Source organism: Vanessa atalanta, chromosome 4 (genome assembly GCF_905147765.1).
Source record: "Vanessa atalanta chromosome 4, ilVanAtal1.2, whole genome shotgun sequence".
NCBI classification, from domain to species: Eukaryota; Metazoa; Arthropoda; class Insecta; order Lepidoptera; family Nymphalidae; genus Vanessa; species Vanessa atalanta.
Genome location: NC_061874.1, coordinates 7,587,365 through 7,652,233, shown reverse-complemented (window position 1 = coordinate 7,652,233; position 64,869 = coordinate 7,587,365). Strand labels below are relative to the sequence as shown.

The window sequence follows — 64,869 nt, the reverse complement described above, 5'->3', positions numbered from 1 at the left end:
ACAGCTTTAATCTCTATAACCAGTCATGACCACTCGTTTTTTTTTTATAAAAGTACATTATATGTAAGTAATACAATATTATATCGTGGATACTAAGGATACGTAACTAGTACAAAAAGGGTACAGACCAACTTACCAACTACTAATAAATTTCTATATATTCTAAAATATAATGGAACGATTGATCTTTAAAAAGATTAAATGATCCGATCACACCAATCAAATACTCTTTGTTTAACAACATATCTACAAATAATTCTAAACATAAAAGCAAAAAAAGATGTACAAACGCGTTCATTGAACAGCTCTAGTTAACCTTTGGTCATAGGTAGCAGCAGCTTAGAAGCGGAATAAAGCATTGCATGTATATATATATAATAAAACTCAATCGAATTATATGCGTTTAATTTACGGCAGTTCACAATCTATCAGATTAAAATAAACTAACGGTCTTTACCTTGACATATACGAATACATATAATAAAATAAAATACGAAATAGATAATTACTTAGTTATATAATAAGTATCAATTTGTGCCGCTTAAAACATTCTTGAGGTTGAGAGTCTTAAATAAAGGGAAGCCTCCCACAGTTAAATAGCTTTATTACAGAAGGACTTAAGACCGAGCGAACGAAAGATACTATGTATGTCATTTCTTATAAATATATAATCTATAAATAGGATGCATTTAATTATATGCTATTTTCAAATATTTACATAGAAATTAATTCAAACGAATAATTATCATGTAGGAGGAACCCACCGTTGGTGGAACGGTCACGAGATTTCTCGTGCACTTACTACGTAGAACTGCCATTAACCAACCAATTTGTATGTTGCACCCTACCATTAACTAGAACAATACTAGTTTCACCCCCAACCGCTATAACTGGTCTTTAATTTCTATTACAATAAATACCCATACAATTATTATTACTATTAAAGCCGGTCCGGTTTTTAATGTATTTTGATCACAGTTTTTTTCCTGATTCCCGTGGTTGTTTGCAATATCGTCTACAACCATCAACAATTGAAAATCTTTATTTCTATTACGACTAATAGTAATAGGTTTAGTCACGAGGCACGGATATTTATAACTCCAAACTTCTAACAATAAAACCAATTACTTTATAATATTATATGAAAAAATGATGACTTCAAAAATAACACAAAAAATAAAAGAAAATAAATATCTTTTTTAAATGTTAGGTAATTATTATTGTACGTATAATACAAGTTTCTGGAGTCGGTGTCAAGCTCTTGAAGAATCGGAAAGTTTTCTTTTTTATTGATATTCGTATAGAAAGTTTATACTACAAGTTACGTTGCTAATTTCAATAACGCCCATTCTATTAATACCCTCCTTGTAAACACTAACATTATTACAAATATAAAAAAAGACATTCAGAAATGTATATAATCCTAAAGTGGCTTCAATATAAAATAAAGATAAGAAATCCACTTTATATGTATAACAAGATGTCATTGAATTTCAAAATATTTACAGCCCAGCCCTCTCATTCTTGCGAAAGAACTTTTCGAGTGGCTCTGCTTATGCTGGGTAAAAAATGAATAATTATTCTGTCTCATGAAAAAATCACTTCGCCAAGTAATGAAAACTCGAGCTGATGTGCTCAAGAGGTGAAGTTCCGGTCCGACGGATATTACGGCAATATATTTCAATTACACATAAGAAAAAGAACAAGTCGTTTGAAGTAGCTGAGAGGCCAGATTACAGTCGTGGAGGAAATAATAAGGAAGACCCGCTAACGAGCGAGACGATAACTTTTAGAAAGGAAAACGTGTGCGTTGAATGGCGATGTACAGAAGTAATTAAATTCAACATTATATTTTCAGGTATTTCTGTGATTTTAGTCTGACTGTCTCTTTGGTTTAGTGGACAACTTAGAAGGTTGTAGATCCCGAGGTTATAGGTTCAATTCCAGCGGCGGGACAAAAACCAACATTGATTTTTTTTTGTCGAGAATAGAAGATAATAGGAGCCCCACGAACCCTTATACAACCTAAGTAGCATAAACAACCATAAAAATCACCCAATATAAGCTGTCGCCCGCGGCCTCGCTCGCGTTTTAGGGGTTGCTCATCAGCTCATGTTAATCATAAAAATACCTTTGAGTTACTTCATACCAAATTTCATCAAATTCGGTTTAGTTATTAGGCCGTGCAAGACCAACATACTACTTCCATATTTATAATAATAGTGTAGACTATTCTTCACTGCCTCATTGGTCTAGTGGCTAGATATAAGGCTGCAGAATCCGAGGTCCTGGGTCAAAGCCCAGGTCATCTTGATAAAAAGTTATTGGAATTTTTATCGAAAAAATCAGCAACAGCCCGGATTCTGATGTTTGTACATTCCTCGGAAAACTGCGCCTGAACTCTCGCCGTCCCATCCGATTATAAGAGTGAGGGACTAATGGGAGCACATCTCTACGCACACACTTGTGCACTACAATATGTCCTGCGTAGAAACCTGTCAAAATGACCAGTTTTACGCAGGAGAGAATGAGATGAGAAAAAGCCTTGAATGGCCGAAATCGGTCAGGACGTCCTCATAGATTATATAAGTTGACTTGCAATATTTTGTTGGATACATTTATTTAAAATAATTATCACATAATTATTTTAAAAAATAATATAATTTTAATTGTACTTTTTTTGTATGTTTTTTTTTTTATACGAGTACATGTATTCCTGTAAATTTATTTACTGTAGATATTAGAATGTTTGTATAGAATATATCGTAAAAAGAAGATAGATTAATTGTCATTCATTTGCGAATATACGATGTTAATTAAGTTCTTATCTTACGTAAGATGAAAAAGGATTAATTTTAGGGGGTAAAAAAATTTCAATATTATCTACTCATTCCCAGTTCCTAGGTTTAAATTAAAAAAAAAACAAGAATTGTTGAAATCACTTCAACAAATCTCTTCAAAAAATTGCAAGGGCCTCCCACTTGACGTGAAGAGTTATGATTTTCATTCGGATACCGACGTAATACTATGGTAGCAGAGATATAACGGGTCCGGGTAAGCATAGGGCGAAGATTTGTGCGATTCACTGGAATTTAATTACTGGATGAGCGGGCACCATAACGTCGCAAAAATATTTATGTTTATTGTCGGCTAATGCCTCAATGAGACCACACTCGGCGAGAGACCCTACGAAATACAACCCAGTCATATATTCAGCGTACATTTACATTCGACGATAAACAAGATTGTTAGAAATTTCTGTGATTGAAAATATTCAAAGCAATTGTTTGTCGAAGCGATTCGAACGAACGAGAAATAGGTAAAAAATTAATAAAAATATTTTGTTATTTTTTTATATATTGTGGCGCATTTACGTTACGATAATCATTTATATCGAGATTCGTTAAGTACTATTGAGTTCAGCATGAATGTGTGCGATTGGTATTGGTGTATCGAATGAATTGATATAATTTCTTGTGAAAATCAAACGTCACTGTAGTCATATTTATGCCGAGCGTCGACAATTACGGTCATTCGAAGTCGAGCGTGATGTTTCCAGTCCATTTCTCGTAATAGCGCTGCTTTTATAACCGAAGCGTAATGAAACTCGTTTAAATATCACAAAAGTGGTCGGATTACGGCTGCCGACCACTTTATATTGCTTAATTACAGCTCTCGACAAAAATAATTGGGAACTTGGGGAATTACAACCAGACTTTACGGGTGATTTGAAGACTTTTTTAAGAATTAGACATTTTAATGTTATTTTTTTCGAACCAATGAAATTATTTAAAGACCGATAAAAGTGTCTTAAAGCGCAAACAACGGTTCTCAAACAATAAAATCAAAATATTTTATTCAAGGCTTATAAAAGTACTATTGTATATAATCAGCGAATGAACTATATAAGTGTAAAATTATTAATAACTTAAATGTAAGTCATCACTATGCGTAATGTAGAATCTACTAAGAAACGGTTAGAGTGTTAATAATTAATAACCTTTTACCAACCGAAATACTTAAAGGTGTAATTAAACCTCCGCGTATATTATATATAAGTTCAAAATTGTGTTTAAATTCATGAAATTACTAAGCCAAGGCACTTAAATAGATTTGGGATTAAACAATAGGTAAGCCAAAATGTAACGCTCGTAATCCGTCTCGATCCGTCCTGCATGCCGGGCCGGGCCGGGACGTCACTGAACACTGTTCGTTTACTGAATGGCAATAAATGAGTTCATGATTTAGTGTCCAATGTGTTGCATGAAAATATCAGATCGCGTCGGGTCTCGTTTATGTCATGATCGATAACTTTGTTTACGTTCAGGATTAAGCTTCATTATAATATGCGCAAAATAACTTTTCGACCGTGTGACAACTACCGGCTACCTGCAGAAATTATTGTAACGAGCTGCCGGAGTTGCTTAATGAACTCTGCTTGTTCAGCGAAAGTGGTTATGTGATCTATTTACTTTATATCCAAATAAACTGATTGCGCTAAATGGAGTGTTATGTTATTTAATGAAGTAAATATTTATAATATTATACTTTTACCATTACACTTTTATAATTATTAAATAAACGTATATTATTTTAGTAGTAAAGGTAGTACGACTGAAAATTAAGATGCGATCATAAAATTCACATTCGTTTTATTTTCTCATCAAATTAAAAAATAAAATGTATTTCAATATATAATAATTTATAAACTATATAAGTCTAATTAGTAATGTTTGGAAGCATAACCATCGATTGATATAGTATAGTGAGAGAGGAAGCGAATAGCAGTTCATTTGGCGAGCAGGCGGTTGTGCAAACTGATTAATTCTCGGGCACCGGCGTGCACCAGAAATATTAGCTCCGCGGATATGAGATTGCTAATTCCACTAATGCACCGGACAAATATCGCAAGTTTCAGCTAATCTGGCTGAGTTGCATTGGAATAATGCGAAACAGTTTTCTGATGCGATTGTCGGATACCAGGTCCAGTTTTAATTATCATTGTCCGAATCATCAATTATAATGTTCTCACATGTTTGTACCGATAAATGATTGATGAAAGTTTGTATTGTTCACATTTATATACTAGATAAAGTTAAAACAATGACAGAATATTAAATTGATAAAATCTATAAAGCCTAAACAGTAATCATACTCTGACATAACGTACTCGAACTCCTTTAGCCGGGAAAATCTCAAATTTGTCTCTTTTCGGAATACAGTTGCGGGTTTCTTCAGTAAAAGAAGTCGCATCTTCGTAATATTCGAAAAGTATAGAAGCGCTAAACGTACTTCAGTAAGAGTAAATATTCATGTGTATATATACACTTGTATATGCAACGATATTAAAGCGTTCGTGTTATGATTTATATAAGATCGATATGAAAATATTGGCTTTTCGAATCGGGAGTAAAAATCATCAGTCATACGTTGATCAACCCTCACGCACAAGTGCAGTCCATTCATTTGCCGGATGGATTAATTTCCGCCGTGAGATCGCTCCAAAGGGAAATGCGATTGGAACAAAGTGGAGGGCCACCCGATATTTCATTTTAAGTCCATTTATCCCGAAAAGGGTTGAGAAGCTTTTTACAAGACACACTTTATTCATACGAATTTAATTATTTCTATCAAAATAATATTTTTTAATTTGTTAGTTAAACATCACTCATAAATGGAATGATTTACTGTAGAAAAATACCACTTACTAAAACTTTCTTGATTTTTTTAAAGCTTTATAATATAAACATTAGGCAATGTATTATTTTACTTGTAAAATTATCGCAAGCTGATATTTCTGGGATTGGACCCAACCCGCTGAGATTTAACTTATTACACCGCCGGCACATTGCCAGCGCTAGATGATTATTACCTACAAAAGTTGTCTTCTCCCTACCACTACATACATCTTTGTGATTCATCGACCGAGGTTAGACGTTGTACGCACTGACTCGACGGAGCTTCGATTCAATTTCAAAGTTACTTCGATTTTCTAAATTTATGGCCGTAACTTTATGATGCATTTTACGATGGTTCGGTCAAACACGCGACTCTTACGTTTAAACTCACGCAGCATTATAACGGGTACTTAAATATTATCGATTTCTGAATGAGTATTTAGGGCACTTTTATAACACAAACGTGAACATCATTATATAACCTCTTTGCTCGTATTTATTTTGATTTGTTTAAAAAGTTTTATTAATAATATATTTATTCACCACTTTTCATAAAAGTAAAACGCCAAAGTCTCACAGACTGTTTAATTTATTTTCGAGGTTTTTCACAATGGTATGCTAAAACCAACGCATCGTGGTCACAGATCACAGAAACCATTAGATCCTACATAAATACATATGGAAACACATTGGATTAAAATAACAATTTCTAAATCATAAGCGATTACGCGAGAAACAAATTAAATAAGAGTATTTTTATTATGGAATTAACTCGGGTAGAGTATATTTAATGGATTAAGTTTAAACAATGTTTATTTGAATGGTGTAAACACAATTTGTGGGAAAACTTGTGCGTGTAATGCTTTGCGAGATGACATCGCCAAAACAACAGCCTGGATTTAATTAAACCGACTGTTTCAACCCTAATTTGTAATTCAACTTGAAGTTAAAATCGTAATATATATCCAAAGAGATCAGAAACTAGTTCTTATATTTTTTTAAAGTTATGAGCTGTATTATATTATTATTAAATATATATATGTATGTATATGTTTATTGTATATTTAGGCCTATCGATACGTACACCTTCAATATTATTTGTTTAAGGATTTTAAGGGAGTATATAGTAGCACAAATTTAATTTTGATTTTATTTCCTGGATATACAAATATTTCCCAGCTATTCATATTTATATGTTTATTATGTTATGTTTTGAGTATATGTGGGTGTGGGTGTCAAATTCTGCCACATGTGTATTCCGCCAACCCGCATTGGAGCAGCGTGGTGGAATATGCTCCAAAACCTTCTCCTCAAAGGGAGAGGAGGCCTTTATCCCAGCAGTGGGACATTTACGGGCTGCTAATGTGGGTGTCAAGGGCTAAAGCGACGATATAACGATCGGAACATTCGTTGAATCAAATTGGAATATTATGTCATCAATTCACGAACAGAAATATTAAGATAAACGTGACATGATTAAAAACCCATAAATTATTGATATAAAACTTTATCTCATCTCAAAATTGAAATTATATTTGGTTGGTAACAAATAAATTATTACAAATGTCAGTTATTTTAAGTTGCAGTCAATAAATTATCGCCGTGATTTTAAATCTAGCAATAAATTTGCAATGTTTTAGTTCTTGGACTAGCTTTGTTTGGACGGAAAGAAATGTTTTTTTTTTATGGCATTGGTTGGCGGACGAGCATATGGGCCACCTGATGGTAAGTGGTCACTACCGCCCATAGACAAAGGCACTGTAAGAAATATTAACCATTCTTTACATCACCTATGCGCCACCAACCTTGGGAACTAAGATGTTATGTCCCTTGTGCCTGTGATTACACTGGCTCACTCACCCTTCTAACCGGAACACAACAATACAGAGTACTGTTATTTGGCGGTAGAATATCTGATGAGTGGGTGATACCTACCCAGACGGGCTTGCACAAACCCCTATCACCAAGGAAAATGTCATTTATGATATAGATTTTTACTTCCATTATATTCTAGCACACGCATATTGGATATATTTCTGTATAATTAATTATTTGAATAACATTCAGCATTTTTATACAATATACATTTGTAGAAACATAAATATCTGCAAATTGGCAGACCAAATCGCATCTACATTTTTTTTATCACAGAACTAAAATAAACATCCACGCTCCTCAATGTCAATATGTATGAAATCAGATACCATGTACATTCACATAATTGACAGGTGTTAAAGAAATTTAAAATGTGCTCACACATATTTATACACAAACACAGTGCGGTTTAATCGCTAATTAAATCGAGATGACTTTTGCCGAGCATTCTGCTGTTCTTTTTTTTATAAATATTTCCATTTAAATTTATTCGAAGCTTGACAATTTTGGACCTCTTTTTGTATAGTAATTCGGATAACAATTATTCCCGAGAGTTGCATTAAAAATGGTAACCGTAGCTGAAATCCGTACTACGCTTGATAGATGGTACTTAGTGCAGATGGAGTCGTCCCCGGGAGTGTCTTTCGCCTCACGCCGTTGAACAAGTGCCAATAGAAATTGAGCTGCGAGAAAATTTGTTAAAACAAAAGAGATGGATATCACGGGCATCAATATTGATTGACGAAATATCGGATTTTCGATTTTAAAACTTGACATAGGTTTTTCATTACTGCAGCAGTTGTTTAATTGTGAAGTGCACTCTTTACATCACATTATGCCAAACATTATTTAATTATATTGAGTAGGTTAGGTATTTCAACATTAGAAAAAAATAATTAAATAGAAAAAATAACAATTAAAAAACAAATAACGTCAATTTAAAAATATGGCTAGAGAAATACGTTTAATTATATGTTGTTAATTTTTTATACCATCGAATCGGATTTGTAGATCTGCATAATAACAATATTAAAAAATAATAATAATAGTGTTTCCTATTATTAATAATTACCAGAAATATATAGCGATTTGAGGTCAATAAACGTATAAAAAACGGAGCATGAGGTAAATGAGTTATCAGTTAGCACAGTAGGTATGGGTAAAAAGAAGGAATTTTGTTGAGCACAAACTTATTTTGAATATTTAAAATAAGAATTATTTATTTCTCTTAGCCGGTACATGTTCATGTTTTGTTACATCAAACTTTATTTTTCAATTTTACCTAAGTGGAAATTAGTAGGTGCTACAAATTGAAAGCGTGTTACAAAAGGATTTCACCCATTTACTTTGCTAGCTTCGTTCAGATAGATTGTAGCTGATAAAAGAAATAAAAAATGTGTGCATTTAATTTTTAATTTGTTAAAGGAAAGTAAGGTAAGCCTGTAAATATCTCACTCATTCTCCGTTTTGTGGAGAAGATAAAGACCTTATTCCACCAAGTTGTTCTAGTGCAGATTGGAAGATGACACATGAGATTTTATTATGATGATTTTCTTCACTGACGAATACGAGATCAATTATCAACAACAATTAGGTGACATGAAAATTCTGCTGTGTTGCTACTTAGTGTAGAACCTAAAATTACTGCTAGGCTTAAGTTCTAACCGCTGGGCTTATCTTCTTCATTTGTTAATTTAAAAGTAAATTTTGTACGACCCAAACTATATGGGTACTATATTCTACCGTAAAACATTACTGCACACAACGAAAGACCCTACAAAGCAATAGATTTGTTTTGGTTTTGAGCATCAGCAGAAGTGAGTAGAGCCAGCAGGCATAATGGATATAATATCTTTGATCCTATAGTGGTCAGTAACTTGATGAGAGAAGAGCACTGTCTATGGACTTTTTTTTGGAAGTCATTATCACTTTAACAATTACTGAGTATAGTAGAATAATAATTCAATTCCAGGCTATTTAAGAGTAGATGAAAAAAGATTTTCCGTTTGTTATTGAAACTCTTGGAAATTCTTAAGGCCTTAATGTGAATAACTGTTATATATTTAAAAACACATAAAAATGTTTATATTTAAATAATGACAAATTTAAATTATTCATTTAAAGTAATTTGAACGACAATAATTTATGTTATTGTTGCTTCATATGTGAAGCCAAAAGTAAACAGCCATTTTCATTTAAATAAAATGAAGCAATTGTGACCTCTTTCCTATGGCATGTGCAATGTTTGTCATTAACGTAAATGTCGAATTAAGTGACTTTAATTTATTAATTGAGTGAAATTAAAAATTAATTAAGTGAAAAAATTGAGTGAAGTTTTCTACACTTGACTTCAAATGTCATTCAGGGACGCAAGAATGAATAACTAAGAAGGAACTTGTTATCTTGCGAACAAATCTTACTAACTTAGACGAGGAAGCAAGCTACTCGTATGAAGTTATAGAAAATAAAATATTCACTATTTAGTATTTTATATCTAATTCAATATGCGGTATTTGCTAATCCCTCGTTTCAAATAGAAGATATTTCTATTTCCAAGTTACAGTTGAATTCAGCGGTCAAAATGGTTTTCAAATACGTAGAGAGAAATCTTTGCACCAAACGTTACGCTCCGACGTTAAGGTGTGCTTTTGGAAATAATATTGTAGAATAATCAAACTGCAATTTTATACGAATTACATACAGTTTGTATTATATTATTTATCAATGGGCAATTTGAGACACATAAGATATATATTAAGACCGAACAAATTATATTAAGATCGCGAGATATATGCTGGGGCATGATGGTATATATTAAATTAAAAAAATGATCATATTTTTTTCTGTAAGACGTATTATATTCCGCCAATGTGGGATCGTAAAAAATCAAATATATCCGTTATGTTTTACATATATGTTGTCGAATTAGATAATAATAAAATATATATAATAAATATATATAATTCTAAAATAGACATTAATAAAGTAAGACAAAATTGAAACAAAACAAAATTGTGTGAATTTAGTATCACTTAAAATAACAATAAACCCAAATTTTCAGTATACCACAGTAAATTACATTCTAACCAGCCATTACTTTAACCTATTAACTTTTGTTACACAATTAGTGCACTCCACTGAAATCACTGAATTGTTAATTATTGCTTCACATTTCCGCACTTATGTGTCTAATAATAAATCTATTTTCAATTTAATTTTGAAATTGTTTTTTATTTATAACTTGAGCACCATTTTAACTATTCTAAGTAAGAGATTTACTCCACTGATATAAGTTATATTTAATGCTTGCAGTGTACATTTATTGTTATTTTTTTTTTTAAGTAGATGTGAGCAAACAAGACAAAACCATAAAGTTTAATAAAAAACAAACTGTTGAGATTGAATAAAAAATATACAAAAAACATAATTGATAAAAAAATATTGCTGTTGCAGAAATATAGAACATTCATATTCTATTTTTAATCATAATAACTTAGTATTTAATATCATTTCTGTCTCTGTGTGTTGAATGTTTTTGTACAATACGTTCCATTTATGTATTTAGTTTTCCGTAATTGAGAAGCCTATATCATTTTCAATTTTTTTAAATAAATTAAAAAAATATTTAATTGCAATTATGCTTTTATTTCTGCTTTACTTATTTTTAATTTACGCAATTATCACTTCCGGTATTAATACATTATTATTGTAGCGCTGAAAAAAAAATAACAAATTTACATTTTATTATTATAGCTTTATATAAACAACTCACCGGAAATGCTTTGTACATGCTCATCTGGATACCACTCACTCATTATACATTATATTCTACCACCACACAGTTTTACTTAGTATTGTTGAGCTCCAGTTTTAAGAGTGAGTGAGCTAGTGTAATTAGGCACAAAAAGCGTAATAACTTAATCCCAACGCTGGTGGCGCATTGACAATGCAAAGTATGGTGAAAATTACTTATAGTGACAATGTTTACTTTTGGCAGTGACCACTTACCATAAGATGGCCCAATTGCCAGTCAATTGCAGTCATATTGTATATGTTAAATTTCAAAAATTACATTTATGTTATTTCTTAAGCCAAATGTAGCTAGTTTTCTTTCTACCACTTCTATTTTATCTGCAGGTATAACCCTTAAGGTTGTTAATCTTTATTCATAATATTATTATGTATGACTCGGTCTATAAGGAACCTACCTGCCAAATTTCAACTTTGTAGGTTATAGTTAAAGTTTTTGAGATTTTGTGATTCATCAGTGAGTGGTATTTCGCTTTTATATATAATATTAGATTATGGAATACACATAATATTATATATAAAAAGATATTTAAGCAATAGTGTAAAACTAACAAAAGTCTTTAGAGAGGTATGACTTCAAGCCTTTTGTCTTAATTACGTAAAATATAATAAAATAATTTATTGACATACTTCTTTGGGTTTAAACCCGACTCTTTGTATTACTCTGTTTCCGTTATAATTTTCCTTCTCTATTCGTACAGAGAAGGAAGTTGTGTCTCTCTCGGTGGGTTCGTGATTGGCAACTTTAAACTTATCCTCGTAATAAGATATGAGTTTCATCATTAGTACAACATTTGATGGAATGCTCTGATTTTTTTTATACTAGAAAAGGTAATTTTTTTTTAATATTTTATAAGTTTGAAACTGTTTAATTCAAGCAATAAATCTTAAATTTTACTTACAACATCGTATCGCTCTGAGACACTTTTATTAATTTTTTGGTAACCTTTATTTCGCACATTTAAATCTTCTAAAAATGATTCCATTGACTGCATCGGATTAACATTTTCAAACTAAATCAAAGCACTATTAATAATTAAGATAAACTAAATAAACAAATTAAAAGCCAAAATATTCACCTGATGTGTTATAAAAATATTACTAACAAAAATAACTGTAACGAATACAATATAATATGTCTTTCTCGTTTTGAAATGAAACCACATTATCGGTTGAACAGGAATGTCGTGATTGTAAAAACATAACAAACGATAATGTTATAGTGTTTTGAAACAAATGACTGTTGAATTTCAGATATAAACTCGTTGTATGCGACAAATATTGGTACGTAATTTTGAATGCAAGATTAAATCGTTGAAATACATTACCGAATGAAACAACTGAATAGTGCTTTGTTTCGTTAACTAATTTTATCAGAATTCTATATTCGAAGACAAGAATAATAAAACCGAAATAAAGTTTCGTTTGACCAAATGTAGGCGAGTTTGAGAGAGAAATCTGAGCGAAGGTTTAATGGTTTCGCCTTGATCCTGAGCGAGTCGAGAGCGCAGTTACACGGCTAGATTTATTAGTTCAATTACCCGGCCCTGTTCCAAGCTACTCTGCTTACTTGAGCGCAGACGCCAACAAGTAAATTTTGCGCAGGTTGCTAGCACATTTCCTCCTATGTCTTTTAATAGGTTTTGCTTACGAAGCTAATTTTAGCAGACATTTGTTTTTAGTGAGTACGAACGAGAAGTGTTGTTAACTGTAGTGGTTGAATTTAATGTTGAGAGAAATTGTTTTGTTATTTTCCTATGATGAAATAATTAGTCATATATATATAATATAGCCTTTAAACAAAACAAAATATTAGTACAATGCTGATTCATTGTTTAAAATGTAACTTCATCGAATGAATAAAATACGAAGTTGAAGTTGGACTGAACAGACTTACCGTAAATTGTTAAATAATAAAATAATATCAGTTGTACGGTACAAGATAAAAGCAAACCCAAGTTGCTCAGTGTAGCGGATACTGAAGCGCGTTGCTTGGGACCGCAAATGCTCCCTGTCGATACAACTTGGCCAACTTTCAAATTTGTGGGTTGGCGCTTTCAGAACTACGTTACCTACTTAACTCTATGTACATAACACAGGTCAGTAGATACTTACCTATATAAAAGCATATTATGACCTCGATACCATATTAACAATTTTTACGAACGGCTATAATATAAAATTTTACGATAGCAAACTCTTTGTAAAAGTAAGGTGTATAACATGCATTAACTGTCAGTACTAGTTCAGGGTTTAGTAATATAAAATTATATTTAAATATACCATTTAGTGCTTAAATGGGATGCGAATTATATATATGTATGTGCAAGCCCGTCAGGTACCTTTTACTCATCAGCCAGACAAGTTTAACCAGGAACACAAAATTAGCGTATACACGGTTGGTTGCGTATTGACGATGCCAGGAACATACAATATTCCTAACAGCGCCAATTTCTATGGACCACTTACCATCAGGTGGCTCATTTTTCCATTCGTATAATACAAATTATAAAAAAATAGAAGAAGGTTTCTCAGTAATGTTTTTTTCCGGTGGAAATTAAGATAGAATTGGAAGAGGTATTGTATTACATTGCTGGAATAAGTCGCAATTTAAGATAGCGTTTGCTTGCTTGCCATTCTAGACTCGAACGACAGTGCGAGCCGGTTTTCATTAATATTATAGCAGCACGCACACAGACTATATCCTTAAAGTTCCTTTACGTTTGAGGATTTTCTCAAATGGGTAATTAGACTTCACTACTTTTGGTTGTAAATGTTACGATATAGTAAAAATATAATATAAATAAATATTAATGACCAATTTAAATTGCTTATTTTTTATTCATTATATTCCGACTACAAAATACTTATTCAATTAATTTTATTAATGTCAAACTATTGTATTTTCAAAACTGAGAAATTGATTTTATTAAACATATTTTTGATATTACGTTATTATGATATTGGGAGTTTTTGTTTTTATATTGAATACAAGTAGCTATTATAAAATAAATGTACCTAATATAGGCCATTTTGCAATATATTTCATGTTCTACGTAATCGAAATTGAATAATTAATTGTTAGATGGACAAAATAAAAACAAAAGTGGTATTAAAACTTTACAACGAAAAACGAGTATGACAACCTCTTAAAAAAATTACTATTAGACTGGGGTGCGACTATATATTATTCAGAAGTGCGGTTCGCAGAGGCTCATGTCGGACAGCAGAGAGGCAGCGCTAAGTGGTGCGGCGCGACGATAATACGTCAAACCGCCGCCTGTGGTCTGACCGCCTCGCCCGCCTAAAATTAATAGCATTGTATTACGTGCGCAGGGCTATTGCTATTCCATCTATCTAAGTGTCAAACTTAATTATGTACAGTCATAATGAATTAGTATTTAACTTCAAAGTTTAAGCGGATGAAATTAGTACTTTTGTTTGGACTAGAGCAACCGTGCACTGTCTCTCAAGTGCGGAAACTACGATGTACAATCTGAGATTTAAAATTTAAATCGATCTAAGTTAAGATTCAAAACATTCAAATAAATCTGGTATAATAATATATACTTTCCATTTCTATAAAAGGATAAAATTGTATATAAATGCAGATCCAGGCTGCCAGCTCAGGAGCTAGAATCAAATTATTACTTCAAAATATTTAAGAAAGTTAATAAATATATAGGTCATATATATATATATCTTATATATGTATGGGATTAATTTTGCAAATCATAATAGTGTTTATGTCTTTAAATACTTTGCAATTATTTCTTTTTAAATTTGTATTTATTTTCATTACTTTTTATTCGAATACAAATAATAATTAGAAATAGTATGTACATACATAGAAATATTACGCTTGTACCGCTTAAGCTTAAAAATGACTTATTCAAATATTAAACTGCAAAAAAGAAAGCAAGACGAGTCATCATTAATATGTCTTGTGTTCAAGTAAAATATACATATACGTTTTTGTACAATACCTATGACATCATTAATTTTATTATGTCTAATGATATGTATTACCTAAAACCGTTAGGAAATTTTCAAAAGAATGCAATGCTATAATATCTACAAACAGATAAAAATGAAAAAAATCTAAGATTATATTTAAAAAAAAACACAACAAAAGAATACATTTAAATGTAATTAATTTTTTTCTGATCTGTCAATTTTGTTTTGAATTATTTTGTATAAAGTTTAGTCTCTCTCTTCTTACGAAGTTTATTATATTCTATATGTAATATATTTCTGGTGAAAAAGGATTGTTATGTCGACCACGCAATTGGTTGTTAGCAAATTACTACATATCTGAATACAAATTTCGATTAATTTATTTTTTATATTAATTGATTCACTTCGGCAGATATCTTTAAAAATGTCTTGAATGCGTAATGAAAAAAGATTTTTTCATTTGGGCTATTGAGATCTGTAATCTCTCAAAATACACTAATAGTATGTTTAATTGTTTATATATGTTTATCGTACTATATATAGGCAATGTTAATAATTTTAAAACATATGCAATAATGATCAATTTATTTAAAGCATTATAATAATAACATTTAACGGCTACATATAAACCTTTAATTATATTAAGCACCGTAATTTGTTAACTAAATAATTTTAGCTATCAGATTCAAATTAAATTTGTACATGCATGTTTAAATGATATTTAACTAGATAGCGGATTTTGTTGAAGTATTTATTGACATTATCAATTACGAATGTATAAAGCAAATATTTATATTTAAAGTTATTTAATGAAATGCAAGCCGTGATAGTCCAGCGGGTAGAACGACGATGACAACTAAAATTCGCGGGTTCCAATTCGGATATGAACTACTGGTTTTCATATCTTTAATTAATGTTTATCCAATATCCAGGATAATTATCCTTAATAGGCTTTGTCTAGTAGTGGGACATTTATGGGGCGGTATTATTATTTAATAAACCTGAATCTTAATTTTTTCTGGATACTGCAATGTGTGATCGTCGTTTCTTTTAATGTAATATAATTCCACGATACTCGATAAAAAATGTATACGTAAATCGTGATTGATAAATATCGGACTCTAGTGCTATTTATCTCGACTACATTGCTCGTTCGTCTCCAGCACGTGGCAAATTGAAGATGCACGAACTGATCGCGATACTGCGCCACATCACCGAAGCTCGCGTTACTCACGCTTAGGGTGACCATCATTCGTTATTTCTCAGACTATGTAGTGTTTTTCCTGTGTATACAAAGTTGGCGTTCTGGAACATTATGACATAATCGAAAATATACCTACACGAATTTTAAATTAATCGAAATTTTCTGTACGATGATTAAATACAACGAAATTTAGTTTTCCCGTTACCAGAGAACATAATTTGAGGAAACGTGTGTTAGGTGTTAACCTGGCTGATAAATGTTAGTTGTTGGTGAGATTTATCGCATGTTCGATGTTCGTTCGTTATCATAATGTAGTGAATCAAAGATGCAGGAACTAGAACAAGTTAGAAGATTCCAAATAGCAACAACTTGCGTTAGGTACTGTCATCAATCATTGTTGTCATATTATACTAGAATTAATATTTTTGATTCTCTATAATTATTAGTTAAAATTTATATTAAAATATTTTGTCTATGAAGACAAAAATAAAAAAAATTAATAATACAAAATGATTTGAGATTCTTTCTACATAAAAAGTAGAAGTTCAACCCAATTATTACTAATGAAAGTCATAATTATGTGGTGCCATTGTATTAGAACACATTGCGTATGTCATTACTGAAATTTTGACAACCGACTTACGGTTATACGGTTTCGATACGCGTATGCTTTCAATTGTATTATTATTATAATCCCATATCACTTTATGGCATTTCACATTTGTATTTTGCGGTGAATTTCAAGACTGTTTTTCGTAATTTAAAGATCCATTGAAAAAAATCGACTTTGAGTCAATCAAAGCACATTTGATAACGTTACTGGTCTATCTGTAATACAAATTGCTCATTCAGCCTTTAAGCAGTAAAGTTCTATAGTAATAATTGTTAGATACTATTTTTCGATGGAATAATTAGATTATGGGGATATTTAACCGAAGTTTAAGCCAGTATTCCATAATTAGTTTCATTTGTCCTGAATAAGAATTATTAACATTGTCCACCTAATTCGTTGATACGTTAACCACGCGGGTAGCGTACTCGCACCCTTCCATCGCACTTGAAAGTGCCTCAACTTGTACAGAAAATCCGATTAACTTCGCGTCTAAGTCCCCTAGGCTACGAGAAATTAATGAAACACCGCTTACCTCAACTGTTCGCCAGATTATCTCCTGGATCCAATTTCGAGTGTAATAATGATGGTAGAGACTTAATTAGAGCTTTCTTCCGTTTATGAAACTTATATCGTTTCAATTAAAATATAAGTTCGTGAATTTCATAAGTCATTGTATGTTTAAGAAATATGTTTATACTTTTAAAGTCTTATTAAAAATAAATTTAATTACACAATACCAAAGAGAATTACGTCTTTTAGAATCTATGACTTCAAATATCAAGACTTTTCGAATGGGTACAATTTTTCATCTTAAGAGGATATAAGATAACACCCTTGTAACATATTATCATACAAGGAGAAAGACTGAAACAATGAATAATATTCACAAATGTGAAAGAGGGTAAGTTCTAGTAATGTTGTTTTTCCTTCGGGTAGCTTCGCATAAATAAAATATGTATATTAAATGATAAAGTTGACGTCATGTCATATTAGTATGCTTTGCATTATGACACTTTATTTAATGAAATATAAGATGGAAAGTATGTTAACAGTTTAAAAGGTTCACTGGTTCTTTATTAAAGAAAACTCGACAGGCAATATTTCATTCGGAGTAAGCTTGGTGTTTGTTTTGATAGAATGAAGGTTATGAAAATAAAATTTATTCGTTCTAAAATGGAGTTTACATATTTTAACATTTGTTATTGTGTACACTATAATTTATATTTATTTCAAACTAGTTGTCGTACGCCGCCTTTGCTGGGCCTAAATTAAATTTTAATAATATTAATGTTTTTTTTTTTTATATATATAATATTAGGAAATAAACGTGCCGAGTTGAATGTTATATTGAACGACAAACTGACTTATTTATATTTTTTTAGCAATAAACCTTATAGAATCACACAACCTTTCAAAAAACATTTATAATATTAAAGTAAGATAGCCTTCATAATCTCTCTATCTTATTTACAAAAGAAAACAGAAAATACATAAGGCGTAAGAAGGACAATATACAAACGTACAAACGTCACACATATCATTGTTAGATTGTCAGATATATTAGTGTTACAATCAATCACTGGTGTGCCCGTGACGTAGGGGTAATTAGGAGCGATCCTGCGAGACAGGCAGACATTCTGGTAATTTTGTCGTATTTTCTTCCCTCCAGAAACAAATTTTGCAAATGTTTCAGATAAATATATATATTATGGATAAATACCGTTGTTTTCTATTCGTTATAGTAAATTGTCAATCGGTTATTGTAAAAAATATCATTTTATATTTTTGAAGGGATTCATTTAGAAATGTTGCTTGAAATTGTTAAAATAATGTCATTAAGTTCTACTATTATCATAAAAGTATTAGTATTAGTTACCTTAATTATAGTAGATGTGTAAATCTCTATATTTCATCTCTATATACATATATAATATAATATAATTTCTCAGAATTTCTGGAATTCTAATTTCAAAATATGTTTTAAATGTCTGGTTATTAATAAAATACATCTTATAAATTATCCTATTGATGGCTTTAATAACTTTACGTGTATATTAACGTAAATCATTGTATTGGAAGGGATGTATTAGTTAGACATGTAACTAAATTTGCATAATTAAATTCCTGAATTATTTTCATAGATGTGACTCATTAACTTATTTGAGAATAAAACGTTAACCATATTATCCTTATATAAAAACCATCTAACATAAAACAAATACGATTGAAATAGAAAATGCTCTATAATATACAAATACCGCGGTAGGGCTTAGAGGCAGAGCCGTCACTCATCAATTATTCTACCGACAAACACGAATGCTATGTATTGCTGTTTCGGTTCGAAGGGTGAGCTAGTGTTATTACAGACACAAGTTATATCATCCCATGGTAGGAGACATTGTTTATAATTCGTAAAATAATTATGCATATGAACGGAGGTGACCGCTTACCATCTTTTTGTTACTCTTCTCTTATATATATTTACAAAAATATATTCAAGTTAAACCAAAGGGTGTTTTTTTACAAGCATTTTATCACCGGTAGTTTCTATCTTCATAATTTGTGAAGTACTTACTTTAGGAAGATAATAGCGTTTCGTAGATCGTGAATCTTCTTAATTACCAACAATGTTGAAATTAAGCTTTTAATGACTTTTAATTAACAACTTTGAAAATGCTGGAATAAAATAGCCGATTATTACATATTTAAGACAATTATAATGAAAAATATGACATTAAAAAAAATGACAGTTTTTAGGCTTCGTTAAAAAAGTAATAAGTAGTCAATAAAAATAATTTTGTTCTATAGTTTTATTAACAAAGTATAGTGTAGTATAGTATAGTATAGTATAGTGTGTTGCGGTATAAGATCCATTAATCGTCTAAATTGTCATTACAGCTATGATAATGAGTCAGATGTTCTATTGGTGATCTTTATGTCCTACACCGTTTTTATAAAATTATTATAAACTATAAAATTATATCCAATTTTGATTTTTTTATTTTTTACAGGTAAACCATGGTGAATATAATTATTTATAGATTAATATGGGATGAAAAAATATCACAAAATTCAAACAGACCAAAAGCCCACAATGCAGGAGGCAGAAAATACCTTAAAAATCGCGTTGTAGTGGATTCCCTTACACCTTTACTTTTTTCTAACGGTTTGAGTTCGCAATCTCCGGTTGAGATTTACGTGTTCTAGCGACTCTGCTTTATCAGTTGAATATATTAATTTGAGTTAATTTTATTACACGAACGAGGCAACATAAACTAATCATGAAATTGCTTCTAATTATTTAAGACTTTTAATTATATTAGAAATTTATATTCAGATAAGGATATAGAATATTACAAATTAAAAAAACATGATTTGGTATTAGGACTCTTTTCAGAAACATGTCACTGTTAAATAATATAGTTTCGGATGGCATCAAATAGAGTCAACGTCTATGTAGGTCATAGAGCGCTCACTAAAACCTGAGGCGCTAGTTGCGCTATTGGAAGTTGAGCCACGTCTAGGGTCACCATTTATTCCTTAATAATAGCTTTAAAAAAGGGATAAAAGGCAAAGCCCTCAAAGTGCAAGGTTTTAACCTGACCCCTTGCTCTAATGTCGATCGTACCCAATATATATGTTTTTAGTATAAAACTGAACGTTTTTTCGAGCGTAAAAGGTAAATACTAATATTATATGTGAAACGAGTAGTGCGGAGATACCTACATTTATCCTCAGGACTAAGAATATAAAAAAATATTAAGTACTTAAATAAGATTTGAAAAAGACGTCTATAGTTTACGTTATTAAATAGAAGCATATAACAGTACATTCAGTTAATACTTTCTACAAACAAGGACACAATACAAGTTAGGCTAACAATAATCATAAGATAAAAAAAACTTATTTCCTTTTAGCTTTAAAAAGTTGTCCGAAGAGTCTATTTGTTATGGTAACCCTAACAAGGCCTGATATTTTGATGTACGTTCGCAAGTTTCATGTTAAACGGCTTATCTGAAACAACGTCACAGCCATACTTCTTATGATATTAGTTTGCATATACCGCTAATGGAACAAGTTGATAAGGGAATTAGTATACGGTTTTAATAATTTGTTGTTGTTACACGTTTGAGGACTTTTAAAAATACCATAATACAGAAAAGTAACTAATTACTTTATGTTTAAAGTAAGCTACATTTCATTGTTAATTTTATTGTGAATAGTCAGTAATGAGCATATTACCGGACCCTCGAATATACTCCAACGTTACCATTGATAAATATATATAATATATTAAAATAATGAAAAGGAATAAACCACCCATTTACCTACTTACACAAATTAGTTTAATTTCTCTAACGGAATCAGTTATTGAAAATAAATGTAGGTTTTCATATTACTCATCACATTAAAAATTTAAATAAAATACTTAAAATACTATAGAATGAATAGGTATATTTACGTTATTGAATAAAAAGTATTAATAATATTATAGGTAGTTAGCAATATCAGATACATGTTGAATACGGTTAAACGAATAGTAGGTAATTTGCATCGCTTCGTATCGCTCAGTTCGGAGCAAATGTGAATATCAAATGAGTGTTTAAGCCGCTCATTTGGATCACTCTCGGCTCATGCCAATCATTTTAAAATGGACGCTTGCGGTGTTCTCTCGATGACTGTTAATTACTCGATCGCTTTTATGGCAATTAATTTTCATATATTTCGAATTCTATCGCAGCGTTTATTATGATAAAGACGGCAGTTATGTATGAATATGTTCAATAAATATTTACTTACAAACGATACAAATTTAGACCTTAGACTAGCCGTTGCTATGTATTACACAGCTAATATATCTAAAAAAAATAATAATTGAAATTTGACTTCTACCGCAATGCCTTCACTTAACTTTGCGTTAAATAATCTAATCGTACTAACTTCCATATTATTGGATTATCTATACTAATATTACACATGCGAACGTAACTCTGTCTGTTACCTCTTCACACTTAAGTCACTGAACCGATTTAGATGAAATTTGGTTTAGAAATAGTTTGAGTCATAGATATAAGCTAGTTTTTTTAATTCACCCATCCAGGGTGTAGAATGGGGTTGACCCGACTTGTGTGATATAGGTAAAAGTTAAATAAATTTAGCGCGGATAAAGCCGCAGTTTTAGCTAGTTGGTAAAAAAGATAGAAGATATATAACTGTATAATTTTTTTTTTTTTAAATAATAATTTTGTTGTTGGACTAGTCTAAATTAAATTAAAATGTAACTATATTTATGCAACGCATTTATCACCCATACGACTGACATGTTTTACCGATGTGTAACCCTGTAATTACAGGTACAAGTCATATCACATAATTTATATAACCATGTTGTATATCCATTAATATGCTAATATTCACCAGCAAAAGTCACTACTTACCATCAAAGGTCTAATTAATCGACCGACCTTATTTTTCTAACTTTCAAAATATCTTCGTCTATACTCTATGAAATATATTCCTTTTATTTATATACTTTCCAAACATATTTTACGAATTAACTTAATTCAGTAAAATACACAACGCAATAAGTTTAATATAAACATCTCGTTTATATAAAACATAATTTATTATATTCCAGCATAGTAAAGTTTTGTAATTAAAATGTTGTAAGGGTAGTCATAGAATTGAGATTCTCATTGCATGTTGAGACAATACAAGAAAGTTTGTTTTATGTAACGATACGGAAAAGGGAAAGATTTCTGGGAAAGTTGTGTCGTCACAAGTTAATACAACGTCTTGATCTCGCGCAGATTGAATACGTTCGAAGCGAGCCGGAACTAAAGGTCTTATTGTTATTCACCCCAGTGTGACAACCGACTAACCAGACCGTGCCCTCGCCCTAAATAGAGATACTTGATTGTTTTCATTCAAAATAAGCGAAAAGGAAAGGTTTACTCAGTATTTTTAAGCTTAAAAAATAATTAATATTCTTCTATTTCGTCATAATATAGTAATGTTGCATGTTTTTCGTTTTTTTTTTTTTTTTTTTATTTGAAATCATTTGTTGTCAATATTAAAACGAACTATCATTAGAAATGTCTGTCGGATTCTCTTAATTACATTTATTGTACATTGGTAGTATATATAATATTGTGTCGTGTTTCAGATGGGCAAAGTGAACATCTGTTCATTGAAACAAACAATAAATAAAACTGGTTTTAACATAAACACAAAACTAAGTATATATGGACAAGACATAGACGTTTTTGAACTTCTATAACAGGGGAAGAAAGTCAAAAACTGCTACTTTTCATTTATTCTTAATTTTTATAGAACCATCGCCAACATTCTTCCGGTAGCCATGTTCTTGTGATACTTGAATAAATTAAGTGAATATTTTTTTGTCACTATTGACGTTTGAAAATGATTGTACTGAAGTGTAAGGTTTTCCGTAACGAGACTTAATTCATGAAACCGTGATACATAAAGCTTTTGATTTTAAACTCCGCGCCTTTTAAATCAGCAGACAAAACAATCAATGAAACTATTTCTAGAGCAGCGGCTATAAATATAATTGATGCCGTGAAAAAAGACTGAAATATAAATAATGGATGAAAATATTTTTCCTTGCAACAAATACTGGCAAGATATCGAAGATGTTTTCACGAAATATATGTCATCTAAGATTTGTAGCCGAGAAATTGTTTCTGTCCTAGGTGTTTTCGATATAGTACGTTTTCATCGTGTCATTAAATTTATCGTTCGTCTGATCACAATCGTGGAATTTAAATGGATATCAAGCGACTAGACAGGTTGTTAATGCGAAATTTATTTCCACGATATTACTCGTGAGTTTATAATTTTCTAGTAATACAACAATGTAATTACAGATTAACGAAATAAAAAAATCAGGAAATGAAAATAATTAAAAATGACTTATTAAAATGTTATAATTAAATCAAATTACGTAAGCAATATAATGAGAAAAGTAAGCTACGTATTTGAATCCCGGGCTTGTGAATATCGAAATTATTAGTTAAAATTATTTTATCGAAGCTGTAAAATTGTATTTTATTTTATTTTCGCACCACATAAATGAACCAAATACATTGACAAACTGTAAACTTGATTACAGTATCGAAAGCAAGAACAAACAGGGGAAGAAAATCAAGGAAAAAGAAAACTGTTTACGCTTGTTTGTAGTAATAAAGTTTTTTTTTTTTTGTAGAACATGGCCATTTATTCTAACTACATACTCAATTATTATAATGTTTAATTTTCGTTCGTATTTTTTGGTAAATTTTCATATAATTAATATGAATAATTGTCACGAATAACATTGAAGAAAACAAAGGATGATATTTCAAATAGGATAGAAAAACAAATTGCGGGCCAGTAATTGCATCACGGGGCGGTATGGGGCAATAACTTATCTTCCTTTCTCGTTGTTCTATTTTTTAGCGAGTGACATCTTATTTAGCAACCGACACATTTCGCATCGTACGATCCAAATAAATTACACATGTATTAATGTTATATTTTGAAAGAAAGCGTTCTTGGCGTTGTGCGCTTGTTTGCCATTAAGGTCGACTTATTACGTTACGACACTGACAAGTAATCAAATTAATCTATCAGCTATTTAACATTCGGTTCGAAAATAAATAAACAGGTACAAATACAAAACTTCGTAGCATCGAAGAAAAAGATTTCTATTCAATCGCTTGAATTCGAGAGTCGGGAGGAAGAAAGCGCGGCGGCACCGCGACGCCCCGCGTACTCGAACTTTGACAGTTTATATGACCCGTGTAATGGCGCCTTAAACTAAATAAAGCTTTGCATTTGGCTCGTGTATCGCGAATGCCGTCACGCCCCCCAGCTTTGTCTCGACGCCGAGATTAGAACTTTCCGGCTCTATCTGAGTAAATATAGTTGCCTTTTACAATACTTTACGAAAGAAAGATCTAGAAAGTTAGGAGTGTATTGATTCTTTGAATTAAAATGATATGCTTTATTAGGTATACGAGTATATTCTCTCACATCTGGCTTTAATAATTGAAATCGAAGAACTTTTAAAATTTCTATATAGTCTAAAAGTTTATTGATAAAGAAAATTAGTACAGAAGCAGAAGTCGCTGAGGTTATTTTTGTAGGGGCCCATAGACGATTACCATCAAACAGTTGACTGATGCAGCTGTCATAGCTGCAGGCAGCTTGGACTTAGGCCAGTCGCAAATGCAAATTCATACAGATATTTGAGTAGCCACGCTTTTCCCTCAATTGTCATGCAAATTTGTAGATATTGGATTTCGGATACAATAAAGTTTTACGTTCGAATTTTTTGTAAATCGAATAAAAATTGGAAAATTGGCGATTGAAAGATAAACTATTTTTGTATGTCCATTGTAAACCTAAATATCTTTATTCTAAAAATATATAAAACTAATCGCGTTACTTTAACACTTTTATGATTTTTTCTACTAACAGCAATAACAAAAATATCACAAACAATGTAAAAATTAAATTTAGCAACGTTTTAGCACTTATTTTTATGCACTGTATAACTAAATAACCATATAAGTTTTTAAAAAATGCATATAATTGTAAACGTTTTAAGAACATGAACCTAGTAGTACTATAATTTGTATTTAAAAAAAAAACTCCATCAAATCAAACACGATAAACTCTATTTTCAGTACTCTTTTTTATTAATTCCGATAATACTGGCTATGCTGTTTTTGAAACCTGGTTTACAAGTAAATCAATAACTACTTTTTTATTGTAGATATTCCAAGTTTTACCTTATAATAATAATTATTATTAAATTGGAATGGTAGCAGAATCTATAAGTAATATAATTATCTATTTGAATAGACAGTAAGGTGGGATAGACGGATACATATCTTACCTGTTTACAATAATATAAATACAAAGAGTCAAAGTGTTCAAAATACTAGTACACTGGACTTCCCTATTAAAATAAATATAATAGTACTGTTAGAACCTCTAATAATAATATGCTTTTTAAACTTATCAACGTAATGGAAAACTTTTTCGGGGTAAACACTGACCCAACACAATATTTTATCTAATCTTTTTACAGGAGGTTCGGCTTGTTCCAACATTCCCCACATTATTTACGATTTCTATAAACGTGTAGACATAATAATTAGGAAAGTTTTGGGATGCTGTATCCAACAGTTAAAAGACACGTACGCTTTGCAAGAAGCAACACGTATCTTTATAGTCGGTGTCACTTCTCCCCAAAGCCACAGTATAAAACTTAGTTACCCAAAAGTTAGTATTAAAATATAGTTTAAAACTATGCAAAGTTCGGAAATAAATTATTTTATTGTATTATAGTGCGCATTAAAATTGTTTATACATTATTTAACGGTAATTGTACCTTAACATGGTTATTAATTTATTACAATAACAAGAATATGTTTTTCTCTTTGCCCTAAAATATCATAATATTTATTAAGTATGTAGAATATTTTTGGACTCATATCGAAGATAAAACAGAGGGAGGATATTCTTCCATTTTCGGAAATGATACTATTTCTTACAGAAGTAAATTTTAGTGAGACGTTAACCTTTCATATCCTTTGTCAGCAACGGCAAAACAAAGTAATTTCGATTCGGCCTCGACGGAAATGCGCCCTAGCAAACATACATTACGATGTGTAACAAAACATGGATGTTTATTTCATAACATGTTTGCGCTGAGCGTTACAAATTCGTGTAATTCTACAAATACATCTAAACAAGATTGTGTTGGAAGCGAGCGTAAGACGAATCAATATCATATCTAATTTGAATTACTTACAAATGTTTTGTGAACTGTACGAACAGTGTTCGGTTGTTTGACTGATTTATATTGAAAATCGAGCTCATTCATGGATATGTTTTAAATTAAAATAATTATCGTAACAATATTACCAATAAACTAGTTAAACTTGCGACTTTACCCGCGCGAAACTTAAAAACTTTAGCCATAACACACAAACTGTAACCTCCTTTCGCATTTTGAATATTAGTACAAAGATTTTAACACAATATATATTTTACAGTATCATACATTATATTACAATGAACTGGAAGTGGGACTATATTATGGGAATATAGTTATTTCGGACAACAATATACAAATATTCGATACACTGAAATCACACTAGTGATTTCCGGGAAAGAAAAATAGAGCCATTCGATCTCAATCGGTGGTTGCAGTAAAGACCGACTCAGATATATTTCTACGTTAAGTACGTTCATCAACACCATTCGCACTCAGTGCTATCACAATCTCTGCGGTGACGAGACACTAGCAAAAGTATGCCCAAGATAGTTTGGCGTCAGCCGGAGACTCAGTGTTATTAATATAAAATAATGCGCCGACTTCAACTGGGTTGAATTGAAGTTGACTCAGTACTTAGCCTCTCAGCTGATGAAGTGCAAAAAATTAAAAGCCATCAATTAAGCGAATGATGAATATGATTAACAATCCCGCTTGCATTCAACTGTTTCAGGTGAAGAATAATAAAAAAAACAGACGTCAATCTCTTTAGTAACGGCACTTTAACGAAGCTTCTAATAAAAAAAAATTTCACATAAAAAAATGCCTTTTTTATCATTACACGCCGTACGAAATATATGTTATATGTATATATATTTTTTTATATTAAAAGTAGGTGAATTGGTAAATGGGTTAATCTGCAACACAACAATACCTATATAATAAGTTACGTAAGAACACATATGATATACAAAAATAGAATTTTTAAAAAGACCTATTATTTGTTTACGAAATAAAGTTGTCGTCAAAAAAGTCAGCAATTGAGCTGCCTGAAGGTCACCTTCCCCATAGGCATTGTGACTGCAAGAACTATAAACCTCTCCTTTCGGTCTTGGAGACGTTGTTTACCTTGTACTAGTAATTACACTACCTAAGTTTCCGTCAAAAACCTAACAAAACAATGTTGATGTCTAATGGTACAATTATCTTAGCGTCGTTTCTATGTAGGAGGCAGACAGGCACAAAGTCTTACAATTAGTCAATATTTATGTTGTATGCATCAAAGTAGGTCACAGAGAAATCTTATAAACTCCAATAAGAGATAAATTATACAACCGATATGGTCGAGTCAATAACGTGTGCAATAATCAAGAAGATTCACAAAAGGGTTCCAAAGCTCAATCAAACTTTAGCAATCATCACGGCTATCTAATCTCCTGGGTAACAATGTTACATTGGGTTCGTGGATCACCTTAGCATCCTCTACGTACAAATATAACAAATCCAATAGACCTTCTGTTTCCTATCCACACATTGTTTGTTTTGATATTCCATATCCATTTATATCCAAGATTTAATACGTGCATATGCTAAAAGTTGCTAATGCTTGCGATGCGTACGTAGTAAATATACAACTGTTTGAAGATAGCAAAATATTTGTAAAATAATGGAAGACAGCTGCCCGTCCTGACTTCTCACGAGTAAATTTTATATAAAGTTTCCATGCAATTCGCTCCAAGTAAAATTGAAATTTCCAAATAACCCTTTCTTAGCAGATTCTTACATTAGAAAATAAACCTATGTTCCAAATATCAGCTTTCTAGACTCCGATGTTTTGACTGTGAGTTGACAATCTGTCGGGACAAACGACCGAGTATAGATATACTAAAACGAAAATAGAAAACCCTGTTTTAAAAGAATTTTACTGAATTCATACAAACGAGTTTTATAATATAATATGCGTACGTCATGCAGGCATAATATTCACTAAAGGAGACATTTTTAATTTCCGGCGGCCCCGGTGCTTCCGCTACAAAAAGTGTTAATTGAATGTGAACGCGTCGCGGAGATAGAACTGATCTAAGCTGATGTTGATTTTTAAACAACGTCCATGTAAGTTAAATAAAACTATTAAAATATAAGGTACTAACTTTCGCCAGCATTCCAAATTCTAACTAGTGCAGTTGCGAAAAGTTTTTATGATTCTGCAAAAAACTTTTTGCAAACATACTCGTATGTAAAATTTATATTAGATAAATTGGTTAAAGTTATTTTATATATTCTAACAAATGTAGATCAAACATCTAATTCCGATGGATCCCAAAATAGTAAGTGAATTCCGACGTATTTGATCGGCTGACTGTAGCCGATGTGGAACAACACCGGGAAATTGACGAAAACAAGGAAATCTTAATTGAATTATTCATGGGCTGGCTGGTATAAATTGATTCAAAGATTAAGACTTGTTTCAGAACATAAAATATTCTTCTATTGTAATATAAATATTAAGTGTAATTAAAGTTAAGTGTAACATTTTAGTGAGGGGAAAAAGTCGTGAGAAATTTTCATTAAACAATTTGATTTCCAAGACCATTATTCAAATTACCTAGCTTTTTGTAAGCCCGTCTGGATAGATACTACGCCATCATTAGATCCACCGCCAAACAGCAGTACTTATTATTGTTGTGTTCCAGTTTGAAGGATAAGTGAGTCAGTGTAACAGTTATTGTAACGCAAGGGATATAATATCTCAGCTCCCTTGTTTAATGGAACATTGGTGTGATAAAAGGAATTATACATACATATTTCTTACAGCGCCAATATCTATGGGTGGTAATGTCCAAATTTTTTGGTAAGAAACCTTTTTTCGATATTATAGAAAAATATTATTTTTTGTAAAATGGATTGGTTTTAAATCAGCTTGCAAGATTTGACCTGAACAAACAAACACAACAACAAATAAACGCTTGTAAAAACAATAAAAGTTTGCTTATTCTCAAAGACATTGAAATTATAGTAATTCACTTTCTTACATTTCCAAAACGAATTACTAAAATTTTATAAATTATTCGTTTCATGTTGAAAATAACTTTTATTACGTTAACTTATCTACAGCCACCATGAAATAAATCAGCTTTTATTAGCTATTTACATGTTTGTTCGATGTTATCAGTAGATATCTTTTGTATCAGAGCCTAACGAAATCGTACAATCATTCATACAAGGCTTCAAATAAAACAAAAAAGGACACAAGCTTGGACACAAGGACTTGTATTATAAAGACAAATGAAACATTACTCATATCGTTAAGATGGATCATATATTTATTTTGCAAACATTTCGCTTATTCATTTTTGTATTACAACCAAGTATCTGAAAAATATACCGTGAATATCGCGTGTAAATTATTTTTACTGTATACAGATGGTTTATCTGCATCAGTATAAAATTTCTACATAATGGAAGCTGTCCAAGGCTAGACGTTGAAAAGACGTCACGGGGAACACTCGGGACGCAGAGAAAATAGTTCCCAGAAAAATTAGCATTGGATATGAGACGGTGCTAATGTTGCTCTCAACTTTATTGCTTTACACACTACACTACTTGTCATACGATAGTTTTCATATTGTTTAATCTTAGTAAGTGTGAAAGAAATATTTCACATAGTTTTTCGAAATTTTAATTACAATAATGTACTGCTTAATCCATCGACGTATGAAAATGTCGTCTTGTTAGGAAAAATATAATATTTCAACATACAAACTACATTATCTTTATAAGGTTAAGGCTTAATACAGGTTTTATACCAAATATGTTCTAAAATGTATTTCATAAGACGCCAGAATAAAGGTCAAATAATATTATCGATTTGTATTATTTTTAATAATACCCTTCACTTCATAATATATCCATGATTACAAGCAACTCCTTCTTCTTATACATCCTATGAAACATATTTAATTGTATCCAATAATATTAGAAAAGTCGCAAATACAAATTAATCGCACCGAAAATACTTATATTTCTATTACAGTTTTTCAAAATAACAGTTTATTTCCATTTGTAAGCGCCAATTTTGCTTTAATGTTTATACTTTATTAGATCCAAGCGCTAAAGCTGGTAAAACTATAACAGATACTAAAACTTTATATCCATGAGAATGGTGCCATAATTTTTTTACGATAAAGTTTTTAATATTTTTTGTTAATTATGATTTGATGGTTTGAACATTTAATCATTGAATTAGTAAATCGTGTTATATTTTAAAAGAAAACAAAGTATAGGTAAGGAGAACTAAGTAGAATGTATGTTATCTATCTATATAAATAAAGATCAATTGTCACAAATATTTGTCCGCTCATCACTTTATAGCCACTGCATCTATTTGACTTATTATGTCTTTTTATTGTATTTCTAAATGTCAGGACAACATTTGTATGAAAGTAAATATTTTAACAATGTACGGAAATGTCCAAAGATTTAGTTTAAACATCCACTAAAAAAATACTGACTAGATATAACGCACAGCCTAACCCGGTAGATCTAACTAGATAAAATTTAGGCTTAAGTTCAAATTTAAGTTTTTTTTTGAAAATTCTGGATGGTGGTTCAGTAGTTTTGAAAATTTGAAGCGATGAATGAATGTTTAAGCTTATATTTATGAGAAAAAGACGATATAAAGGTTTTGAAAGGTCACCTCCTCAGTGGGTGAAATTTGAAATGAAATTCTTGTATGGAAGTTAATATTTTATGATAAAATTCGGCATTCAGTATGTATTCTTCTGCTTTAAGTAAAATATGTATATTTTTTAAATTAGCGAATTAAAAAAATTTTTTCTCTCACGACGGATGAAAGTTGGGATATAAGTCTGTTTAAAATTGTTGTTCCGCTAAGTTTTTTTTTATTGATGTCCAAAATATTTACCTAGGTTTTGAAATATTATTCAAAAATACTGATTTGGGCTTTAATAATTTATTAGTATTTTAATAAGTAGTGGCAGTTCCATTTGCTGTTTGCAGTCAACGGGTTAACTTCCAAACTTAGACTTCAAATAGAGTTTGAAATGATTGTAACGAAATAACAATGATTTTAGACAACCTTTATAATCATTTTTTACATTAGAACCCACAACTTTTAGTTAAGACAAACTCGTAACATGGGTCAACCGACTCATAATAATTAAATTAATAATATGAGTTCGCTTGATTGTCGTCGCAGTATAATCGACGTACTAACTTTATGTACATAGGTTATTTGTAGTGACTTGTTGAAACAAATTTATTTGAATGTACCTGCTCGTATACCTCGTAAAAGCGCTTACAGTTTAATTCGCATTCCTTCATCTAAATTGAATCCAGGACACTGCCCTCCTCTGACAAGGGTCTGCCGGCAATAGGATATACTATTTAAAAATATTTTACACCAGCTTTTTTCTATATATTAATTGTGTTAAATTACGTATCTTAATATTCATAAATTTAAATTTTTGTTACTTTTTTAAAGTCACATATTTTGTATAGCATGATTTTATTTTTCTTTTATTTAAATTTTTGCTAACGTTAGACGCGGTTACATGCAAACTTCTTATAATTTTAGGAAGAAATATTTTAATTGTAATTCAGCGTCATTTTTTCCCGGTGAAGCCAAAAAGAGTGCATATTTATAAAAATAAATTGTATGTATCTAAAAGTGGCCACAGCATGTTACTAACATCGTTTTATAGATACACATATTTTTGTTTCACAAGTAAACGATAACTTGGTGGTAGGGCTTTGTGCAAGCCCGTCTGGGTAGGTACCACCCACTCATCAGATATTCTACCGCCAAATAACAGTACACTGTATTGTTGTGTTCCGGTTAGAAGGGTGAGTGAGCCAGTGTAATCACAGGCACAAGGGACATAACATCTTAGTTCCCCAGGTTGGTGGCACATAGGTGATGTAAGGAATGGTTAATGTTTCTTACAGTGCCTATGTCTATGGGCGGTGGTGACCACTTACCATCAGGTGGCCCATATGCTCGTCCGCCAACCAATGCCATAAAAAAAAACTATAGTTCAATATACTTGTCATATAGTACTTATCAAAATAAATATAACGCAATGAAATTACTGTTTACGCTTCGTAATTTTCACCAGAAATATTATAAGATATTACAACAAATGAAGATGTGGGTGTGTGCTAAGACTATCTTATCTTAGCACAATATGAGTGGATTATCGCTTGGATTGATTGAGACTGTTATATAATAATCGTTTATATTTCATCTTTAGCAAAAATTCATAGTACAACCAAAATCTTCAAAATTGAGACTGACAGATAGTATAATCTCAACTCTCAACAATTGTATGTAGCATTAACGAAGTTTATTCCTTTATACATATAAAGGATAAAAACTGAAATATTTTCACCAATTGGTACAGAAGTGAGTGGGGGACCAGATTTATAGGGCGCCGAATGCTTGCTTTAATAAAAAATACAAAGGTAATACAAGAAAACTTATTGCCGTTCTGAAAATATATTTGACTCTTATATTCTCATATGAAACTATTTTAAGTGAACATTAAGTAGCCCGGGGATGATTTATTTTTACTTTAGTCTGCTTGTTTTAGTATTCTTAGCTCCAAACGGATATTAACTGCAAGACTAAAAACATTTATGTTATAAATAATAATTATCTTGTTTCAACTCGGGTTTCTTTAAGCTAACAAAGCAGGCATTAGTAGCCGTGTAAAGGGCGCTTGTATAGAAAGCAGTTCGTGTTTTGGCATGGGAGGCAGTGGGTCGAGAGGTTTGGACAGGGTCTGTAACTCAAAACTGTCACGATCACGCGGGTCGCCTGTTGTTTAACACCCGGACCCGTTCCCTGTACTTGAACATTTGTTTTTTACACAATATTAATAGGTACGATAGAAAAGTCTGAAATTATGATTTTTATATACACGTAAGCTGTAAAATTACAAACACACTACACGTGTTTAACCTTTATTCATCTTTCATTTATATATTTATAATTTTGAAAAAGCGCGTTGATTATATTTAAGGCTTTGCATGATGCCAGAAAAAATACATTACTAAACTAGTAATAATAAAATATATTACTTAAATTTTTATTACAATTTTACAACTAATTTTAGGAATATAGACAAATAATGATAGTAATAAATAATTCCCACCTTGGTCCTGGTTAGAACAGTTTTTTGAATCTTTACCGATGATTACAGTTTCAAACCCAGGCAAGCACTACATTTTCATGTGTTTACTTTATATTAATAATTCATCTTGTGCTTAGAAGTGAAGGAAAACATTGTGAGGATACCTACAGGGATAAGATAGAAATATGCCATGTTTGTACCCACCAATACCCTGATCCGATGAGGTTTGGCAAGTTAAGATACTAAAAGGTTATACGTTTATTTGTAAAGAATATCATCTATACTTAAATTTTGCTATTTAGGTGATATAAAAATGGCAAATACAATAACGCCTACTAGTGTCTATCTCGATTAAAACTTAACTTAAGATCTGGCATGAGTATTTCTATTAGAACAAAGCGCATAAAGACAAGCAGTTAAAAGTAGAACGACAACGTCTTAAGTTTTGGCCGGATTCAGAGTTGGCAGGGGTCGACCAGCTTCAGATAATGTCACCATAACAGATTATATCTTGGCACCAAGTCAGATCTCCCGCAGATATTCATGGAATCACAGACGCATTTTATACGATTCCATTGTAAGTGTAATGACACTAAAATATTCCGAGATTGTCACAGATTCGAGATGGTCCCATTGTTACGCCTCCCGAATCAGCACACAAATTCTTTTTGCTTTAAGCCAAAACTTTTTAATCAAGAATTCAGAAAATGTTTTACGAATACAAAGCAATAAACAACAATAATGAAAATACAATTTTATATGAACATATTTATATAAAGAAATGGATGTTGTTAATATTATAAAAAGTCATACAATTAAATTAGACATTTGTATACAAAAAATGGCAATAACTATTGAATATGAAATTTATATTTGTGTCAATGAGTTTTATAAATGCTTAGAAACAGCAGTAAAATTATGTCGTCCTGACCGATTTCGACCTTCGAGATTAGCCACCATCGGTGTAGACCAACTAACTATAATATTTTCACTATAATATGAAACAAAGATGAACTCGCTATTCAATCACTCTCGCAATCCGATGTGACAACAAATCCGTCACGACCACGAAGAGTTCAGGAGCAGACCAACGGCTTTATGTGCTCTCCGAAGCACGGGAATATACATACTTCCAACTTTCAGACTACGGGATGCTACTGAGAAAGCTAATTTTCGATGGAAAACCCCAATAACTTTTTTAGGCTCTACCTGAGCTTTGAACCCGAGACCTCGGTAGCTATATAGCCAATAGACCAACGAGTCAGTCGGAAATGAAATTTTATCTTTATCAAAATCTGTTCACTATAGTGTAAACCAAAATTTATCTTTAATCAAGTTACTTCAGCATAATTCGCGCATGTTTTATATACAAATATAGCGATTGAAGTTTAGTATGTCCCTGCGTTTTACATTTCCTGCTCTTCAAATTTGTAGGAAATAAATGATTTACACATAGTACATTAAACTAAGAAACTCTATAAGACAGATATAATAAAATAGGCGGATAGATGTAGATATTACTTAGAAGGTAGACGTAGAACTTGAATATTTGAAATATGTCTTCGTAAAAGCGGTTGCTTAAATCATACATTGATTTTTTAGACGTAGATTTTTTAACTTGTACTTAGAGTGAGTTTAAAGATTTTCAAAAACATATTTAAAACTGCCTTTGGAATATCAGAGTCCTGGGTGTCCTGGATTCTAAAAGAGCGTCAGAAGCAGACATGAGTAAATAATATCTTCTTTTTTTATAAATTAACAATTCAGGTCTGCCAGAGGCGGCGATTACTGTATCTTCTACTCGTAAGCCTATTATTACCAGGTCTCTAAGTATAGTACATATAATGTAAGCTCTCGAAATATTTAAACAGTTACATTTAAAAATATACAAAAATAATCTGTCCTAATATTATAAATGCGAAAGTAACTTTTTCTGTTACTCTTTCACGAGTAAACCACTGAACTGAACTTGAGGAATATTGTATGAAGAATACTTTGACTCCATGGTACTCCAACTCCATTTTTTATAGGTACAACATTCGACCGCCCCCAACCACCCTACACTTTAGGTAACGACTACCCATCATTGCAATGTACCTTTCAATTGTATTATATTTATTATGTTATATCACTACATTTTAGTATATAATCCCAGGCTCAGACAGAATAAGCTTATAAATAGACATACATATACATATGTATATACATGTAGTAAAGGTAAAAAGTTTACATACATTTATATAGAAAGCTGTGAATAGAAGTCATGTTCCTACTGTGACAACGCAGTTATAATCTAAGTCGCGCGCTGGCAATAGTATATTACGCAAGAGCTGCATTACGTAAGTAATATAAGATGTAATGGCCATTAGTCACGTCATGTTGATGCTGTTATCCGCATGAACTAGATCATGGAATGTAGATCTATGTCTCGAATAGTTATATCAATGTATGATACATCGCTCGTATGTTGTCGTTAGCGAGACACGCTCAATTCAAAGGAATTGCAGTATTGTTGCAGCTGTGCAAATTAAGCGATACTGTCTGTCACCAATCAGATTCATTATTGTTTTTGTGCCGTTCGATCCATCGACGACATACTGAAAAACACATGTGACATGAGAGAAAAATTCAATGATTAGTTGAAAAGTTATATTTGTGAAATGAATGAAAAATTTTGTATTACTAAATTCTTTGTATTACTAAATGTTTTAACAAGATTTTTGAGAGTATTTGATTAAGAAAACTCCAAGACTTTTCAATGACGTTGATAGACGTAATTAATTAGAAATTTCCTTAAAAGTCAAGGTAACGTTACTTTTTATAAAAAAACAATGTTTTTATAGGTTATAAAGGGCGTGCTTAAATAAAATCTTATCTATAAATTTCGGTTCTCTAACATTTCATTTCAATGATATATTAAGTCGATATTCTTTTGTATTTAAGAGTTCTTCGATAAGCAATATTAGGTATACTCAGTACTGGATTAGCGAAATGGAATAAGCTATAATTATAATATGATAAGGCTTTTGTTCAAGACCGAAATGTTTACGTGCTGTTAATATTATCTACATCATACATTCTGGTGTTATCTTGACAAAATAATATAACACAGGGTTGATTATAAGCTAATAACACAGTATATATATCATAAGTAATTTATTACAAGGAATAAATACTTAATTTAATTTAATCACAATAGAATCACGATACATAAAATTGTCTTTTAGATTTATATTAAATACTAATTATATAATTTGTACATTTCTAAAATCTAGGAGTTGTTAACCAAAATTTTAACGATGGACTATCAGGCTAAATGAAATACAATGTATGTATACTTAACTTACGACACTGTCCTTCTACGAGATTTCTCCAAACGGAGTAAACGCTATGACGAACATGAAAAACTAAGTTTTGCCACGTGGAGTCAAAACAGCCTCCATAATGACAAGCCAGGTGCTTAACGACGTGTAACAGATATAAGTGTAACAATAACATGGTATGCATTTTCCAGATACATCAAAAACATGTTTAGTAGATTTTCAGATGGTCATTTGAATCATTATTTAATAGATCAAATAATTCATGAAGTTAATAATGTTCGAAGCATCCTAGGATCATTATTTTAACTTCAAAGGAACTGATGTGGGTCAATTTCATTAAGCGAATACGTCAAACATTATACATTTTATCCTCGAAGTTGTTCGTTAAAGTATAATCCTGTTAGCCAAAGATGGTTCCAGGTGTAGCCCGCAGCAGACCACGTATAATTGCAGCAATAAATCCTGCCGCGACGACTTATACCCTGCACCGCCCGCGTCTCGACCCGCGGCAATTAAATCACGCTGATTTATGGAATCCAACTAATTACATTAAATACAGAAATGTATGGAATAATTTTACCTCCTTTGCTCATTTGCAAGTAATAAATTGTTAATTATGGTGTTACCACAGTGAAACTATATCTCCGACACAATATATATTTTTGTATAATTTTATTTTACTCATTTTTTTAATTAAAATATATTTTAAACAAAGTTGTAGGAAATGTATTTGATAATTATTTCCATGACCATAGAGAATTTAGCCATATATTTGCACCATTTAGACTTACTGAAAAGTCTTGTAAAATAACAGGCTTCGGTGCATTAGGACATTGCCTAGTATAGTAAATATATAAGTTCAAATTTATAAATGTAAAACCACTAAATTCAAATACACGAAGTCACATCATAAAGCCATGGATGTGTAATAAACTCACTTTATTTTCGGGTGCTGCTGTCATTAAGTCCACGATGTCGTAACCCCTTAATGGTAGTCGTAACTCGTTTATGGTACCATATCGCTTAAATTTAGAAATTCTAAGGTTTATATAAATTACCCTAAACCAAAAAATAATTAAATACAATTAACATAAAAAGGCTGAATTTTAATTCAAAAATTGTCATAGTAAAAATACCTTGAAATAAATGCCCGTTTATTTATTTCATCTTAATTCATGAAATCCTCGAGTCGCTGTTCCTCTTTTACGAAGGTGAAAAAAACAACGCTCTATTGGCTGATCTTGCTGTCTACCTTCGTCAGTGTCAATTAACATAAGAAGATCATGAAAAGGCAAACGATAAAATGCCACTACGGCCTGGCATTTGTAATGAACTATTTTCATAGTTAAGAATATAATTTTAGAATGAAATTTAACAGCAAATTTAAATATGCGAAAGTATAATTTAAAATAAGTAACGAAGATCAGATATCAGTTCCAAAACAATATCCAAAATAATAAGTTTTTATTGAGCAAGTGAGTGTCGCAAAAGGGAAATCCCACAGGATAGACAATAATCGTACCTTCATTTATTACCTGTATCCCGTTTTAATGACCAAGGTAAGCGTGATAAAAGTAATAAAATCTGCAACACTAACATTTTACGATTCCGAACTTACATTATAGGAGTAATAGTTATAAAATAGGATTTTCCTTCCTATCGGGATAAGAAGTTAACTCGCGAGTTAAGAACTTTAACCTGTTGCCAAAGTTACTTGCCGGCATTCGATCTACACACCCATAATTGCACTTCATGCTGCAAGCTGATTGGAAGTTATGACTAACTCTTAATTCAAGTGTTATATATACCCTTAAAACAAAATTTATGTAATTTTACATCCTCGTATGAAGTAATTAACGAAACATTTTGATTTAAATCAATAAATGATTCAAATTGAAAAATATAAATTTTATCATTGATTTTTTCTTCGTTCTAAATCTTTAAATTATTTAATAATTAAGACCCTATATAAAGGTCTAATGAGAAGAAGTTTTTGAATAATATTTTGTACTTTTAAAGATAGGTTAGATACTTGTAGGTAGTGTGTTGTAGGGTGCTCAAAGACTCGCGAATAGAGCGTCCGGTTTCCGGCGGCTCCGACGATTCAATTTAGTCGGCCCGCGACAAACTCCATTGATTGTTTCGATATTCCGGTCACAAATAGAACGAACTTTTACAATTTCTTAGCAGAGTAAATCTAAAAAGTTTCAAGAACATTTCTTATTTAATTTAATAAAATGTTGTGTACAAAATATAAAATAATATAAGATACTCAAAATTAGAAAATAATTATGTGGTCTTTCAACGCGAAACATTATGATCTCAAAAATGTATAATCTATCTTTATTTAATTCGGGGTGCTAAGGAAACACGCTTAAATTTATTAAAAATCTCTCAGCGCGCCTCCGTAGAAATGTCAAAATTAAATTGCCTTTTAAATTTACTTGAATTTTAAGTTTTTATGTCTCATAATTTGGCTGTATGTTTCATGTATCAACAGACTGTATATAAAAAATCATATCATCTTATGATATGTATATAAGAGTTGAATTCTTTCACGTTAATCTTATGAAAATATGGAAAAAATATTTACATAGATAAGCTCTATAAATTTGTATGAGCCCAGAGTAAACCGACTGTGTAAAAATTTACTGTAATTTAATTAATACGATTTACTTATCTCAGTAAAAACTATTTATTTACGGCAATTTTTATAAATATACACTTAAATTAATTTTATTGATACAAATAATTTATTTCACATGTAGTTTATTAAAAGTTATGGTAAGATTATGATATTTATGTATTATAAATAGATAGTATTATATAATTATTTGAACTAGAATTTGTAGCTTCTTCGTGTATTGTCCCCGTGCATATGCGCGCTTTCCGCCGGCGTCGGTGAGGCACAATAGTAGATACTGTGATTTAGTTTTATTGTCATGCACCCCTATTCAGTACGCTTTTTCAAATAATATTGTAACTGTTTGTCTTTATAATACGTTTGTATTAAAATCATGTGTTGTCATGTATGTACATAAGATAATAATTTATTTTTTCTGCTTAAAATTGTTTAAAGTTATATTATTACACCAACATATTATAATTCAAAGGAAATTATATAAAAGTCTATATTATGTTTTGTGTAATAATTCTAGTATGACTATATTATAAAGATCAAATAAAAATACCTATTATCTCGCTAAGATAGTTAGGTATCAATGTTGTCTGTTAAAGAAACCTTTCTGTAAACGTGGATTATGACAGTTGTTTGACTTTTACTCGGAATAGATATTTGAACTGGCATTGAGATAAACCAATTGGCCTGGTAGGTCTGCGTCCCGATTGTAATCACAAATATCTGAAAGTAAAAAAATTAAAAAAAAGGTATAACTTGGCACTACAATTATACTTTCAATTGGTAAATTTATTCAGAATCTATTAATCATTTGGGTTTGGTAATTTTATCGCTCTAATCGTTGTTATCACTGGTTTTCTTATTATTGGGTCACAAATTCGAAGTAGTGATTTTCAAAGCAGTTTTTTACTGACTCTATTTTTCAACGTTTTGACAAGAATGACAAAAACACGAATCAACTTAGAATTCGATTTCGACTTTAGCTCTCATAGTTGTTGAATATGGCATTTTTCGAATAAAACTTAAAATAAATCGATAATATCGCTAAATCATATAATAAATCATGTATGACATTAAAAAATAAACATTGACGTCATATGCGTCATCAAGTACACTCTGGTGGCTACGAACAAAAGAGTATAACTACTTGCGGCGGCGCACATTTGACCTAAAAAGACTCAGTTTGTCGAGCGTATGTCGTACGTAGTATGTATACTATTATCAGTTTTGCACGACAAATGGAGATTTGTTTCATATGTGAAAAACGACTGTGTGAAAAATGTTGCAGCAGTAGAAAAACGCAGCGTCCAGTTTCCTATTACAACAAAAATTCTTCGCACTGATATAGAAAATTAGCGTATGCTCTAAGAACTCAGCGAATCAAATGAGCTAACAAATAAAAAGTTGTTGGTGAAAACACTGCGATGAAACATTGTTGTGTCTTGATTGTTTTCAGAAACATTATTATCTAAATATCCAGTCGCAAGTATTCCCCACATTCGATTAATAGTATCATGTTTTATGATTAATTTCTTTAAGGTACGCTACAGACAGAGAAATGTATTTATCCTTCAAAAAGAGCTGCACGATTTTTTTTCAATATTAGAGCTTATTAGGCTTAGCTTTACTTATTGTAACATATAACAGACAAAATTACAGTTGCCGGATATTTATAATACTTTAGGTTTTTTATTAGGTAAATGATGTTCAGTTGGTGTTTAGTTAAATATTGTTTTATCTCTTTCGGTTAATACAGTTTGACAATCCGCTTTTAAATTAATTACCCTCTAAATAAAATTTATAAGTATGATTAAAGGTAATGTTTGGACATGCATGTACTCCCATACATCTATGTAAAATTAGAGTTAGAGATCACTCTTTGTGTGAGTGTGGCCTAGACGAAACGTTCCCTACCCCATATACTGTTCTCTTGCCCCAAACTCCTCTATCCCGCATATGACGTTCTCCCTCCAAAAGTTCCTCGCCCTATTAATGTCGAATGTTTATTAATGTTTGTGTTTAGTCCATTTTGTAAATTTTTATGTAAATATATTGAACGTAATAAGATTAAGCTATAAATAGTTTTGTGATTGTTTTTCTGTGTTTTAATAGCAGTTATATTTTTATTTATTTTTTATCTAATTATTATTATTGTGCTGTTTTAGGTTGTGGGTTTTTTAATTCCGTCTACTACTATTATGCCTTCAAAATTAAATTGAGCCTGCAATCTCGACCGCACCGATCAATCTCTACCGTGTCTTCTCCATCGCACGTGACATTGGCGAAATAATCTGTGTCTTTTTGGCACAAATAAAAGCTAGAAAAAAAGAAAAAAAGAAAAAGGTAATGTTGTCTTCTTATCTCTATCTCCAGATATTGCTCCGTATAGCAGTAATTTTTAACAAACTTGGACACGGGTTACCCAACTTGTTAAAATATAATTAAGTTTTGCCATTTTTTTAAGACTAGAACCAGAAGTGATCAGAGCAATTACAGGCCTATTTCTGTACGGCCATCTTTAAGTAAAATATTTTAAATAAACTTCTCGTCCATTTCGGTACAAATGTTTTTTTTTCATAATGAGCAATTCGGTTTTAGGACAGGTCGCTCGACAACGATGCGGGCATAGCACTTCTCAAACGTATTCACGATGCATGGGAAAAATCAAAGACTGCTGATTGATTGGAGTATTCAATGATTTTACTAAAGCATTTGACTGTGTAGAACATGAAACGCTTCTTTAATCTTAAATACTACGGTATTAAAGATAAGACTCTTGATCTCATAGCTTCATACTTAAGTCATAGAGTCAAACAAGTTTTCATCAATGGAATAAAGTCTTTTTGGTGCGTTACTACGTTAAAAATAGGTGTTCCACAAGGATCAATTTTTAGGTTCTTTTCTATTTTTAGTATGTTTATTTTTAGTTATATTCCTTTCTATGTTAAAAGTATTTGTGATATAGTGCTGTTTACTGACGATATTCACAGATTTTTATGGTCGACAGGAAAAAAATAATTATGACGATGTAAATAGTGCATTATCACAGATACACGACTGGCTTACCATAAATAAAATAGTTTTGAATGCTCAAAAATTAAAATGTGTAGTTTTTACCCTACCAAATGTTAAAAGTAAAAAGCAAAATTACAATATCTCATTAAACGGTGGCTGTCTTGATGTAGCAGATACTACCGTATTTTTAGAAATAGCAGTAGATTCAAAACTTCAGATTCTAAACTTCCTCATTTATCATACCTGACAGGTAGACTCAGCTCCACAACATACGCTCTTAGAAAAGTTAGACAACTAACTGATATTAATACCGCTCGTCTAGTATATTTTGGTTAGTTTCATAGTATTATGTCATATTACTTTAGGGTTACGCTACAGATACTGATTTTCTTTTTATTTTACAAAAAAGAGCAGTCTTGTTTATTTATAACCTTGGAGACTCGGTGGTAGGTTTATTTAATGTAGTTTTGTAAAATTACAATTCAAAAGTGCTTATAATAGTATAAAATATACTTATAATATATTTTATTTTATTCTTCTGTCCTTCCTCGGGCAAGGAGTTTGCTTCTGAAATAAAATCCCTCAAATAATAATTCTAATAACTTTACCAATTAATAATTTTAAAAGCCATTTTAATAGAAAAATTATTGCGTTTCATACACGATAAATAATTATCATTTAATTATTTAGTTTATAGGAATTGGTCGAAAAAAGTTATTACTGAGTTACTAGAATCTATATTTTGAACCGGTTTTTTTTAAATTTAAATTAAATTTGATCTTTTAAAATGATGATTCAGATGTTTTTGTAATTCTTTTTCAAATTAAAAATGACGATTTTAATGATCGAACAATGAAAATGTGGACATTTGACAAAACTTCTGAGTCTTCTAACAATATTTTCGTTCACAATCGAACACTAAATGCTTTATAAAAACAAATTAGGCACATTAAAGTGCAGTGGTGCTTGTCCGGATTTGAATATGTTCTATCTGTATTGACAGCCTTCGTGAGTTCCAAGGCCCCAAAAGACTAAAGTGAGCGAAAATTAATTTTAGTATTTATTTCCAATTGAAATTAAATGCTTCATTCGTGTGGTATTAGAGTAAGCAATCGAGAAATGTAACGAGAAGGTTTGAGGTAAGTGGTACTTGAAGGAGATAAGAGTGCTACTTCTTGATAGAAAAAGAAACAAAGCCTTATAAATATTTTAATTTAAGCTAATTTCGCTGATATTTCGCAAATATCGCATGTTTCAAATGTCAGACTATTTAGTATTTAATATTAATTTGTTTAATACTGCCCCCTGTCTTTCGACCATGACTGGGATGCTAGGGTCGTGACCTAACCTTCACGCTATTATTACTGGTTACCTTGCACTGTTATGCGCCTAGGCCACCTTTAAAAAGCAATTTCATACTAACCACCCCTATTATTAAGGGTAGTAAAAACCCGACAGCGAGTCGCCATCTACGAATAATCAGAAAATGTTTAAATTATGCGCGCATAACTTTTACCATTGCAATCTTATTGCAGTAGTTATTTGCAATAATAGTTTGAAACGTGGGACTTATTTATTGAATTATAAAAATAATACATTAGCACAGAGCAGTATGGACCTTCAAATCGATTCAAATGTACTATTGGAAGATTTGCTATATTCTTTTTTCTTTTTAAAGAATATAATTCCGATACTTCAATTCTACAAAATAAGGCAAAACTTTCAGTAAGTGTAGCATCGTATAAATATTCCACAGCTGGGCCTGGCCTTCTTTTTTTAGGATTTGGTTTGAAACTAAATCAACCATGCGTTTCAATGCAATGCAATGTGAATTTTCATTTGATCCATGTAGGTTTCCTAAGGACATTTTCCTTCATCGCAGAGCAAGAGTTGACTCACAATACGCTATTTTTAGTGAAGATTCAAATTTTCTAGTCACTTTCATCTCGGTTCTCTCTTAAGTAATAATTAAATACTTGGTGGTAGGGCTTTGTGCAAGCTCGTCTGGGTAGGTACCACACACACCTCAGATATTTTACCGCCAAATAACAGTACACTGTATTGTTGTGTTCCAGTTAGAAGGGTGAGTGAGCCAGTGTAAGCACAGGCACAAGAGCCATAACATCTTATTTCCCAAGGTTGGTGGCGCATAGGTGATGTAAGGAATGGTTAATATTTCTTACAGCGCCTTTGTCTATGGGCGGTGGTGACCACTTACCATCAGGTGGCCCATATGCTCGTCCGCCAACCAATGCCATAAAAAAAATGTAAAATATATAAGTTTAACTTAAATACGTCATTATTATAATATTTTGGTATAATTTTATCGTTATTGTAACAAATCAACAGCTAAATATACTAACTATCACACACAGTACACATTCAGCATAATTATATGACGCTAGGCAAACAGCGATTATGTATCGGACCGCCATAAAAATTGTTCCGCTGAAATCATAAAACGATCTGTTCCGGCGATGAATCGACGCTGTTAACCCATATCGCTTGAAACTGCCTCCACTTCGCCAGAAGAGACGATCTTTTGCCGGGACGTGACCGAATGATCCCATAAAATCTTTCAGAAAATGTAAGCTGCTGTCCGACGCTGTAAAAATTGTTGTACGTGAGTAAAACGTATTTTATTTTTAATCCATATTTATTAAAATCAGACACCGAATAATTTCAGTTTTAATCAAACATTAATTGAGTGATAGGATATTTGTGTATGCCTGTCTGAGTAGGTACCATCCATTTTTCTCAGTTTTATGCGGGGCCATATTATATACTTTTTCCAACAAATAAATCTAATTCAAATTTTTTATATTAAATCGAGCTTAGCGCGTTCCAATGAAAAGAGTCCTCAGTTTTGTAATATTAATAGATATATTATTGAAGTGAAATTAAAAAGATTATATGGTCGCGGTCAAAACCCTAATAGAATATTTATAATTAAAATTTTAAATATCAAAATGCTGAACGACTGCGCATGAAACGGAACTAACGACGCGACAGTTCGATTGCGGATAACAATAAAACTAAATCATCGGGAAGTTATCTATCTTCGTAGTCGACGGGCCCGGAAAGCGAACATGTGCACGAAAACGTAATACACGGGATAAGATGTTAAATGGCGTAGGGGCAAAGACTTTCAACTTATAATATATAATAATTTTTTTTTTATTACTTTCATCTTTTTTTTTTCTAACAAATTGATTTAATTTCAGATTTACTAAGTCGTTTTATATCCAGGAAAAAGACCTATCAGCGCAATATTTTACCTATCTCGTTTATGCAGATTTTTAGGCGGCGTTTTAAAGTACGACAAAAATGAAGCTTAATGTCGCGAGCTGATATTATGTCAAGGGTGACATTTCACAAATTGCCGTTCACATCAATTTTCGATTAGCGATAATTGGAGTCGATTATATGAAAAATGCGTTTACGCTCAGCTAGATACAATACAAAACAGGTTTTATATAAATTGTAAAAAAAAATTATATAATTAATATTATTTAAAAAGAATTTTATACCTTTTTAAATAATCTGAATACTGATTATATTATTTTTATACCATAATCCATTATTGTTATAATATAGCATTATTATCTGTAACTAACTCCAAGTTAATATTTAAATTGTACATTTAACAATATTGTTTAATCATTGACATTTAAATGATAGAATTTATCAAATGGACATAATTACATCATCAACTCATACAATATGGAATAATGGAATGGAATGGAACGAAACTATGATTCTATTATTTTCGACGATAATACGTTGGTCGTCTTTAATTATTGCAGATATTAATACCGAACTGATAAGAGCTGATTCTCTCATAAATAAAGCGAGGTCGTCGTTTCGTTCAATAACTTAATTCAATCTTTGCTCCCCTCTTCGTATCGCCAGAACAGTATGCTGTCGTATAGAAACGCAAGATAATGGCAATCGATTCTCCTTACTCATTCTCTACTGCATAATTTTATGATATAAGTGAGTTGGTAAACAAAGCTCTTCGGTAACAAAGGAAAAATCGTAAAATAAATCGCATTTCTCGTTCAAAAACAATGTATATAGTTTATGTGAAATTGTATAACCCAAATAGACTATGGAAATAATAATGTAAAATGTAATGTACTTGCGAAATGTTAATAATTGTTATTTTATATATCGCACGAAATTGGCACATAATTGAGAATTTATTTCGAAAAAGATAATTAAATTATTTTGTACATTTAATAAAAAAAATATAAATAAAAACTAATACTTTTTAATTTTTTCATAAATTTGAATTATCAAAATACATTATATAAACAAGCATAATAAATATATAAGTAATGTTATTGATGAAAATTTTTACTCCATCTCAGTTTCAGAAAACTCTACAATAATTCAATTTCAATGTTTAACAACCACATATCCAGACAGAAATAAAAATCTCCCGCAGCTAATATGATATATTTGGCTAGCTCTGTTTGAATTGTGGCGATTGGCGTTTTTAGTCATTGAATGTCTTGCCTGATTCAACCCTAGCTTTCATATAAATACTCGTATAGTTCTGCCTAACGTGTCAATAACATATTTCGCTAAAATATGTCTTGCGTTTTATATATTATGCATAAAAATATAATGAATATTATATATAAATCACATCAGTGATGTTATAAAGTCCATGTTATTTTTATAATTTTTAAATAATTGTGTATATTTTATGTACTTTTACAAATAAATAAATAAACTACTGTGAAAACTCTGTGTGTGAACTTGAAATAAATAATGTGAATAAAAATTGTTAGAAAATTAGGTAGGTACTCTTATTACATATACACACATAAAAATCGTCCAGTTATGCATCTTGACTATTATAACTCAAATTGTATTTATTAAATTTTAGGTTAATTTAATCAGTGTTTATAATTTGTATTTTTAAATTAATTGAATTAAAATTATTTGGTTTCACGAGTCAATGAAAAGATCCGTCCAAAGCACAGTACCGGAATTTCTTTAGTTATTCAGTGAGCATGATTGCCCCTCGATCACGTACCGGAAAAAGAAATACAAAATAAAGCAATCACTTTCAGTATACCTAACAGGTAACAAATTGGGAACGTTTCGAACTATCAGTCGGGACAGAAAAAAACAGGTTTCCTTTTCTCTTCTCATAATACCTTTATTGATTCGTTCCAAATATTATTTAATAATGAATGTATTAAATAATGTTTGGTCGAATACAAGAAAACCTACATAATGTTACTTAAGGTTTTTTTTTAAATATTTTCTCTGGCAATGCAACATCAAAAACCTAAACATACTTATAAAATCTTTTGTCCTGACTCACTATTAACGAACAGCTAAAATACTAAGTAGAAAGCTGAAATTTACAACATAGATTTATTTCAAGCATCGAGATGTTTAGAAATTCTAATTTAGACTCTGTAAACATTTAATCTATATGAAGACGAAGACGGAACTTATAAATGAAAATAATAGTACGACTAAACATTTTGAAATATATTCAATATTCTATGTAAAGTAAGTTAATAAGACGAAAGTTTCAATTCTGAAACCTTTTATTTAATTCAATTTGAACAGCAAAATGGTAAAGACTTCACACTGAATGCTAGGCTGAAAGTCTCCCGTAATCCGTCAAATCCAAATTAGATTTTCTTTCAACTATTCATAGGTTTCCGTGTTCGAGTTACCGCGACGCCATTTGCGGTCTCAGTCATATTTAATTGGAAAAGACACGGCCTATCTGTCTAATCTCCGGCATTATCTTAAACTTCTATCTAGCCACATTTTAATGACTAAGCTATCAATATCTATAATCCGAGTTAATGCATGGATATGAATACTTTAAGCATAAACTAGTGACATCGATTTAAAAAAAGAAGTATTAATATAAATTGTATGTAATATAAATAAAATATTGTAACAATTTCACATATTTTACTAATCTTTACATCTAAATATTAAACAAAGCGTCACACAAATGAATAGGTCTTACAAATATTGGGCAAGATTTAACAGGGTGTAAAGCGATAGGGCAGGCGAGTTAGCGTGTCCCGTAGCAGTGAGCGCAACTCACACGCACTCGCCGATGTAGACATCATATTCGTAAAACCTATAGTCGTTTAAAATAACTCTTTCATTAAACATCATGTACTATTGTTAGCCTTATTATAATCATGTAATCGTTTCAATGAAATAACGGACATTCACACGTATAATATTTTTTACTGGGTTACAGAGCAATATATACTTTTGAGTCGAAAACGTAACTGGCTTTAGAAATCTGACCCATTTGAAAAATGTTGAGTCATGCGAATAAAATATATGTTAACGACGGAAAAGTGATTGACGATTTTTAATAAAAGCGACATAAGTAAACAATTTTGATGGACGATCAGTGCTCATCATTTTTATTGCTATCTTAATTTTTCTATAGAGGCACGAATTACGGTCTGGGTAAAATACTTGTCTTTTACATCAAATAGGGTTGAATTGATATTTAAAATATTGTACCGGTTACAAAGGAAATTAAGAACGTTCATATTGACGTGGGCTATTTCATCGTCCCTCTAAAAACAATGTCCAAACGGAAATTAAGCTTACATACGAATAAATAACAGAGATTTATGAATAAATATTCAACGTTTGTTTTGTATCCACCTAAGTTTAAATTAATAATGTAACGCTTTTTATTGTTTTACCACACATCTATTCACACAAAAAAAAATTATTATAAGTTATTAAGGGTTATTTTTATAATATTTTAACAATAGCTAAAATCTTGAGGTGTTGCTCATAAGTTTACAAGTGTATTTGGAAGCTAAGTGATTGTAAGAGAAGACTGGCGCCGCGCCGGAAGTCGTTCCCACGTGACGGCCAACGGAAGAGATCATGTTGCTTCGTTATGTCGCCTTACTTTCACCCTCTAAAGCCTTTTATCTTGAGACCGAAGAACATGACGTGACAATTATGTAAACATAAAATAAAATTACAGTTGAAGATAATAGAAAAATAAAAGAAGTTCATAATAAGTATACCATCACCGCAACAAATTCGAAAACTAAATGGTAAAATATCATATAAAGAGAATTTTTTAATTATTGTAATTATTATAAGGTATATATTGTAAATATTATTTACAAATAAATATGACAATTAAATTAAAAAGTAAGTTAAGTATTTAAAAAGTATTCCTTATATTACAAGAACAACTTGTACACCCGAGGTAATTTGCAGAAACTTTGTTAAAAGTCGCTATAAATTAAAACGGTTTCATAGTCAAGACAAGAGCTTCAAAATTAGTTGGCTCTGACAAAATGTTGAGTAATATCGGTTGAAGTGCGTCGTTGTTTTTGTAATGCTTTTTCATGACTGGCCCTAACGATTATTCCCTCCATTGTGTGAACTGCGGGCGCTGCCAAGACCCCGCGGAGAAAGAGCTAAATTCACAAAAGTTTCCGACTTGTTCGAATGGCCGGCTTTTGTTACAGAGCAACTTATTGTTCGAGACAGATTGCAGAGGATCAGCCTCGCGTTGCCACGAATTTGTTCTGAATGATTCACACGTGGGGGCTATGAGGAAAATATTTCGTAGCTTGTATTATCTACTATAAGGTTCTATAAGTAACACAAAACAAAAATAATAGTTTGTCGTGTATACTGTTTATGCGTCAAATTGCATTAAATATTTCTAAACTATGAAAGTAATTGTGTTTTTTTTTTAATAGATGTCAGAGGTTGTTGTTCTAAATAAAATAAAGCAAGTTATATAAAAGAAGATAAATCAAGAAATAGCAGAATATCATGAAAGAGAAACGGTACAGAGGTAGCATATATGTAAAAAATAATACTTAGAAAAAGAAAAACATACAGAACTGATAACATGGATATATAGATATATATATACATAACATGTCACGTGATAGACAACAGTATGCTAAATTATTAATTCTGTGTTACATGGACAGTTAAAAACAAAGTCACTTTCTGTCTGTATCTCCGCTAACTTCTTTTAAACAACTCGAAAGACTTGATGCGGTTTTCACTCACAGAAATATCTATAAGCCGTTAATACATTTTGATCCATGTATCAATTTTATTTATATTTCCTTCTTATGACTAACAAATAAATTAACTCTATAAAATAAAGTAACATACCTAATTAATATTTTCTTTCTAAGTTAACTTCTAATTTTCTTTATAAATTGCACCAATATACAATAAAACACCATAACAAATATAATAATATAATCTACAAGTTTATATGTCTTTATGTATTTAAATAAGGTTACTTATTGCGCTTTTGTATTTCCAGTCATAGGATGTTGTTATGAAGGATTGAGAGTTATAAATGTATAAAATAATCGTACGATAAATATAAAAATACACTAAAAATTAAAATATTTCTCTCTCATACTTCTGTTATTCTATTTTTGTTACTTCCTACTGACTAATAACTAACTAACATTTCGCACTTCACAGTGAGTATATCGCGAATTGTATACAATTAATGAATTGCGTTATCATTTATATTTTATTAACTTGTTTCTTATGGTTAAAGTAAAAGTTATACACATAATGTATTTTAAAAGTAAGTTTTTTTTCTTCAATAAACCGAGCTCTACACAAGGCAATGGGCGTCGAGACGTCGCCGTCACGGGCCAGTGAAAACTTTGATAAAGAAAAGTTAGTCTCTTAAAAACTCAAACACAACAATTTTATCTAAACCTAATGTTCTTTATATGAAATAAATTATGTAAGACGGAGTGAAATAATATAGACAGTAATAGGTTTGAGAAAGTAACAATTGAGCAATAACAACCATTGAATAAGAAAATGTATTGTGAAACAGAATTCATATTTCATAACTCACATACGAACGATATTATTGAGAAAATGGTATTTTTTCTCGTGCTCCATGGTAAAGATAAAGACCCCAACCAATATGGAGGGAGGGAGCTGCGCCGATGTCTACTACTACAAATTCATTCCCTAACATTTACGTCACATAATGTAACAGAGCCCGCGAACAAAACTTTACATATATGCATTAAGAAAATCCGATTTTATTTGAACATATTGAGGGATTTTTATGCTTATGCAACGATGTAAATGTCTACTGCCAACGATGTATGTATGCATGGCTTCGACGAGGAATCATATCTTACTATTATTTTATTTTAATGAATACTTTAAAAAGAAATGAAAAAATATGTTTATGCGAATGAACGCCATCGCAACTGCACTTATTTTAGTATATTAAACCGTTATTATGAATTCAATAGTTCATTTCAACATCTGTAAGTGTTATGGTAGCTATAAAAAGCTTATTTTCGCTTCGTTTTAATGATCACTTCGCCGACACGTTCCAAAATCGACCCACCACCGAACAGTTGGTGGTTCACGAAAACTTAAAATTAAATAATATTTTACCTTAATACCATCATTCAGTACACGCCTTCCATAACAAAAACATTATTCCACTTAGAAAATTAGGAGAGATTGTATTAACATAACCGCTTTGTTAAATGGAGTCAAGATAATTTGTGGACAAAGTTCGGTCTGTTATACCTCGCAAATTGCTGGATAAGACTGTGTGAGACAACTGTTAGTTTTAATTAAACTGTTGGTTACGCTCGCGGGAAGACCTCTAAACGAGAAAATTATTGTAATCTTATAAGCCTGTCGGTTTCTCGCGATCCCCTTACAAATTAATATCATGCGATTTAGTCCAACGGTAAAGCAAAGTTTAATAAATACTTAACCTACTACAAAATAATTTTATTAAGTATATTATGTGAAAAGTAATAAAACAATTAAGAAACTTGCAACGTTAAAAGCAGTCGCTATCGCAATGCTATCGATTCAATTTAATAAAGAGTAAAATGGTCTAAATTGACGGAACAAGATTATCAGCTCTTGTTTCAAATTGAAAAGCGACGCGGCAGTGCCTTGGGACAAATATTTCATTAGATCTGGAAGCAATCGGTGGACGGGTCAGACGAGCACCTGTGCCGTGCTCGTTGCGGCCGCAAAAATACTTCCCAGTTACAATGCTTGTAAAAATTACACTGAAGTGTAATTTTCATCGTGACTGTTGTATAAACATTTTGTAACTAAAATAACCATTACGTCTCACTGCTGTTTTGAAAGTTTTGAAAACAGTTTTAATGCCATAAGTAGTACAGCCATTGTTAGAGTTTTGTGCGGCAATTCACAATGTAAATGAATATTAATTTAAGCCGATGAATTATTATCATTTTATTTTATATATTTTGTGCATATGTTTAAATGTATAATATATTAAAGTTTAGTTCCAGGAATATCTAGGGTAATAATAAAATATGATGAAAGATAAGGTTTATATTTTATAGGGAACCTTCAAACTAGTAGTCAGTGAAAGAGCAATTACGTGCACCTATCCGGGATATTGTCTTCTAGCCACGCTATGCAGAATTATTGCTAGCGTAGTTTAGTGAGTCGGACCGCTTGTCAAACTTTGGTAATTTAACTTCAAAACAGGTTCCTGTCGGTGTGCCACGACGAACATTTGTTCAACCGCAATCGAGTAAGTAATGCTATGACAATAACATCAAAGCAATTTAGCAATTGAATTTCAGTTACTAAGCTAATACTGAAGTTATTATTTTTTTTCTGAAAATTATTGTTATTTTGTACGGTAAAAATATTTTTATTATACATAAAAGTAGTTCCATGTAAATAAATCAGTTTACACAATTTTTTTTTTAGTTTCGTCTTTAGTCCAATAATTTGTGTCATACAATACATGAGTATTCCTCTATGTTATTCAGAGAAGTTTATAGAAGAAGCAGTTTATGAAATAAAAATATTTAAAAACTTCAATATAGATACAAATGATACGTTGACTCGTGTTTTATTTTAAAATAATCTCGATCTACATTATCAATATTAAAATTTCTTTTTAATATTCATTGTAAATAAAAATTCGTTTATTGCAATGTTTGAAATTCAGTCCGCACTGGTGCTTCCCTACGTTATTGCGTTCTACGATTTATGATGGTGTTCACTTTAAAATAGAGCCATTTTATCTGAAATATTGTCATCTGCTTTAAATATTTTACTTAAAGCATACCCAAGGCGGCCCTACAGAATTTCATTGAAGATCAAAACGATAGCTCGAATATATATATTTTTAATATCATCTCCAAATTGTAGGCAACTTTGTAACTTATTTGCTTGCATGATTTTATTTTATATATTTCCAGTATTGATCGATTTTTACTTTATCGAGAACATTTAATATTTTCAAGAACGTTGAAAATAAATGTTTTATTTTATTCCGATGGACATACATATAACGAGTTTATAAATGTTTAATATAATCACCAACTAATAAAACTGTATGAGTTAATAAGATATAATATGTACTAATGGTCATGATCATGACGACCTCTGTGGTCGAGTAGTGTGTACACCGGTTTTCATGGGCACGCTACACCGAGGTACCGGGTTCGAGTCGATTTAGAAAAAGTTCATTAATTTTCTATGTTGTCTTGGGTCTGGGTGTTTGTCGTGCCGTCGTTACTTTTGATTTTCCATAACTCAAGTGCTTTAGCTACTTACATTAGGATCAGAGTAATGTACGTGATGTTGTCCAATGTTTACCTGTACGAGTACATACTCGTTTTTCCTGATGTTTCATTTCAATTATTTAAATATGTTTGATTAAATAAGTTTAGTATAGAATTAGTATTAAGTATAATATACTTTAATATACAAGTATTAACAAAAACAATGTATCATGTATCAAAGTTCACACATGTTAATCTTGTTTACTTATTTCGTTTATTTTGCCGTCTTTAACCCGTCCAGGTGTCGTTGTTCTCACGTAGCAATTAACGTCTACCTAACTTGAAGAGTTATACTTAAAGCTCGAGGGACGACTAAGAAAAACCTTGATAAATTCCCTGCAATTGTTCTACCTTAAATGTTTTCTGTTCATGTAATAGAGATCATTTAAAGTTTCTGTATTCACATTATAATTGATTTATAAAGTAACTTCAGATAAATATAGCGGTATCGAATGGTAAATTTAATAAAAATTATACATGTAACGGTTTTTAACGTAGAAACCAATTTTAGGTTGGTTGGGAAATTTAATCGCCATATAACACAGACCTTATAAAATAATATTGTATACCAAAACTATACATTATTTTAAATATTTTATGTTATTTAATTTATGTTATAAATGATTGAACATATGTAATTGTCCAACATAAATGGACATATATTTTATGTAAATTTATGTTGGCCAGCTAGCTAATTTATATATAAATGTAAAACAAAAATTGCCATATGATAAAATTAACACTGCGTGACAAGGAATTCTCTAGAAGCTCATATAACCGCCGCGAAGTTAGCGCATGCAGTTCTGAAACTGGGCCATAACTTTACACGCAACATTAACTTGGGACGTAGTCGCGACAAGGTTCACTTAGGTATAATACTAGATATGTTTAGGCTCTTATATAAATTGACCCGGCGCGGCGTTAGGTATTTTGAAGACAGTGGTCACTTCAAGAGTTTCTAATTGTCTTGCAGTTGAGTAAAGGACTTTGGACCAGGGAAAGATATATATACCTCCTTTTTGCTCCATTACAGATTTGTGAAAAAACATGTGTCAGAATTACTACCAACACATGCAACTTTTCTCACAATGTTTTCATTTATCGGTTACGAATGAAATAAACACGTAAGAAACCTTTCTTCCATTCTAACCTCGACCGTAGCGTCTGGGTCATTTTTAATCTTTCGATTCAGTCATTTAATAATTCGAACACTGCTGTTTTCGCAATAGTTTCCAAAATTTATTTTCCGATTTATTCAATTGTTTACCTGTTAGTTTTTTATTGCCGGAACAATGTAACTGGGAAGTACTTACTTGATTGTTTGTAACACAAAAACTAAGCATACCACTCACGGCATGCAATACCCGAATTAATATGTTAGCTTACAATTTCTAATTTAACGAATCGAATATATTGTCTGATTTATTTTTACTTTACTTTGAATTACATAATGTATATAAAAGATTATTCTATTTATCTATCTCGTTGTTCAAATGACTAAATGACAGGACTTGCTCGAGTTCCAAGATTTGAACCCGGGTTGGGATACAAAAAAGGATTGTATAGAAAACCTAGTTGCTCATGCGCCGATTCTATTTCTGATCTGAGAGTTAATAGAGCGTACACCTTTGTTTGCTCATACACTCCCGTACCTCCTGTTCAAGCGATCCAAATTTGCCCAGGATAAGTATTGGCCAGAGATTACTAAAAAATATGAAAGATATTTAATATTTCAATTATTAAATTTTTTTAAGTGTTTGACTAAGGTGTAAGCATTAGATAACCACGTTAGAAATAATAATAACTCTGTCTGAGAGACTCATATTTTGCCCGTGACCAGCCTTTAACTAATGTAGCTTTATATTTAAAATTTCCAGTATTTTGTTGTAATAGTTGTTTAAATGTTAATATTTATGCTTTAATTGGATGCTTTAATTTATTCCTATCAAACAATTTTCATTGAAACAAGATACATTAGGTAAATTAACGCTTGACTCGGTCTCTTTAGACTCGGAATATCTTGATTGGGGTGATTACGTGAGTTATATTTAATTATCACACCAACTGGAAACATGTTCCTAGATTTTAATCGTACATTTTCCGGGAATTGAGTGTAACAAAATAGCAATCCCGATGGGCAATCGTTTAAACTAAGTGCCTATAATTCGCAAGAGTTTACCCTCGCCCGCTCAGGGGAATCGTGCTTCGCCGGTTTGAAATATTTCTGACACATACAAACACTGAACCGACCTACGTGGTTTATAATTACACTTAAATTATATCTTTAATGCGCTTCACAGCGCTTTAATTTTACGTTATACATAAAATACCTTTTCTATGGTAAATTCACTCTTAATATAAGCATGTTATTGAATTAGGTAATTATATAACCAATATCGGCTAGAATTTTATTATTATAGAGTAAATATAATAAGAAGACTCGTGTACTTTTTTTCATTATCGAATTACTACTTGATTGTAGTGTGTAGGCAAAGTCCAGAGCCTGTATTGCAGTGGGGCATACATTAAGCGTAGCTGGCGGGTTGGTTAGCAGTGGGCCCGTTTTATTGGCGTCACTAATGAGTTGCTAATTCAATTTCACGGACGCAGAGCGACGCACGCGGCCGCCAGCCAGGCTCTGCCGCAGGCAGGTCATTTCTATTAACATAGATAGTGTATCTTTTGTTAGCCTTTTCTGTCGAAATAGATTGCCATTTACTAATTAATTTGCATAGTGGAGCGTTTCACGACTAAAGTAAACTATAATTCATTCATTCATCAATATAAGTAAGAGACATTTTATTATAAAACATTTAAAGCTAAATATAACGTGGTAATTGTTAAATAATTTATCAATTGAGTTAAATAAATAAACAAATGAATATCGAATAAACAAGGAAACGTTTCTGTTACAGTATATTAGACGAACAATATAAAAAAATCACTAATAAAGCTTAGTCAAACAACCCTACCATATATCTGATCGCTACCATTAAGTTAATGTGGCACATAAAACCTTTGTGTTTCGGTTTATGATGATGCGGTCGCCGCACGTTCAAAGAAAGTTCCCTGGCGGCAACAAATTTAGGAAACTTCTGATTCCCCACGCACTTCCAATCTCTATTCTGGTAGTTACGATGCTCTTTGTCTAATTTGGAAAATTCTGTTGACTCAAAACATAATATACTTAATATTATAATAAAATTATATGTCATATAATTTTTCAACAAATTTGTCCTCAAAATTGACTTGGTAAATATATATAATAAATAATTAATAACATCCTTAAGGGAGAAAATAATTGACCGTAAAATATAAGCTATCCTATAGTCGTGCAATACTTATTTGAACTTTATGAAGATTAAGATCTACTAAAAAAACGTAGATCTTATGAAATAGAAAATATCCATGTGAAATATTTAACAGTTCATTACTATTTGAAATAGTACTGTTCACTCTCACTCACTCGTTACAAACCTCCTGACAGCTTGGCATTAGAAGCTTAGACCAAGTTCGGACGAAGAAACCAACTTAGAAGTTAGCGAACTCAATCACTGTGAAAGGTAAACTTTGAGCAATTGTATTCTTTTACAGCGGACTGTAGTACATACTTCGAAATACAAGAAACTGATAACAGTTTCTATTAGTTTTACATGATTGGGAGCACTAGAAAAGATCTTTTACTTTCATTATATTTCTTTTGATTCAAACTTATATTGTGCTATACAAATATTCTTAATTACGTATTATATTACTAATTATTACAAATATTCTGATTCAATGGTCTAATGAAGGTCAATATCTTTAGTCATAGACTACATGCTTGCTTGCTCTATGACTGTGAAAAATCTAACAACAACATATGTATAAAAAAGGGGCTAAAAAAAAATACCTAAAACCAAAGGAAAACCGTCGAAATAAACTCAGTGGGTATTCCACTTTTTTTGCAAATGTTGTTTATAATAAAATGAAAATATTTATTAATTCAGTTAATTTTTATTTGCATAAACTAATTTATTTGAATTTTAGAATTGAACTATTTTTAATTATATTTTAGGGTACACAATATAAGTTTTAAAAGTGTATACGAATAATCACAAAAACTTTATTTTTTGGAAAGCTATTAATAATGTTATTATTATTTCCTTACTAGTCTCTAAGAACTCAGTTCACTCTTGAGATAATAAAAACCGAGTCACAGTGATAAATTATTATGACGCGTATCCTTCAAATGATTTAATTGTTGATGTTGTCAGTATGTTTTAGCTTCTAACTGTTCATTTATGAACTTCATGATAGTGTTCTACGACAAGTTTCTAGATAGTCCTTTATAAAATTTGCCTAAATGATTACGCGAATAGCTCTCTATGGACAAAGATTAGTATTAAGTATTACGATGTTGTTTTCGTTAAATACAAAGCTCCTATAATAATTGACTAGAATAGACAAAGATGAATGACTTTTAATCCACACTGGTTTGTGTTTGTGCTTTATAAAATGTCTCGTTCAGTTTAATAGAATAAATCCTTGACCATAGTCACCGTGACATCGATATGGATGACGATTTCCTTTTTTTCATATAGACATAGCTAATGATTGCTTTTCACATTCATAGTAAGATATTAGTTATCAAATTTTGATATTATTATAGCTTATATGCATTTTAGAACGGACTAGGAGATATAATATATATATTTTGTATTAGTATTATTATGTCGTGGCAAACTTTTATCTGTTGTATTTAGTTTCATTTATAACAGTTAAAAGTATTCCACAACATATTTATGTTTATAATTATAAGTCAAAATGCAATTTATATGTTCAAAATGGGTAAAAAATAAAACGATATATTTAGTTAAATTATTTATCTCAAGTGTGAATACTTATTTGTCTTTTTTTTCAAACAAATTATTATATAGTCATTTTGATATTTGTGTAAACGCCTAAGAAGAAATACGTAAAAAATCCGGTAAAAGGTATTACCGCGGTACGGGCGTATTAATTGCTTGATTCGATACTGATTGCAATATATTATTTGTATATTGTTTTTTTAAAGAAAAACATAATTTTAATCTTCTGAAGTAAGGACAATTAATTTGTCGAAACGTTTTAGGGTAAATCCATTTAAACTTTATAAGCGCTACAACTTCTTCAACATTGATTAATCAAAGATTTATAAATAAACATTTATATAATAAAAGATATATTTTGTAAAAAAGTAACACCATCTGTTTTCTGTTTCCTGAAATATCCTCATGTGATACATTATCCTATGCAATAGCTATCGCATATCAAAGTCGGATGCAAAGTAGCTAAGCAAACAATCGTATGAGTGGGCGCCATGTTCTACTGCCAAGAAATAATCTCTTACGTGACAGTCACATACATCATATACAGAGCAGCTGCCAAAACTGTCTGCTGGGAGTCCCGCCTCGAACAACTTACCAACTAAAACAATATCAGGTACTTAGTAAACTTATCCTACTACAGAAATGCCAAACTTCATTTACAACTGACTGTGCACGAAGATAATAATTCATAGTATCTACTTTTTTACATTAAAGCTACCTACGTATACAAAAGTTGTCAACTATATTATCTTAAAATACAATTTCACGTGTTATAAAAAGCAATTTGCTTACAAGCAAGTAAATTACCGTCGTAAAAAAGTTTTCTCCGAAAATAATATATGAAGGCTCGCAAACAACTTGAGTAACGATATTGGCCCATTTATGTAAAGGTATGCCAGTGGGATTCCTCGGATCATCGTGGATTAGTAACGCGCAAATCTCTATTTAGTGGCACGATCTCTGCCCAAGCAAACTGGGCCAATTAGAGCTTACATAGAGTAAGCAGAATATCGATACTCCTAAGCTATCAATTGGTACCATATTATTACTTTCAACGTATAACGTGTGAGAAACTACTGTAACGAACGATGAAAATTACATGTGTAACTAAATTTGGTATATTACCTTCTCGCAATTTACAACGCACTGAAAATATCTTACGAGCTACGACTACATTCGTAAACGTATATAAAAATTTAGCGAGAATTATATTGATCATTGTGTTAATCACTCAAATTATTACATTACAATTACAGTATGTTTTTTTATAAAATAACAAATATAGTAAAAAAAATTCAAAATCCTAGGTGCAGAATGTTAGTTGTGACTGTTATACTCACGTATATAACATATATATTACTAGCGACACATCGGGCTTCACACGGGTGCAATGTTGATACTAAATATACTACAGAATATCTTACAACGTTTACAGTTTTTCAGTCATTAGACAATACAAATCGCTATGTCCCACCTTTTTAAATATGTATTATCTTCGAAAATATTCATTTAAATTACATGCTGTAAAGGGCCGTATTGATCGATATTAAATTCACAAAGTATTTTAGGTACTTATATATTGCTTAAAATCTCTTCTAAAATAAGCCATTATTTCTCATAAAATGTAAAGGATAATAAATAGTTATTGTGGGCTATCCCTAAGAGATAGACATATACCATTGTGGACTTTTTGTAGGTCTTTTTATGATGTACAATACTGTAGTACATTATTTTAATATATCATAGGGTTTAGCCAGCGTTTGCAATGTAAGCGCAAAAAAATGTGTTTATTTACGACATCACGTTAGAAACCTCTAAAATAATAAGTGTTTCACTACTATATTGTGCATGTTTATACATATAAACCTTCCTCTTGAATCAATCTATCTATTAAAAAAAATGCATCAAATTCCATTTTGTAAAAAAAGGGGTAAGCTACTTTGTTTTACTATGTAATGGTTTTTACGTAATTTGGCTTCACTGTAATGAAGCGTGGTACTCCTTGACTTTTGACGACGTGAGGTTTGAGACCGTATGTGGCTTGTTTTGAGTGGCGGCAATTACTCTTTAAACAGTGTGGTGATATAATTTATTTCACAGATAAGTAGATCTCAGTGATTATTTTGTCAAGGGAGGTGTCCCAATACTAAAGTCTATATTCCCTTCCCTTCTGAACTTAAGACGGTAATAAGTTTCCCACAACCCTTCGTAAAATGTTATTGGAGCAGTACGTTTATATATTATATTGAAAAGTTTTATTACAAGCTGATATTTCTTGATCTGTACTACCAGACGGATCGAGTGTTGCTATATTGCTAAATTGTATTGCTTAATTTCATTATTGTGAGTCACGCAGTTTAGGACTTTGGATGTGCCGATTCCTTGAGTTTGAGCAGATATTTCTTCGTCAGAGATGTCATGTACTGTTGTCCATGACATCATTCATGGCTCATGGAATGTTTTCCAGTATATAAAAGCATTAAAGCTGCTTATTACGTAAATTTTCTTACGCAAATAATTTTCAATTATTTAGAACAAAATTTGCGGTAAGTATTTCATGCTAGCTATCGCTTTTACTCATATGAAACTGAAACTGATATGAAAACGACTTACGATATGAAAACAAAGTATATACTCGTACTGGTATGTTAATAAGGTAATAATAAACTTTTAAATACCTCAAGAGTTACAGATAAATGTGATATACCATTTCAGCTTTTGCAATCAATGCAACGAACGTGAAATTTTTCAATGGAAAAAAATTAATAACTTAGTTATAATTAAGTCTACTGTATTCCTTGCTTTCTCTACAAACAAGATTATATATAATTTTCGTATGATGTTTGAGTAAGACCTTATTAATCGAAGATATTTAAAAATAAACAAATGAAACAGGATAATTGGAAATCCCATTAAGTTTAAAATCAATATTCGCTTTAACGGATTACTTAAGAATACCTATATCAATACTTGTTTATATTAATATAATATTATCATTTATATATTATACAGTAAATTTGGTGAGTCTTTATTTACTATCCGGATACCGCTAACTTTATTGCCGTATAACAGTAACAGCCTGGCAACGTAATTATCTCCCAAATCCCAGGCCAATTCCAGTATTTAAGAAAGATAAACGAGAGGAAAACGGATCCGTTCTATCGAACCTTGAAAGTTTCACTGATAAATAATTATCTCGAGTTGATAATAACGTCGGAAAATAAAATATAGCTTTAGCGTTGTAATTAATAGTACGTTGTACTTGGTGGTAGGGTTTTGTATATTTGTATATTGACTGCCTCGTTTTTCTAATGGATCTATATAAAGCCGCAGATCCCGTGGTCCTGGGTTCACAATTTTGAGCGATAATAGTTATTGGGTTTTTTGACGAAACAATTTCAGTTACACCTCTTGGAAGTTGGAAGTAAGCACAATGCCTTGGAAAGCACGTCAATCCGTGCCGGTTGTGTAGGATTTTTTGTCTATAATATATATATTTGTGTACTATAATATATCCTGCGTATTTGCTGGTGTCCCTTGAGAATGGTCACCGTGGCCGAAATCTGTTTGGACGATATCACCATTAACACCAGGGCTTCGTGCAAGCCTGTCTGGGTGGAACCACTCATGCATCAGATAATTTACCGTCAAACACCAATACTTAGTATTGTTGTGTTCCGGTTCGAAGGGTGAGTAAACACAAGGGATCTTATGTTAGCTCCCAACGTTGGTTGGCATCGGCGATGTAAGGAATGTTTAATATGTCAAAGAGCATTAATGTGGGTGGTTAGCCACTTACCATCAGTTGGTCCATTTGCCGTCCGCGCCTACTTATACTGTAGAAATAAAATAAAAATACAAGGATCGCTAAAAAACGGTCGCTGTTTATAATTAAAATTGCAATTGAAGGAATTTCTTGCAGTTGAAGGATTTTCCTCTCTACAAACAAGATTATATTTTATTTTTATTATGTTTGTGCAAAACCTACTTTAATAATCGAGAATTTTAAAAATGAAATTAATGGTGATGAGCAAAGCCTATTAAGTTTAAAATGTGAAAAACTTAATTTACGACAGAAGATGCACAGAATACGACGGGACAGTATTAAAAGTTTGTAGTCATAACTAATCTCATTAGAGATATAATTACTTCTAAGATACATATTTTATATTCCTTACTAGTATCTTAACATTCTTAATATTTATTAACATAGTTCTTAGTTTTTATTTTAGGCAAACGTATTTTAAAGTATGTCTTAGTTAAGAAAAAAAATAAAGAAGTAGCGTAATAAAGCCGTAACCTTGTTGTAAGCTGGACATAACAATGCAAAAAGCAAACACTAGAACGTAAATAATTCATTGTTTCAGTTGTACCGGTCTGGATAACTTTTAGGTCACTGTATGAATCAGATAAAAGATAGTTGTTTTGAGAAAGCAAAAAAAAAAAACTTCCTAAATTAAATTAAAAAGTCCAAAAATATAAACCTTGAATAAATTTAATTCCTGAACTAAATGTCTAATATAGAAATATATTTAATGTCAAAGTTAATTACTATATAGTTCTATAACATAACTATCCTTTTTATTAAATCTTGCTTCAGTATTCGAAATAAAATGATTAAATACTAATTATGCCGTTACAAATAGTTGAACATTTATTTTTCGTTCTGCAGTCGTTATAATACAATCGTTATTATTTCTGTGCAATAGCACATGATGTTCTTCCGTGGCAGCTACCGATCTAGAATTCACGGAGGCTTATAACTTCATTCCACCTTGCAATTACGTTGCAGTTAGTTTTTTGCAGAGCGAACTGTGTGGCATTCGCGAACATTTCAACAACTGCAAACATTCGTCATTAGTTAACATTATTCACTTGAATGCCTTGTTTTTCAACGTCTGCCTTTTAATGAAATGCTTTTTTAATAAAGCACCTACTTAAGTGCCTATTGTTTCGTGAGGCGTCGCTTTCCATTCACAAATAGATACTGTCCTCTTTGGAGACAATTATTTTTTACGGAATTATAATTATTGCATTACATACATTTTATACCCATACCCACAACCATTTTTTAATTATATCGGTAGGCGGACGAGCAAATGGGTCACCTGATGGTAAGTGGTCACCACCGCCTATAGACGAAGACAACTTGGCTTGCACGAAGCTCTACCACCAAGTAAACTTTTTATTTCTATAATTTACAGTAATAAGATTTATTGTATTTATTAGATGATGGTTTCTATTTTTGAAATTACAAACTTAGTCCTCAGAATATGTCACATACGCAATTGTCAGTGTATTGCTTTATGTATGTTTGTATATATAAACATTTGGA

The 64,869-nt window shown here is 31.2% G+C and overlaps 1 protein-coding gene across 1 annotated transcript; it reads right to left on the bottom strand.

Moving 5' to 3' along the window:
- Positions 1-11,222: 11,222 nt before the first annotated feature.
- LOC125077980 lies at positions 11,223-12,528 on the bottom strand. Its single transcript, XM_047690115.1, has 3 exons — positions 12,266-12,528; positions 11,994-12,185; positions 11,223-11,267 (listed from the first exon to the last, which is right to left on the bottom strand). The coding sequence occupies exons 1-3, from the start codon at positions 12,356-12,358 to the stop codon at positions 11,223-11,225; spliced, it is 330 nt and encodes a 109-aa protein (XP_047546071.1). The 5' UTR covers positions 12,359-12,528.
- Positions 12,529-64,869: the final 52,341 nt, after the last annotated feature.

Excerpts from the sequence above, each read along its gene's own strand:
- LOC125077980 (XM_047690115.1), bottom strand. The coding sequence starts at position 12,358 with ATGCAGTCAATGGAATCATTTTTAGAAGATTTAAATGTGCGAAATAAA. Across the intron at positions 12,186-12,265 it reads TCTCAGAGCGATACGATGTT|TATAAAAAAAATCAGAGCAT; the intron begins GTAAGTAAAATT and ends TACCTTTTCTAG. Across the intron at positions 11,268-11,993 it reads TCGGGTTTAAACCCAAAGAA|CGCTACAATAATAATGTATT; the intron begins GTATGTCAATAA and ends TTTTTTTTTCAG.